This window comes from Piliocolobus tephrosceles, chromosome 8 (genome assembly GCF_002776525.5).
Source record: "Piliocolobus tephrosceles isolate RC106 chromosome 8, ASM277652v3, whole genome shotgun sequence".
NCBI lineage: Eukaryota > Metazoa > Chordata > Mammalia > Primates > Cercopithecidae > Piliocolobus > Piliocolobus tephrosceles.
Window position 1 is genome coordinate 26,596,986 of NC_045441.1, and position 62,898 is coordinate 26,659,883.

Genomic DNA, 62,898 nt, shown 5'->3' on the forward strand with positions numbered 1-62,898 from the left:
TTTAGAGGAAAGTCCAGATTTCTTCACAGGGCATAATTATTGATAATCTTTCTTCTACTTACTTGGCCAACTTCATCTCCAGTATATTTTCACCCAGTCACTTCTTCCTACCCTCTGCACTTGGCATACATTACTCACTCTGCCTGCAATGTACTTTCCCTACTTGTCCACTTGGTGATCACACGTTATTTTTTCCATGCTTAACACAAAGGTCAGTGTCTCTGTGAAGTCATCACTGACCTCTCCAGAGAAAGTTAAATGTTTTCTCACCTGTGGTTCTGGGGACCTTATATATTACTCTACAATAGTGATCACTTTCTCATGATATCTTTATAGGCCTTGCTCTCTGTTGAGACAATTAGTCTCTGAGGAAAGGTTTATGTTTTCTTCCCTTTCATTTCTGCAGTGCCTGTCTTAGGGCAGATCCTGGCCACCTCCCTTCCAGCAGGAGAAGTCCAGCCTTCTCCAGGCTGTCTGTTGGTTATAATCGTATTGCCTTTAGCTCCCAGACCACTCTTTGTGTTTTTGATCCAGAGCAAAGAAGAGGCCATTTTACCAGAAAGCTCCCAGTTTCTCAGTTGGTTCACCTGTGTCTCTAGAATGTAGCCCTCAAAACTTACGCTGCTGGTGAGATTTTGACATTTGCTTTGTTTAATTCCCTTAAGGTACTCTGATTCTTCAGGCAGAAGAGTTCAGATTGGCTTTATCCTTCAATCCATATCTAGCAAGAAATTCCTTGGCATTTGTAGCATGAAGGTGAAAATACATTTTTATTCTTAGCATGAGAGCAGGTCCCTTCCCCTTCTACTCTTGTGGTCTACTAGGTGTTTCAGATGGTTTCTGGAAAGGTGAACCTCAGAGACTAGAAAATCTACGTTAACATACTAAAGTTCTGAATGTTAATTTGGTGCTTTGGAATTTTAATTTAGTTTCGCAGAGTTTTGCCATGTTAAACCACAATATGCAAGTTAAACTATCGTTTTCCTTAGTTATTTCAGTCTACTTGAATATGGAGGAAAAGTGAAGCAATCTGCAATATTATCAAATGTCTGTTTTTCCTAGAGAAGATCCTAAATACGATTAAGGAGGCTGGATTTGATCTGACACAGGTGAAGAAAATGTTCCTAACTCCTGAGCAAATAGAGAACATTTATCCAAAAATAACAGGAAAAGACTTTTATAAAGATTTATTGGAAATGTTATCTGAGTGAGTTTCTGATACGCAATTATTTGCATTATAGAAGTGGTAAATGTTCATTATAGAACCTTTGAAAAATGCAAAAATTAATTGAAACATTTCATCTAATCTCATTCATGAGAAGACATTCTGCTAACATTCACAGTTCATCTTTTTTTCTATTTCCTTATCTCTCTCCCTATCTTCCTTTCTCTCCCTCCTTTCATCTCTCCTTGCCCCCTTCCTTCCTTCTAGTTTCTCTAGGTCTTCGCATTAGATATATAGAGGCTGGATCAGTTCAAACCCCTGCTTTGCCAACATGCTTAATTGTTGCCTGAATTTCCTTATCTGGGGATAATAATAGTATGTATCTAACAGGCTTGTTGGGAGGGCTACATAACTGATGTGTTGAAAGTACCTAGAACAGTGCATGACAGATGTTCAACACTCGATAAATGCTAGCTATGAGTATTCACATCTTTTTTTTACATGTGTTGATACCTTTTCAAACTATGTGTACATAATAACATAAATATTACGATAAGAAATACAATCCTTTAAAACTTCTTTCTACATGATACATCTGTTCCTGACAACACATACTTTTATAACCACTGCATAGAAATTAAAGGCTAACGTTTATTGTTTCCTTAATTCCAGGCCTTGTGATGAGCTGTACACACTTTATTTCATTTGACTCTTATAATAACAACTCTATGAAGTAGTTTTACTAGAATTTCCACTTTGATTTTGAGAGAGCAGAGGCCCCAGGCTAGAAGTTGTCCACAGTCACAAAACTCATGTTTCGCTGGGTCCTGAACCCAAGGAGTCTCTGCTTTTAACTGCTGCTTTCCAAAACTATCATTTACACAGAGTTCATAATTATGTGAACATCATTATTGATTTATTATGAGTTAAATGTCTTTTCTATTTTATATATATTAAACATCAAAAATTTTCTATACAGTCATGCTTTGCAGTTCAGTATTTCAGTCAATAATGAATTACATGTACAGCAGTGGTCCCATAAGATTATAATAGAGCTGAAAAATTCCTGTTGCCTTAGTGACATCATGATCATTGTAATGCAATACATTACCATGTCTGTTCATATATGTTTAGATACACAAGTAACACTGTGTTACAGTTGCCTACAGTATTCAGTATAGTAACATGCTATACGGGTTTATAGCCCAGGAGCCATAGGCTAAACAAGATAGCCTAGGTGTGTAAGAGGCGATTCTATCTAGGTTTCTGTAAGTATATTCTATGATGTTTGCACTACAATGAAATAACCTAATGTCACATTTCTCAGAATGTATCTCCATTATTAAGAGGTACATGACTGTACATATACACACACATGCACACACACATGTGTACAAAATATGTATAAGAAATCTCTTTAATTGCACATTTTCCCTTTTTTTCATTCTTGACCATTTGTCAATGAGTTTAGGAAGACAGAATTTATAAAGTTAACAAAACTTAATGGAATATATGTGCTATTTAGATATAAATAGTAAGCAGAAGCCTAGGACTGCACCATGAAAGCTTAGAAAACTAACTTTCGTACTTGTTGCAGGTTGCATTTTCTGGGAAACTGGAAGAGTTTCTTATTCAGGCTATTGAATAAGGATGCGACGAAGAAGAGAGGGCAAAGAAGCAGGATGGGGATGAGGGCAAGTCAAGATGTAGTGCAGGCCAGACAACAGCCTCTGCTAACCATAGCTAGATTGGTCTATCAGAGTTGTCCAGTATTGGCTGAGATGACCAGGCTGTTGTACGGTCATATCACTCAGTTACTTGAAGGTAGGCGATCCTGGCATTGAGGGTGGCCTGAGCAAGGTGGCTGTCTGAACTGGAGGCAATCCCTGAAGGAGTCAGAGGCTGCAGGACAACAATAAAGCTACAAGTCCTGAATCCATGACAATGTCTCTATTTACAGACCTCATAGTAGCAAAATAATAAGACTTCGTTAACAAATATTCTCTAGAATGAAATTACAGCACTCACCTAGCATATAAACCTATTAGAAGAGGGAGAAATGAAAAAAAGGAAGTATATGATTGCACTGATAAGGACAAGGAATAAAGAGGAGCTCCCTGGCCCAGGGTGCAGTGTTCTGTCTTTAGCCTTGTTTGCAATGTCAACAGTTTTCAGTAGGCTGGGTCTTCTGAAAGCACCGTTCTTTGCAGAGGTCCATCTACGGTCATGATTCTGACCAAGTGGAATGCCGTTGCAGAATGGAGACGATTGATGGGTCCAACAGACCCAGAAGAAGCAAAGGTACTTTCCCCTGACTCCATCCGAGCCCGGTTTGGAATAAGTAAGTTGAAAAACGTTGTCCATGGAGCATCTGATGCCTATGAAGCAAAAGAAGTTGCTAATAGACTCTTTGAGAATCCTGAGGAAAACTAAAGTATATACTGTGAAGTACGTACCTGTTTAATTATTATTTTATTTTATTTGCTTGTTGCAGTGACTGAGGCTGGGACAAACCTGTCCTAAAAAGAGAAGAACTTTTCCCAAATTCCTGAATCAAACTTTATTTCCTGTGAGACACACTGTTCTATTGCATAGTAGCTGCACAGCCCCAAACCTGAGCCTTGCAGATGCTGATGACCTTGGGGATTCTGGTTGCTTGTAACCAGGCGGAGGATGCAGCATCCAGGCTGCAGGGATGGAGATAACAGGGCAAGCAACGCACCCATTGGTTCGCACACCTTGGTCTTGAGCTGTGGTGTCATCTACCATGACATAAAAAGCCTCATGCAGTCCCTCTACTCAACTCCTTTCCACTTCTCCGCTTTGAATGGCCAAAATTTCTTTCTTTTTATGTTGATTTGTTCTAAAAAAAAAAAAATTGCAGGTTTGTTACATAGGTATATGTGTGCCACAGTGGTTTCCTGCACCTATTGACCCATCCTCTAAGATCCTTCCCCTCGCTCCCCATGCCCCAACAAGTCCTGCTATATGTTGTTCCCCTCTCTGTGTCCATGTGTTCTCAATGTTCAACTCCCACTTATGAGTGAGAACATGTAGTGTTTGGTTTTCTGTTCTGGTGTTAGTTTGCTGAGGATGGTGACTTCCAGTTTCATCCATGTCCCTGAAAAAGACATGATCCTTTTGATGGCTGCATAGTATTTCATGTACCAAATTTTCTTTATCCAGTCTATCGCTGATGGGTATTTGGGTTGGTTCCATGTCTTTGCTAGTGTAAATATTGCTGCAATAAACATACGTGTGCATGTGTCTTTATAGTAGAATGATTTATATTCCTTTGGGTATATACCCAGTAATGAAATTGCTGGGTCAAATGGTGTCTCTGGTTCTAGATCCTTGAGGAATCACCATACTGTCTTCCACAATGATTGAATTAATTTACATTCCCACCAACAGTGTAAAAGTGTTACTATTTCTCCACAGCCTCACCAGCATCTATTATTCCTGACTTTTTAGTAATTGCCTGAATGGCCAAAGTTTCAGTGTACAGTGTACAATGATTGTACAGTGTACAGTGATTGAAAAACCCACAGTCACCTTGGGTTGGTAGGAATATAAAATGGTGCATCTTCTGGATAATTGTTTGGCAGTTTCTTAAAACGTTAAACATAGAATCATTATTTAACCTATCAATTATATTCTTAGGTGTATTCCCAAGAGAACTGAAAACAGGGACTCAAACATATACTTGTACAGTAATGTTTATAGAAAAATGATTCACAATAGACAAAAGGAAGAAATCAACCAAGTGTCCATTAACAGAACAATGAACAAAGTGTGGTATAAAGATACAATGGAATATTATTTAGCTATTAAAAGGAATAAAGTATTGATGCATACTGCAACATAGATGAATCTCAAAAAAATTTTGCTAAATGAAATGTTAGACACAGAAGAACACATATTGTATGTTACCACTTATATGAGGTACCTAGAATAAGCAATTATAGAGAGAAAAAGTAAATTATAGCTTGAGGCTGAAGGAAGGGTGAAATTGTAAGTTATTGCTTAATGGGTCTTTTTTAGGTTGACAAAATATTTTGGAAATTGTCTGTGGTGATGTTTGCAAACCATGTAAATGTCATTAATACCATTGATTTGTACACTTAAATGGTTGCAATGGCAAATTTGATACACACACCCCCGACATATTGCCACGATAAAAAAATAGTAACAAAAATAGTGAAGTAAGGAAGAATTATTTCAGATAAGCACAAAAAGCTCTTGCAAGAGAACTCTTCAACCCCTGCCCCAAAAATGATACAAAATTAAGTTAGTGTTACATTTTTAAAAGAAAATGCATGTAATCCTAACATCAAAACCTTTAATTTAAAGTAAGCCTTTATGGTGGGAGTGTACATTAGTTTAACCATTGTGGAAGACAGTGTCCTGATTTCTTGAAGACCTGGAACCAGAAATACCATTTGACCCAGCAATCCCATTACTGGATGTATACCCAAAGGAATATAAATCCTTCTATTATAAAGATACATGCACACGTATATTCATGGCAGAACTATTTACAATAAAAAATATATGAAATCAGTCTAAATGCCCATCAATGATAGACTGGATAAAGAAAATGTAGTACATACATGGCATGGAATACTATGCAGCCGTAAAAGGGAATGAGATCATGTCCTTTGCAGAAACATGGTTGGAGTTGGAAGCCATTATCCTCAGCAAACTCATGCAGGAACAGAAAACCAAACACCGCATGTTCTCACTTATAAGCGGGAGCTGAATGATGAGAACACATGGACACGTAGGGGGAACAACACACACTAGAGCCTGCCAGTGAGGGCTGGAGGGAGAGCGTCAGGAGGAATAGCTAATGGATGCTGGGCTTAACACCTAGGTGATGGGATGATCTGTGCAGCAAACTACCATGGTACACACTTACCTATGTAACAAACCTACACACCCTGGAGACGTACCCCTGAACTTAAAGTTGAAGAAAAAAAAGTAAGCCTTTAATAAAGTTCTTAAACAGATAGTAAATAAAGGAAATTTTGTTTCAAACAAAGTATAACAATAACAAAACTCCCTAAACTCTTTCTTGGGCATCTCTGACCTGAGAGTCCTGCTGAACCCCCAGCTGCTCCCCCAGGCTAGCCCACAACCCCTGCCTTTACACTCCAGCCTGTTCATCATGTTCAGAAGAAGCTGCACAATCAGTCCTGATATTTTTCTCAGCCCCTTCCTATTCTCTTCCTAACCTTTGGTTTAACCAGCAATTCTTAATCCTTGAATGGGCTGGGTAGAAAGCGTACTCACAAGTTAATATTTTTAACCCTGTCACAAATGTTTGTTCATTAACTCACCGCTCTGTAAATGTTTGATGACTGCTTACTTGCTCAGTCAGAGTGTCTATAGGTAAAAGTTAAGGCCCATCTTCCAGTTCTGTGATTTGTGTGCAACACTTCAATATGGAAACTGATAACTGCTGAAAGATTAGCGTATAGCACTGTCATTTATTTTATTAAGTGCATTCTTTCTTTTCGCAGAACTTTGAGAAGATAATACATAAGTTCACATCAAGATGTAACCATTTGGCACAGCTTCCTGGGAGGAATAATAAGAAAAACATGCTTTGGAGGAAAACTCATCTCAAGATACAAAAATGAATGGCTATGCATAATAACAATAAAAATGTATTCCCCAAACAAATCTTAATGTTTGTTTTTATCCGATCTTCCAGAAAAGATTTAAGGTATATAAATGCACACAATATACAACAAGATAATTGAGGGAGGAACATGGAATGTGGGGAAGAAGAGAGTAGGAGAGATCAAATAAAGCCAGCAGTGGAGTTAAATACAAATGCACACTACCTAATATATATTTAAAATTGGTCAACGTTTTGACTCTAAATTTTCTTGCAGAAAATGAGGAAAGGATGACATGTAGATTTATATCGTTTGCAAACTGTAGTACAATCCAACAGTCCAGGCAGTGTACCTAACTCCCTGAGGGTAAGAAAATGCAAGAAGGTAATAAGCCAGTTTTGTTTTTCTTTTTGTTTCTTTTCCTGTCTCACGATGTACTCTGAATGATGTTTTCTGCAGTGGCATGCTCTTAAGCCCATAGCCAGAGTAATATGTGGTTCCCAGCATGTTAGCCGTGACACCCTCCTTTTCATTCCACTCAGGGGAAATATTAGATTGGAAATGAGTGAGAATAATGTTGCTGAATGATTAAGTTTTCAATCTAATTTCTTAACTCTAATATTAATAAAAATAAGATGCTCACAAGCTTTGATCCCTCTACATTGGTAACAGATTACTCACTGCAATACTTTGATATTCCAACATAATATTTGAGAAGCATGCCTGTGAACTGTGTTAAATTATACAAAATCTAATTACGTACATGGGAGTTATCAGTAAGGATATTTCTCAATCTTTCTCAGAATGCATTAAAAAATAAGGCAAATCAATTATTGGCTTCCTGTAGATTGTGCAGAGAAATAAGTATAGTCAGTATCTTCACTTTCCTCACTTCCTTTACCTTCCCTGCTCCCGCAGGTTGAGTGTTATTATCTGATGCTTTCCATGGCCTAATGGTATTTGGATATTCATAATATGATTGTGCTGAGTGGCACACTGCTGTTACCTCAAGAATGATCCAGACCTTCGAATGCATTGGGAAAAAAACGAAACAAGACAAAACTCTCTTAAAAGTGATATCGTATTTCACCAGCAGATGGCAAGCTACACTCATTTGTGTGTATATGTGACTAAAGCTGTACAAAGATTTCATACACAAGATATAGAGAAAGGCCATTTATTTCTAACTGAAGTAGCCAGAAATCTAATAATCAATGTCTAAAGAGATCTATCCAACTAAGCTTTAAGTTGAGTTCATCTTGGTCTAGAGGGGATTGTATTTAGTAGGTGGATCACAATAGCAAGAGGTAGGCGTGTAAGGACTGGGGTTAGCAGTACTTGCAAATATCTTCTTACCCCAGGGGAGAAAGATTTTAAAAGGCTAGAAAGTCACCAGGGCTTCTGCCAAATGGGCTGGTCTTGAATTTTGGCTGGACTTTAGGTGGTAAAAGCATGACCTGGACCACTGTGGCTAAGGTAAGTATGACCTGAAAATCAGTGGGAAAAGTTGGAGCTTGGGGCTGCGAACTGTCAGCTGCTGAGATACCCAGGAGTGTGGGGATGTGGGTCCGAATTCAGGGATGGGCTTAGTAAGCAGGCAATGGGACATCTGTGCTGAAAGCACCTCTATCCTATCAACCAAATACATGAGGATGACTTCGCTGGCATGAGGTCAGTGTCTACATGACTTCCCCCAGACAGAACAGTCCCCATTCTCTAGTACTGGCTCAGTTATGCACCTTAACCCTAAAGCCAGAGTCTCTCTGATGTCTACACCCAGTCCATCCAGCCCAGTTCCATGACAGGACACCCAAAGCATTCTTGATTTGAGCCTAATGCTCTCCAGTACCTTCCTTGGATGCCCTGTGGAAGATGGACAGATTTTGTAAAATATGTTGTCCTCTATTTGCGGCCCTCTAGCTGGACTGTCTTGGTGCCCTTTCTGGACACTGAAAGGGATTCCTGACACTGACGCCTATCTGAACTGTGTCTGAACCTGCTCAACCATTGGAAGCTACTTTGGATGACCTCCAAAGCCAGACATTTTATGCTTTTCAAAAAAGGAGAAAGATGACTCAGCAATTGTCTGCCTAATTTTTCAGCTGCTGAAATATTTCAATGACATAATAAATATTTTAAATGGTTAGAATTATTATTAAAATGTTAATGAATTTTAAAAGTCCATCAGTTTGAATCAGCAACATTATTTTAGATTTATTTTGGAACCATGGTGACATTTTACTCATAATACTATTTTTTTGCTTAACTTCAGTTCTTTGCACCTGGTTATATTATTCAAGTTCTTATAATTTTATGAGATTTAGGAATAGTCCTCTGATTATAAGCCTGCTCTGTTAGCTGAATTTAATTGTTAATAAACAATTTAACTGTTTTCCCTTTTCAGAATATGTCATTAAAGTGAGCCATAGTAGCCATTATAAATTGTTCTCACTGAGATACTGCAGTTGCATGTTTTAGTTGTAAAATTGTTCTCATACAAATATCACAACTAAATATATTAAACTTATGCTGTAAAGGCAAAATTACACACCATGGCTTTGTTCTTGCCATTAATTACCTCTTTAAAAATATTTTCTTGCATCCCAGTAGATAGAAATTTCTCTCAGGTAGCAAAGCAAATAAATACTGTAAGATCTGTAGTGGTGATCAACATATTGTTTTTTCAATAAATTTGAAAAGAAAAAGACATGAAAAAGCACGAAGACAAAAGCCCAAGGCTTAGGGATTGAATAGTGTATGGCTGCTGGTTACAGAAATTGACAGAGACATTCTGTTGCTTGACGCCAGTTTATAGATTTTGCTGGAAAAGTGTAGTGATCAAATGTTAATATTTTTATGATTGTCATAGTGTGCTGAGCATGAGAATGTGAATCACAACCTCCAATTGCAGAGGTCATAATGATAAGGGTTCTAGCTCTGCACCCGGAAATTCACTGTCACCTTTGCAACAAGACCACACTACCGATGGGTTGCTTCCAGTCGGTGACTGAGCACAACAGGGTACTTAGAGCTATCTCTGGGAGAAGGGGGACTCCTTTGACAGATGACTGACTCCAGACCTCCAGATAACCTTGCCAAACCTTCTTTAGACTTTGCAGCAGTCTGGAATGCTTCTACCCAACCTTCTCTTTTCCCTCTCTCCTTCACTCAGGGTGGACATCTATTGTGTTCTGACAACTCTTCCAGCCCTACTCAGATCCCTCCTCATTCTCTCTCACAGGCATTTTGCACATTTAATTCTGTTTTGGCATTTGCTTCTCTGAGAACCCAGACAAAAACATGTATGATCAAGGGAATAGTTCTCAAACTAGCATGTCTAAATGTCTTTAAACCAAACTACATTCTATACATCCCTCTGTGATAATATTTTTGTAGTATCTGATAATTATAAAAGTAACACATGCTCATTAAAGTACAGAAAACATTAACGCCTTGCACTCTTTTTTTTTTTTTTTTTTTTGAGACGGAGTCTCGCTCTGTTACCCAGGCTGGAGTACAATGGCGTGATCTTGGCTCACTGCAACCTCTGCCTCCCTGGTTCAAGAGATTCTCTTGCCTCAACCTCAGGAGTAGCTGGGACTACAGGCGCCCGCCACCACACCTAAGTTTTTGTATTTTTGATAGAGATAGGGTTTTACCATGTTAGCCAGGATAGTCTCTATCTCCTGACCTTGTAATCTGCCTGCCTCAGTCTCCCAAAGTGCTGGGATTACAGGTGTGAGCCACTGCGCCCAGCCTATGCCTTGCACTCTCTTCTGGCAACATTTTTTATGGTCTTTAGTATTCAATAATGCTGGAAAGTTATTTGTGTCACAAACACCTATCTTACCCTGGTGTGACTTGAGAACCACATTTAAAAGTCCATTTTCACAAATTATTGGTAAAAATAGACTCTGATACATCCAAGCTATGCAACCTTCCAATATAAACCTACTGTTGCATTCTTTACGTGGAGCAATTTTCATGCTGCCTTATTAAGTTCATATAGCAAAACAGAAAGAAAGACGCAGAGGATTGACACCAAAATGCTAATTTTGACATTTTGAGTAGCTACTTTGACATTTTGGGTCTTTTTGTTTTATTTCTTTTCTTTCTTTCTTTCTTTTTTGCTTATCTCTGTTGTTTGAATAATAAGGGGGGATATTCCATTGCTATCCTAGGGTTCAGAATCTTCTTTGGGGTGCTTTAAATTAAAGTAGTTACTCTATCTTGGGTACTTCATTCATCTGGAGAACATGGCATGCTTCCTTATCAGTTAAATCACACAGTTGACAATTAACTGATATTATGGCTAATAATATCAGTTAATTACTGATATATTGTTGGTTGGCATGCCTCTCCCTATGACGTAATACATATTTCAGTGTAAACTGCTTTTCAAAAGTATTTTCCATTAGGAAATATGGTCAGTATTAGCATAAAATAGACTATAACAAGAAGCAGAAATTTGTTATCCTGTTGCTTTCTATCGTGATAAATAAGTAGTCCCTCTAGCAGCCCAGATTTATGTTACCAGAAAATCAGTGGACTTTGGACTGGTAAATCAAAATTCAGGAAATTTGAAGGCCCGAATTGGTCTCTAGCTGTGTGCAAGAAGTCAGAAAAACTTACACAACCTTTCTCCAACAAGCGAGGTTATGACTTCTGAGGTCTTATTCAACCTTTTCATTCCATGATTCCAAATAACTATTTTTGCTTTTTGAATTGGTAATAACAACAGGTACATCCTTGCGGTAAAAACGTGCTCTTCTTTTTTACTCAGGGACTGGTAACCCCAACCAGAAACACCCTCAAGTTAGTAAGGGGTTTGTTGTAAGAATGCGATAGACAATCTTATAGGTATCCAAGGTTTTGTTGTAAGAATGCAATAAACAATCATATCGGTATCCAAGGAGAGAAACCAAAAGTGTGATCAGACTGCATTGGTTTAGAGCTGAAAAGTAAGAACTAAGGCTATTTATGTAAGTTCTCATGTATCTTAAAAGGAGGCTAGACAGAGAGCATCTATTAGCAGCTCTGCTATACTATAATTCTTCAGTTCCTATAGTTAACCAGTTACATTAGTAAGTTTAATTGTTAAAAAGTAGAGGAGGTTGCATAGGCTTTTCCAGCAGTTAAGAAATCTATCTATCTATCTATCTATCTATCTATCTATCCATCCATCCATCCATCTATCTTTCTATCCATCTATCAATCATCTATCCATCCATTCATTTATTTATATACTTTGAGGGGCTCAAATCACTATTTCCCAGTGGCCAGGAGTATAGGAAGTGCTGAGAATGTTGTCAGCTGATGGTTCACAGATGAAGGGAGGAGTTTTGTCCAAGGTGGCCACCAGTTACAACTTTAAATTTATGATAAATATGGAGAAGGAGAAACAATCTCAGGGAGGGTTTCCATACACCATACACTTAATGAGCATTTCCATCCACTGATGTTCCAAGCATTCTGGGGCATAATTGACAAGATCAAGAACTTTCCTTGCTGAGCATACTCCTAGGCCCGAAAATGCTATGTAAACAAACATATCCCAAGGTACTAATGAAGGATACACACAGACATTTGACTATTGAGATGTTTATTCAGTGTGGTTAGTGAAGAAACCACCTAAGTATCCAATAGCACAACAGTTTGTTGAGTAATGCATACTATGGAATATAACACAGCTGTTAGAAATGAGGTGGTATCTGCTTTCTTGACATGAAAACGTATCTCAATAAAGGGCCAAGCAAAGGAGGCAGGTTATGAAACACATGTATAGCAGGCTCCTAGTTTTATTTATTCAAATCGTTTTATAAGTGCATAAGAAACACCTGGAGAATAATATGCCAAAATGCTAATAGTGATTACCTCTGTGTAGTGGAGAGTAGGATTAGATAGGGTTTTATTTCCTTTAGGCGTTGTGCATTTATTGAATGCCTTATAGAGGATATATGCTTACTGTGTTAGCAAAAGGCCAATAAAATTGTTTTTTTAAATAAATGCCTCCAACTGTCCACAGTTATGAAATTTGTTGATAAAATACTGCAAGATAAGTTCTTCTTTTCTGATTAAAGTATCCCAGTGGTCAAGTAATTCTCATTTCAGAGATGGAACCTCAACTTTCCTCTCTGTATATTTATATTTAACTCCTCTCACATGTATTTAGGCAAAGAAAATATTTAAGTGAAGAAAACAAATTTTTGGCACTCACATGAAAGCCATTTTTATGTCAAATTATTCTCAGGGTGGATGTCCTGGGAAGTGAGATGAGTGACGTCTCTCTCTTGTTGTGGGTATAAAATACTTGAGCATTAGCCAACTAATTAGTACCTAACTCCTAATGGTACAAACTCACTGCTTCTGGTGCTGCTTAAGAGGGTGTTGACAAGAAGCATCATGATCATGAAATCAGGTAACCAAAAAACAGGAATCCAGACATTGTCTGCCTCTCCTTTTTATTTATTTTTCTTTATTATTATTTTTGTTTTTAGAGTTTCTAGCTAAAAACAGAGCTGAAAAGTCATTGTAAAAAAGACACATTATAATTTTACATATGCTACTTCTCTAGATTTTTCAAAAAATCCCCTTTCATCACAAAAATCCTTCTGCAGACAATAAACACATAAAGATCTTTTAGACATTCATTCCACTACCATTCCTTCTTAGAAGCATTAGATTTTCGATCTCATTTTAAAACATCACTAACATTGTAACAACAGATATCAAACGGTAATAAAACATACTGTAAAAACTTACATGTTTTGTTTGAAATATGGCATTTATTTTACAATGCACATATTAGGTCAAATTGTAACAAGCATTATTTTCCCTACTGTCCTAGAGTATGCACACAGGTTACTCTGAATGCAATGCAATAAGCCTTTTCCACCAACTTTAACTCACCTTCTGTACCAAAGGGCAAACCTACCACTATGGCTTGTGATGGCTTACAAAGAAAAACTGAAGCATAGCATTAAGAAAAATGCTGCAAGATGTGTCTATGAAGAGCACTGCAGTGAGTTGTTAGGGCAAGGGGCACATGGCCTTGCATAGGCTGTCCCAGGCAATGCCCAGCCTCATCCTGTAATGAAGTCGGAAGTCTCCATTTTGGAAACTAGTTAGCTCACACTTTTTTCGGGTTTGTTTTCTTCTGGGCACTCCTAGTTTTAATGTTCTTCTTGGCGCTGGCTGGTTTGGGAGCAGGAGGCTTTCCCTTTGGTTTGGGGGGATTACTACGACTGGTGCGCCCAGCTGTTTTCTTCTTATCCTGAATTGTTCTCCGCTGTTCCCGCAGCCTCTCTTCCCACTGCTGAAAGGCAATTTGTAAACATGACTATTAAATTATCTCACCCCTTTATGGTGCTCAGCTAATATGAAAATTAAGGCAAGTTTTTCACTGTAATATACTAATGACGGTAACAATTGTAATAGCTACCCTATGTCAAGCCCTTATCAGGTACCAGGTGACTCGGAAAGTGCTCAGTGTGTGATCAAGTTTTCACATGCATTCATTTCATTGAAACAACAGTCCTTCCAAATAAGCACCATTGACAGGGGCAGGAAACAAGCACAAAGAGGTTATTTGCAGGCCACAGAGCTAGTAAATGTCAGAGTCAGGATTCAAATTCACCCACTCTGACTCCAGAGCCAGAGGCCCTCACCCATGCACTTTTGACCACTAGTCCGATAATGCAACATTCCTACAGTGCAAAGTCTTCTAAAAAGGCTCTTATTTCATGGCTACTAGCATTAGTTTACCCCATGTCACTAGGAAGTCAGAGGTTTGTTCACTTCATTCTCCCACATCCAAAGGAAGAAAGAGGCCCCTTCTACACCTAGTCATCCGCTAATGTACTAGCTATCCAGAACCACTGGGAAATGAGTCATTCTGAAAAATCAAGTCTCTCTGATAGCAAAAAAATTTATTCTTTAAATAGCTCAAGTAAGGAACAACAAAAAAGTGAGTCCAGTTGAATTGTCATTGCTTTATATTAACACACATGTCCCTGCTTGCTTAGAGTCTATTTCATTCAGCCAAAAGTTTGACCACAGTCATCAGCTGGGTATTATTCTAGGCAGTAGGAATGCAATGAAAAGAAAAACATTGTCCCCACTGTGCTACGACACAATTCTAGTCTATTCTAAACTAATAAACTCATTATGGTATGTTGCTATCATGTGGTGATATTTTCAAATTCCTACTGAAGCTTATTGGAAAATACGCTGCAAAAGTGAATGGTCCCACAGCTCTGATTATTGAAAGCTCTCCTCTCAGCAAGCTCAGGTTCTCACGGTCTGCTTGCCTTCTGTATTGATGCTTCTAATCTACTGTAGTCCTGGAAACCAGATAACCAATCCTGCTAGAATTTCCTGTCTAATAGAACTAATCATGCTTCTGAAGCTCATGAGTTTTAGCTCTGACTTAACACAATAGTGTTTGGTTCTCTTATTCAGAAGTACACTGACTAGGGGAGGCTGTGTTCTAACTACATTCTCCATAAGTCATTGTTAATATATACTTTCCTCTTAGTTTGGTGCAAACTAAGAGAGTACAGGCAGTAGCAATATGTTTTGTGAACCTGTAAACACAAATTCTTCTTAATGAATATGGACATATTTTGCAGAGAAGGGAAGCTTTAAAAATTTCAAACCAATTACCCGATGTCTTTAGATTGGGTTGTAATTTCACATTTCTGGGCAAAAAATTATTTAACTCCTCTAACTGAATTACCAATATTTCTATGATGTTACCACAAAAATCCTAGATTTGACTGCAAAACAGTTACTTTTTGTGTATGATTTTTGACAAAAGTCTTAAGTTATTATAAATATAGGAAAACATTCTGCTATGTATAGTGATAGGGTAAGTTTTATTATCAGATATTTCCACCCTTCCAAATATATGTCAGATTTAGTCTCAATGGATATTAAGTCTGCTCAAGGATCTCATGGTTCACTAAAACAATTACATGTAATAAAGAAACAAAAGGCTCATTTAACTTGGAAATAACCAGTACATTAGTATTGAACACAACTTCACAACCTTTGAAGTTGAATGACAGATTCCTGGTAAAAATTCTGAGTGAGAATAGCTACACTCTTAACGGCCTATTCAAAAGACAAATACTGTTGCTATTGCTGGTTCTTATGAGAGCTTGGAGATGAGACAATGGGAAGAATTCCCCAATTCTAAAGAAATCTTTTATGTGCACTTACATCCATCTTCACAGTGTCGTTCATGATACTTACTATGGATCTTTTACTAAGCTGATCTCTCCATTTTTCAACTAAGCAATTTTCAAGAAGCATCATCCTGAAAACAAATTATCTTAGTAAGCAGATTTTTATTACAAAAGTAAAAAGCTAAAATTACAGAAATTGTAAAAAAATTATTCAATAACCCTTTACCCCATAATCCACATATCCACCATTTAATTTTATTGGTGTTTCCTTTCATTTCTCCTTGTAACAATATTTATTACATTTATTAGACCACATTGTGTATTTAGATGATCTGTAAATTTCCTTTTGTCATTTTATGATCTAAATTTTCTGATGTAATTAGAATAATTAAAAAATATAATGTTAATAATGTAATATTATGAATATGGATATCCATAATATATCCAGCCATTTTTTTATTGCTGAATTCCCTTTTGCTTAGCTATGATTACCAGTGTTGCATTGGATAACCCTGTATACAGTAGTGTGCACTGGCTTATTTTCTTAGGACAAATTTTTAAAATAGAATAACTGAGTCAAAGGATATGTATTTTTTAAAAAGATTTTCAATGCATAGTGCCAAGCTGTTTTCAAAATGGTTGCACTTTCGTCCAATTCATTAACATTAAGCATTAGGTGAAAATGGAATATTGTTTTTATTTGGATTTAGAATCAAGGAGATAATTTTTTAAATGTTTACTTACTATTTGTATTATATTTGTATTACTATTTGAACTTCTCTATATAAATTTATGTACATATATTTCTATATCGTGGTCTCGATGTTTAAATATTAATTTTATGAACTCTTTAGTAAGATTACTATTTTTTCATATCTTTTGCAAGTATTTCTATCAATTTTTATTTGCTTTTCTATCATTATTTGTGATTTTTATGTGTATAATATTATGCAGTCAAATATGTATATTGATATTTTTCCTTGTAATTTCTTACATTACTTTTATGTTTACAAGTTACTTTGCTTTTCAGATATATTTAGTCACCTAATTTTATCCTGATTTTTTTAAGTTCTTACAATATTTATCTATTTAATCCATTTGAAAGTTATTGTATAGTACAATATAAAGTGCATTAAAACCTGTTTCAAGAGTTTTTCCTCCGTTTTATTTATCTTTACATCCACTATTGCATCGCATGATTTTAACAAGTGTAACTTTACACCAGTTTTGCAGGTCTCATAAAGCAGATTTCCTCTCTTATTTTCACAATCATCTTTACATACCCTTACCAATTTATTAGAATCATTTGTGAGGACATAAATCCCAATTATCCAAAAATATTTTTACTGGAATGGATTATAATCCATTCACCTCTCCAGATAGAATGAAATGACTAGCAACCTGGTATCCCCAACCGCATCTCTAGCACTGCAGCAGATGCAAACACCTTGGTAGAGATGAGTCCAGAATCACTGATTGCTTCTTTAGGGAGACAAGATACAAGCAGAGTCTGGCTTTAAAACCAAGAATACACGGTGATATCCATGTTGCAAGGAGGGCACCCAAGTACTGATAGAATACAGAAAAGTGAAGTTAGTTCTCAAAGTTGTTTTTGGTTTCTTTTCGGAAGAATAGTTTTAGTTTATATCTAGAAGAAACAGATGAGCATTAACAGCAGAGAATGGGAGGGATGACTTGTTATGTAAAACTGAGTGATTTTGCTGGAGAAGTATACTGCAATCAACTTACAGGGCCCAACATGGAGGCTGGGCTCAAGAGTTTGACTTTATATTATAAGTATTGTACCAATATCCAAAAATATAAATAAATAGATAAATAAATAAGAAGGAAAGAGAGGCCAGGAAGACAAATACACCCAGCTAGAATTTGTGTGTATGAGTGTGTGTGAAGCATATACATATTTGTTTATACTTTGCCTTGTGATGTTTGAATTGAGAATCACATATTCGATTCAGAAATCACCTTAAATTGTGCGTGTGTGTGTGTGCAATACTCTATCGAATATTGTAAAGTGTTTATATGGAAACATGCAGAACTATAGTCTCAGATGCCTGCTTACTTGATCTGTAAACTATTAAAGTGGCCTAAAGAATTTAGTATTTGTGACTCTAAAATTGTTTGAATGATTTGAAAAGAATTCTTTTTCCTTAAAATAATTGACTTGCCTATAAATTTTGAAATCACTTAATGAATTTTGAAATGGATTTTTAAAGACTCTATTCAAATACTCATATTTTGATTTTTCCTTCATCCTGTGAAGAATTGACAGTTAGAATATATGCTATTCAAACAGAGGTATCTGTTAAACTAATTTTTTAAAAAGCCATTGGCATATTTTTGTTATATTTTTAAACCATGACTGCTAACTGAGATTGAGGTTTTTCTAACAGTGTGCAGACAATTCCTTCTGCCTCTTTGTGCCTACCTTGAGCGCCACTCGTAACACATGATGAGAACATCTTGATGGGGCAGGATGTGTGGACACTGGCAAGAAGAATTCGTAATGAGCGGGACTTGAGTTCGAGGGATGGGTGATGAGGACTTGAAGATCTCTTTTACATCCACCACCGTTGTGACCTCATTGCAGCCACTCCTCTGCACAGCTTTTATTTTGGCATGAATAACTGCAATTTAAAAATAGATAAAAGTGTTGTTGAAGGTTTTGGGGAAAAACTAGGGATGGTGTATTCATGCCAACTTCTGAGCCTCTCTTAAAGAATCACTCCTGTAATTATGGTTATGTCCAAGCGGCCTGAGTGCAGGCAAAAAGCCCACACAGTCATATGCTAAATGGATGGTGTCCTATATTGTCAACATTGTCTTAAATGTTCTGGGGCATACTGCAAGATGGGAAAGCAAACGGAAAAGCAGGTTTTAGTCTTTCTCTGCCTTTAGGTCAGCAAAAAGTCACAGTATTTGTATTCTCCCCTGTGGTGATTCGAAGTGAGGATCATATATTTTCAGATCAGAAGTCATCTTAAGGTTTGCATTTCTTACATCACTCATCTGATGCTTCAGCTTCTTCTGTTTTACAGAGATAGTTATTAGTCATAACATTTTTGAAGTGGAGGGAGTCTCTGAGGACTACTTTTAATTTCACAGACTGACAAAGTAGACCCATGGTGAGCAGAGATAGAACTGTTATTTCAGATGGCTGTTAATGTCACTGTCTCTGACCAAGTTTTAAATGCTGGTTTCTGTGGTCTCTTGTTATTACTGCCTCCCATAGAGTTGTAATCAGCCTAATATGGCTCTCTCTGTCTTGGATTCCATTTCAGGCAGCCAGTTTATGAATACACCAAAGGACTTAAATACAAAATGGTTTCTTCATCAAGGTCGTTCCAAGGCCATAACACCCAAGAGAACAACACGACAGTGAAACTCAGATTAGTATCTCAGGCCGGATCTTGGCAGAGGAGGGACTAAGTAAATCAGATTAGGATGGTATCTACATACAGCAGGCTTTAAGAAAAAAAGCTACAGGAAAAGATAAACTACTTTTTGTTGTTGCTGAATTACCCATATTGGCTAAATATGATCCTTAAATCTGATAGCTTTGTAAGAGCTTACTTTTTTCAGATTTTTATGTTTCTGTGATCCTCCTACTTTCACATCTGATATATATCCTAAAGTTTCTTACTGATATAAAATTTCAATTTGCAAGATGAAAACTAAGTCAGCAAACAAAATAAGCATTTTCCCTAAAACCACTTTAGGTTATTTCAGCAGAAATAATTTAAGACATGCAATGAAATATAAAGTAGCCAGCCCAAACGGACATTTTTAAAATGTGTGCCTTTTACATTTCTTTTTGAACTGAAAAAGAACATATGTTAATTAAAATTACTTTCAGATGACAATAGTGAAATTACTTAAAACATTTCAAATTTCATGATTGACTTATTCTTGGAAGAAAATGCTGAGTGGTTCTTTCAAGTAAGAGAGAGGAGGGCATTTAAACTATTTCAATAGTGTAACCACAGGATTTTGTGATTAACATTTTTTTTCACAATTTCTTTAAGATGTTAAATATTTGTAGCTATTCACCAGTAAAAGGATATGCAGGCAGATCTTAATTCTCTGGGCCTATGGGCCTTGATTCTCTGACTCTCAGATAATCAGATCCACTTTCCCATTCTTTCTGCAGCAGTAAGGAAGAGAACAGGTGGGATGTGCCATCCGGGCTGATCAGCACTTCTTACCAAGACAAGGAGGATCAAGATGTCAAACTTTTAAGCTGATGCATGTAATTGTTATCACCTGGATCATTTCCTTTGTTTGCACTTGATTTATCCAGAAAAGCAAGACATTTTGCAGTTGTTATTGTGCCATATATTAATAGAATTCACATAACCGACTAGAAAAATAGTCAACCTTTTGTTTTCTTTACTTTGTGACTAGCTTTAATGAGAGCAACCGTATTGAGATTCCAGCTTTGTAATGAACCAAGTCTCAAAAGTCAATGGCTTTAACAGATGACTTACCATAGCTGTAGTTTTTGCTGAGATATGTTGCCAAAGTTGGCTTCACCTTTTTACACTTGCACCGATCTAAAAAAGGCAAAAGAGGCGGAAAGTTGGAAGGAGTACAGAAATCACTCTGGAGAGGAGAAGTAGAGGGAACATCCAAGAAGAAAGAACTCACCAGGGCTTAGGCGTTTACAGTCAACATCAAGAGGCCTTTCCTGTACCATCATGTCTGCTGTGATGTCTATCCACTTAACATCTGAAACACAAACAGGGCCACAAGGGCGTGGTTGGTGATTTGGTCTATTCACCCAGCTGGTATAAGGAGCCCTCTGAAGATATAAACTAACACAGTATCACAAAAGAATAGTACTTAATAGTAAAAATGGGCCAGGTGAGGTGGCTCACGCCTGTAATCCCAGCACTTTGGGAGGCTGAGATGGGTGGGTCACCTGAGGTCAGGAGTTTGAGATCAGTCTGGCCAATATAGTAAAACCCTGTCTCTACTAAAAATACAAACATTTGCCATGCAAGGTGGTGGACACCTGTAATCCCGGCTACTTGGGAGGCTGAGGTAGGAGAATCACTTGAACCCGGGAGGCAAAGGTTGCAGTGAGCTGAGATTGTGCCATTGCACTCCAGCCTGGGTAACACAGCGAGGATCCATCTAAAAAAATATGTATTTATATAGCAAAAGCGGCATGTGACTGTTGACTTCTCCTTTCATAATGATATCCAGAGCTTAGGAAAGAGATCCTCTGGGGGAATATTTGCCTATCCAAGCACAAATTGATGTGAATGTATATCCATTTAACCTCACTGGTATATACAACCCAACTGGATAAATCACATCACTCTCTCCCAAAGTCATATTGAAATGTCGATTTTCCAAGTTAACAGTTTATATTAATCAAAGTAACCAAAATATTTCCAAATCCCCACCTCATATCTTGCAGTGCAGAAACAGTTCAGAGGTATATAACCAAAACCAAGCGTAACCCTCTATTATTTATATAATTTAAACAATAAATATGTGTTTTTTTCCCCTAAAACTCTAAACTAGAGAGGAGTTTCCATTTACCCCATTCACTTGACCACTCCTCCTTCATGTTTATGGCAATGTTCTGGGAATAAGTTCAGAGATTCCAGCACAGCAATATCATAGTCTCTTTAAATGTGGGCTAACCTGGGTCAAAGAAAGCCTGGATAAAATAATGCAAAAATATTCCTAGGTTTCATTTCAAGAAGTGAATTTAAACTTTTCCTTCTTCCTAGAAAAACAATCAAATGACCAAAGAAAAAAGAAGGAAGTGGAAGTAGAGATGGGGTTAACTAAAATGCCACAGTAGTTGGCTTGGGGTCAACGACCATGAAACAGACCTCACAATTTTCCAGGGAAACTGCAATTACAAATCTCACTCCTGGTGGGAAGCAATGACCATTACTGCTTTTCAGAAGAAAACTTTTTAAGAAGTAGCACTAAATGGAGCGAGTACTGGCACCTGCCTAGTGAGATTATTTTGGGCATTAAATGAGTGAATAACGTGTAATGTGTTTAACACTTGCTCAGACACCTAGCAACACTTGTTTGCTGCTATTATCATTTCTGTTACTACTGTAAATGCAAACATCGTGGAAGGCTCCCTTTGTAAGCAAAATCTTTTTTTTTTTTTTTTTTCCCTTAAGGGGTCCAGCGCCCTTCGCTAGCTTCTAAAATTCCTACGGGGGAAACCAGACTTTTTCTGAAGAAAATGTTTCCTCCATTTCTTCCCACCTCCTACAAGCCTCAGAAGCCCCCAGCAGCCTTAGGTGTGGCCGCCTAGTTCTCAAATGGCAGCCACAGCCCCGGGCGCCTCCTCGCCTCCCTCCATCCTTCCTCCGGCCTCACCCTCCGGGAGGTCCGTGACGATGGCTTCAGGCGAGATGCACACACCACGGTCATAGACGGGCAGCTCGTCGCAGGCCAGGCTTTCGGGCCAGCTGTGGTTGTACATCTTCATGAGGGGCTCGCAGTCGTCGCGCGCGCGTTGGCACACCGACTTGCATGGCTTGATGGGGTCGTGCAGGAACTCCAGGGTGCAGATGGGCGCGTACATCGCACACAGGAAGAAGCGCAGCACGGCGCTGCAGTTCACGTCCACCAGCTCCTCGTACTGCTCGATGGCCAGGATGGCGTTCTCCTGTGTGCTGTGGTGCAGGTGGTTGGGCATCCGCGTGATGTTCCAGGGCATGTGCCGGCACATAGGGATGCGCACCGCCTCGCAGGGCGCGCCGCGCACGCCCAGCGCCAGGTGCAGCCACAGGCACAGCGCCACCAGGATGGAGAGGAACATGGCACTGCCCTCCCGCGCTGCGATCCTGGTAGACAGAAAGCGCCCTTCTCTTCCTGCCACCTTCGTCTTTAGCGGTCCCTTCGCTGAGGAGGAAATCCTCTGGGGCGCAGGAGAGTTTCTTCCCCCAAACTCCAGTCGGTAGCAAAGCGGGATCTCGGCCGGGTCCGGCCGCGGATCTCGGCCGTCTGGCACACAGGGCACGAACAGCGCCAGTTCTCAGCCTTCGGGGCGCGAACCCGCCCGGGCAGCTCCAGTCCCGGACTCCGCAGCTCGGAGCGCAGCCAGCCACGGCCATTGCGGGACCCTATTTATCCGGACACCTCCCCTGACGTGGGCTCGGAATGCTCCCTTGGCAGCTGCAGTCGCGGCGCGGGCTCCCCCTTGGCCGCCCCACCCCCAGGCCCCTCGGTGCTGAAGCGGTGACATCATCCCCTCTGGGCTGCAGCCCAGGGCTGGAAGCCTACTTTCCCCCTGAAGTCCCTCCTTTTTAGTCTGGCCAGTCTTTTTTCTTCGGACCAAGAAAAAGAACCTCTGGCAGTTGTTTTCGACACAGGATACAAAAGGGTGCGGGAGAGAATTTCAAGAGAGAGAAAGACACTCTTTGGCGTGAAAACTGAACTTTGCTCCCTCTGCCTTAGAGTTTTTCCAAGTATAGATTTGGGGGGAAATAGAAGCTTCTGCTGCCCTCTAATTCTGAAATATATTTGCTTTCTCCGGCAGGCGGCATGAGGAGCGCTAAGGACAGTTGGGGCACTGTCCTGCGAGGCAGGGGAGAGTGCAGTGGATGTCGGAATAGGAGGGACACGTTGTATAAATTACCCCACTCCGCCCTTAGTTGTGTGGAGTGTGGTTTGTTGTTGTTGTTGCTGTTGTTGCTAGTAGACAGTTTGGGCCGAAATTTTTCCAGTGTTACACTTGGTTTGTTTCTGCTCCAGGAACTTAACAGAACTGCGGGAAGGTGTGCTAGCATCTTCCAGCTTGGGAAATGTCTTCCAACATTCCCTCTTCCTTCTAACTCCCTGTTCCCCTCTCCAGCATTAGTGGAACCCAGGAGAAAACATCAGACACCACAATCTGAAAGGTCTCCCCTGCTCTGATCCTTCATGCCAAAGGATTTCCACCTCAGCAGCCTAAAATCTTGATTTTTGATGTGCTCAGAGACTGTTGCTTGAGTTGAGTAGAAGCTAAGAAGCTGTGTACTATGGGATGCAAATATGTATGCTTTGCTTTCTCTTTTATCTTATTTGCATTAGGAAGAGGTAGTAAGTTCAATTGCTGGCTCAGCTATCCACATAAAAGGGAGGCTTTATTTATATAAATTGATGTATATCATTCTTCAGGTGGTAAGACTTCTAGTATATGCTATTTTTTAGGGCATCAGCAATATGGAAACATGTTCTCTGAATGTTAATCTTTAAAAACATAGTTAAACTTAAATTTAAGGCACACAATTTTTCTCTCCAAAGCTCAAACCTACACAATTAGTTTAGTTTTGACTGAGGATTAAAACTGAAGACTAAGGATTAAAACAGCTGAGGAAACAACAAGCGCAAGTGACGTCTACTGGGAATTTACAGTGGTCAAGGCATGGAGCTTTAAATGCATTTATCTTGTTTATTAGGGAACATGAATTAAACATAGTAAGTGAAAAGGATAAATGAGACAAATACATTTCAGGATTCATCCAAAGAGTGGTTCTAACTTAGGGGAAGTCCACGGTGTTCTTACACTTACAAGCCCCTCTAGAAAGGTAATCCAGTTCCTATGGAACAGGTCTCAACCTCCAAAGATGCCAAGCCAGGCTAGTAAAATATCACACGAGGAGGAAAGTCCAGATAACATCTCAAGCCATTTCTAGCAGTAAACTCCAATGAGCCTAAACCCTTCACTGAGCGAAAAAGATTTTCAGCTGTAGTTCCTACCAGGGGAGCAAGAGAAAGAGCTGAACTACCCTACACTTTTCCTATGAGTCTGAGCAGGGCAAACTTGGAGAGGGCTCAAATTTCTGCAGCAAGTTTGAACCTGCTGCATCTGTTTAACTATGTAAGTACCAAGTCACAAAGTCTCGTGGGCTTCCCTGATGTTCTCTGAGGCATGCCCTTTAAGAAAAGGTAAGACGAAATGAAGACCCCTTCTTTCTAAAGCTCTATGCCTGCCCCATTCGGCCCATTGGTAGTGTCTCTAGTGGTTCGACAGAGAGGGGGCAGCAGGGAAGGATGCATCAGGAGAACCTGTCAACTGTCCCTCTTTTTCATGACCTCCAGGGAGGCTGTGATTCTAGAACACCCTACTTCAGCATTCAGTCCATTCTTTCCATGCCTTACATTTATTTAACAAGGCTCAGGAGGTTGCCTTATTCAGCGGCTTCTCTCTGGTGATTCCTTTTGGTCTTCTCAAGTGCCTGTTCTCTGCCCATCCTTTAAATGTCTGGAGCTCTCTGGGGCTCCATCCTAATCCTTATTCTCACACTCAACGCTCCCCTGAACTCCAGGTTTTCTCACCCCCAACACTTTCGACATTTGGGGCCAGATAATTTTCCCTTCATTTGAGTCAGGGGGAGGTGACTGTACTGTGCATTGTAGGAAGTTTAGTAGCATCCTTGGTCTCTACCCACAAAATGGCAGCGGTAACCTCCTCCCCATCTACATTGTGACCATCAAAAATGTCTCCAGATATTGCCAAATGTTTCTTTGCTGGGAAAGGGGATGTGGAATTGCCCCAGAAACCACTGTTCTACTCTTCGGCTTCAGTTACCACTTATGTACCTATGGCTTCCTAATCCAAAAGCTCTGCTGGTTTCCAGAAGGATTTATCAAGCTGTCCCTTGGATATTTCCACTTGAATATTCCACAGTCAGTTCAAAATCAACCAATCCTGAAATGAACTGATCATCTCTCCTCACTCAGGACTGGACTCCCAGTGGCCCAAACCAGAAACCTCTCTCTCTGAGTTGAAATGCTTCTCTACAGCTCCCAACTGTCTTCCACCCTCTCCATGACCACTCCTGCCGCCTTAGCTGAATCAGGATCATCTCTTTCCAGGATGTTAACAGTAGCTTCATTGTCTCCCTGCCTTCCCTCTGGCCCTACCCCTTCTGTTGCCTAAGTGGGCTTTCCAAAGCATATGCCTGATGATGCTTCTCCCTAGCTTTACATTGATTGATAGTTCCCACAATTCTCAATATGAATGACAAAATCCTTAAAATGAGTGCTATGGCTTCAGAGTACTCCTCTAACTTGTCCTTGAACCACAGCATTATTCTTTTCTTGTCCTTGTGTCCTTCATTCAGAAATGTTATTTCCCACTTTCACCTGGCTCAATCTTAATCATCCCTGAAATGCAGTTCAAATGGAAAGAAGCTATACATTTTTTAAGTTCCTTTCTTTTTTCTTGATTTCATATTTTATCACTATATTTTTAGAGACAGGGTCTCGCCATGTCACCCAGGCTGGGTGGAGTGTAGTGGCTTGATCATAGCTCACTGAAACCTCTAACTCCTGGATTCAAGCGATCCTCCCACTTTAGCCTCCAGAGTAGCTGGGATTACAGGTGTGTGAGCCCCGCTCATTCCGTGTTATAGATCCTAACATTACATAAATATAAACCCATTAACCTTGTTCTTGAAGAAGCGAAACCCCCCAGACACCCAAACCACTCGGCTGGCGATATTGCCAGGCGATGGGAGGAGCAGTCTCACTGCAATGTGACCTTGAGGCAATGTCCATGAGTCCTAGGCCCAATGCAAGGGGCTGTCTACTTCACTAGGAATGGGGGCCGAGAAGCGGCCGTGATGAATAGCTAGTATCATTTCTTCAGGAAAAAACTCGTCTTTCTACTTTTAATTTGGAGGAAGAAGTTTGCAATTTTGTCGAGGGGCAATGTACGCCGGGCAAACGTTTGCACAGCAAACGCAGCAGCTCTGCTTTTCCTATCTTGATCTTGAACTTGCCCCTCCGTGTGTGATTGATTACCTGTTGAACACTGAAGTTAGTAGAGAAACACACTTCTTGGCACAGTCTCCCCGCAACCCCCCTCTTAAAACGCCATACCTCCCAGGATGCTAGTGGCACCACTGCCACTGCATTTCCTGTTGGCAGCAGTGAGCAGTGAAAACCGAAGCGGCAGCAGGCAGTGACCCAGGCAGAAATAGCTCCCGCGCGATTCACTGGAGCCTTCCCAGGGCCCTGGTCCTGGCTACCGGGACTCGTGCGTCCGGATCTCAAAAGCGGCAGAGGCCACCGAAGGGACAGGAAGTACTTTGGTCCAGACCACACTCCCGGTACAGTGCGGAGAGAGCCGGCGGGAGACACTCTGATCCCGGACGCCTCAGCCCCTGCTCGGGCTCTAGCTTGCCCTCGGGCGGGGGAAGGATGACCGCGCTGCCAGGACGCGCTCCTCTCCACACGGTCCCGGGCGTTCTGGGCCCCTGGCTGCTGGGCTGCCTCTGGGCCTGGACCCTGTGCGGCCTGTGCAGCCTGGGGACGGTGGGAGCCCCGCGCCCGTGCCAGGCGCCGCAGCAGTGGGAGGGGCGCCAGGTTATGTACCTGCAAAGTAGCGGGCGCAACAGCCGCGCCCTGCTTTCCTACGACGGGCTCAACCAGCGCGTGCGGGTGCTGGACGAGAGGAAGGCGCTGATCCCCTGCAAGAGGTACAGGTCATCGGCCCGCGGGGCGGGAGTGGGGAGCCGCGCGGGCCCCGGGAGGGCGAGGTCGCAAGGGCCTGCGCCCTGTAACTCTTTCCGGCCCCTTGCAGCTCCTCCCTTCTCCCAGAGAGTTCTTTCGCAAGGAGGGTCGCTTGGGGATAGCATGGTAGGGGGCTGGGAGGGGCGCTGCGCCCACCGAGGGCGTCCTGCTGGCGGGGGACTCAGTAACACCTAGCGAGGCGGTGGCAGGTAAAGAAGGGACCCATCCAGGGCGGGATCGAGCTGCAGGGCCCCCCTGTGCCTCGGTTCGCCCCTGTTCTCACGCTGCTGAGTCAGGCTCTGGGCTCATGGAGCCCCCTGCAGTTTAGGGCGTGTCTTCTGCACTATCTCATTTCTTTCTGGAGCCATCTGCGAGAGAGGCACGCAGAATATGTATTTTCTAAGAAATACTTTTTGTATTTTAAAAGACTGTCGCAAGACTACAAACGGTGTGGGAAAGTGATAAAAAGAAAATTTCACCCACAAACTTATCAAATTGTTACAGCTATTAAAATTTTGGTCTACTCCCTTTAGGTTTTTTGTTTATTTTAAAGCAAATTTTACATACTATGATCAAAAGACATATGTTATCCTAATCTTTTTTAACTTAACATTGTCTCTTATAGGTTCTTATTTGCCATGTTATTAGCTGGCCTCCTATTTTTAATGACGGCACAGTACTCCTTACAGGGGCAAAGCTGTAAGTTTCTTTTAAGAACTGGTCTGACCATTCACCTTTGCACATCTGTTGTGACAAAGGGCACCCTCTTTTTGAGACGTCATCTTGCTTGTGGCCCTTTTAAGACCTGATTTCTAATTTGGGATCACCACCTGTCTCCTTTCCAGAGCCCTGCCATTCCCCCTAAGTGTGTTCCTCTCACTGCATCTCTTTATGGCATTTGCATTATGGTTTGAAACCTCAGTGGACTGTAAGATCTATAGCAAAAGGGCACCATTCGTTTATAGAACAAAATCAAACTTGATAATATTATTTATTCTAAAAGCATTTGTACAAGTATTAGGTGACTTGAAGAAGGTGTGGAAAGGGCAGACCCTTTCAAGCAATATCAAGGGTGCAAAATAATGCATTATGAAATGCAGCACAGAGCAGCACAGTCATCATGGTGAACTGAGAATTGATTCCAAGTCTTTCAAGAACATGAATGTTTTCAGTAGGGTCTTGAAGGGCACAGCAATAATAATAACAACCAACAGTTGAATACTTCCTATATATGAGGCATGACATTGAGGATTTTACATGTATTATATAATTTAGTTTAAATCTCACAATGACTTGACAGTATACATTTTATGATCTCCGTTTTACAGACAATAACTCTGAGGTTGAGGGAGATTAAGCAACTTTCTTAAGATCACACAGCTAATACTTGAGGAAGCTGGGTGGATTCTGACGCCTATGGTATACCAGGTTCACATTCATTCATTTATTTAGCAAGCATTTGTTCGTGTTAAGCACTGTGTATAAACAGAGTGATTTCTGGCTTTTGGGGAGGTCAGAGTCTGGAGGTGAAGTCACATAAATAAAAAAAAATTCCCATACAGTGGTATGAGGGGTGAGAACTGGGGTATGATGAGAAGAACTCAGCTGGGCACCTAACCCAGCCTTCCTGGAGGAGCTGAAATGAGAGTGAGCTCCAAAACACCTGTAGAGGTTTCCCAGGGAGATGTGGAGAGACTGCTGGTCGAGGGGGATGCAGGTGTATCCATGCCTGGTATGTGTGTGCCATCCTGGAGTGTATAGATCTGAGTAAATTCCAAAAACTGCAGACCACTCATTATTAGGGCTGAAGCACAGGATATGGCGAAGGGTCATACTGAAGGAGTTTTAAACCGTGGAATTTGTGATTAGATTAAATAAAGATCCCTGGATGTGTCCTTAAGGATGCATTCCCAAGATATGGACACAAAACGGAGCAATGTGGATCAAGAGTAGAAGTGAGAACACAACCTTGGAGATTTTCATAGTGGTCCAGGTGAGAGATGGGTAGTAGCAATGGGAATGGTGAGCAGCGGGTAAGTGAATGCATCAGTGAAGTATTGAAGAGGTTCAACTGAGGAACATGTAAATGATTGGATGGGTTGTGGCAGGCGTGGTGAGGGAGAGGAAAAACTTAAACAGGCCCCCATTTTTGGCTTGTAAGCTAATGGTACTGATGGCATAGGGTAGATGGTGATGCTGTTCCTTGCAACAGGGCTTGACTTTGTGCACTTCTAATTAAGGGTGAATTGGTATCCTATGTAATTTTATGTGAAGACTTGTACAGTAGTGGCGCATTGATGAATAGTCATATTGAAGATGGACTGGGATGGCCCAGAGCACACTGCTGAAGCAGAGGAGTGTGCCAAAGAGAAGGATAAGGGTTAATCTCCCCAAAGGTAGTACTTTTTTTTTTTTTTTTTTTTTTACAATTAAAAAAATTAGGCTTTAGAGTCAGATAAATCTGGATCTGAGTCCAGACCCTGAATATGGGTCTTTGGGTAAGTTACTAAAGTTTTCTGAGTCTCAGTATCCTCATTTACAAAATGGGAATACTTATAATGCCTAATTTATTGGAGTATTGTGAGAATTAAATGAGTTCAAGTATATAAAACATATAGTACAATGTCTGATAGTACACACAAGATGCTCTGTTCATGACCAGGGTTGGGCCCATCACTACCACTATCATCATCATCCTGGTAAAGTTACCAGAGCCCAGAGACTTGCTACCAGCCCTTTGGGCTCAGAAACTCGATCCAGCAGCGCACGCAGACCCTTCCTTTGGGAGCAACCTGCGAGTAAGGAAACTCAAATGCTAAACTGTCTATTTCAATGAGTTTTATCGCTGGCATGCGGACCAGGATTCTCAAATCCACAAGACTAGGTCATTCTCTCCCTGTAGTCAGAACTATGTGGGGAGCCAAATTATCATCAGGCAATTGTGAGCAAAGAGTTGGAGCAAATTCACTGAACAAACATCTAATAATTGCCTGTCCTAGGTTAGGCTATATGCGCAATGTGGAGTTTTCCATCATGAATAAGACAGGCCAGCCCGGGATAAGGTTTGATGGTAATCAGGCAAAGGCAAAGTGATGCATTCATTTTCACAATAGAGATGAGTTGGTGGTTCTGTGCTACCCCAATTGTGCTGCTCCTGACCCCTTCCACTCGGAATGGACCCTTGGTGAGTACTGCTCAAGTCTGTCTGAGCAACCCTTCTTCCATGACTCCATGACTGATTAATATAACCTTTAGATGTGTGTTTTATACCTTTAGTGGAGTCACAGCCAACTCTTGCTGGCCTAGAAGCATTTTTGTCCCTTTGTGGTGATTTCTCATTCCTCTGCCCTAATCCAATAGGTGCTGGTTTCACAGTTAAACTTCTAAAAGACATTTTTTTCCCTTTCTTTCTAAGTTCTTGGCAAGGTTCTTTCTCACAGTCACATCGCTGGCCCTAAGTCAGATGTAGAAAAGAATGTTTAATGCATAAACACATTTTTAAGCTCTTTAAGTGTAGATTTGTTGGAACAAACTCAGAAATTTTTTCAGGTATTAACAGTCTGGCCAAGCAACCAGATGTTATTTGAAGAAAATATGGATGAGTTGTCTCTTCATATTTATGAGTAAGTTGAGAAGTAAGTTTTAGAATTGGATCTACTTCTTAAGGTTTTCGTTTTTTATCCAGATAGTTATGGAAAATCCCATTGATAGTTACTGTGGAATGACTAGGATTTTCCAGGCTCTCTTTTCCCTGAGATGATGGAAAAGATTAAACAACTTTACAAGCCTCAGATAAGACAAGCCTGAGCAGCAAATGGGAAATTTTAGTAATTGATACCATTTTTATTTTCTAATTCCAACTGTCTTTTCCGACTCCTTGACTAAATTCACAAGTATTTATTTGAAAGGCTGAAGGAAAATCAAGAAGATTATTTTCATATTTCAGCCAACGTGTTGAACTTTATGGGGGAAGCAACGTTGATACACAATGAACTCTCTCAGGCCACCAGTAACTTAAGGCTCCCTCTTACAAAATGGTGGCTTGGGTGTTGGAATCAATGAAGCTCTTAACGCAGAGTGAGCAGAGAGGCAGTAAAACAATATGCACGGTCTGGTATCTTGGAATATTATTTCATCACCAATCCTACATGTTCTATTAAGGATTTGTATTTGTAAAACATGAAAATTATGTCACAAATGGAGCAGCAGGTGGATTCTTATTCAAATTCTGATTAATTCATGTCTGCTTCTCTTGATTCTCCCGGAGCATATTATTTCTTGGAGAAGAGAATAACATTAACCTTCTCTTTTTTTAAACAGAGAATCAGCCTCCTGTAGTGGAGAGAGCAGGGGCATTCATGTTAGACCATGATGGAGTGACAACCATGGCCTCTAATCCTGCCTTCACCCCAATAAGGTCCTCAACATTTCAGAACCTCTGTGTTTTTCATCTTTTAATTTAATTTGAATAATGCCTACAATGTTGATACTACATCACTTTTAGGCTTTCATTTGTTAAATGCTAGGTACAGATAGGATTAAACGATATACTGAAGGTAACAATTGTACTTTTATTATATCAGGCTGATTCACTGTTTCTAATGCAATGAACTTGACACAGATTTTAAATTTTTTCTCAATCTATCCCATTATGTAGACAAATTAATTCAAAGTTCTTTTTCTTCCTTCTCTTTTTCACCTAAGTCTGTGCTTATGAATAGAGAAAGAGAAGAGGCTACCTTGAAATACCTCGGGCCCAAACTCAGAAGGCTCTGTACTCACCTGAGCCTCCCTTCCTACTAAGAATGGAATAATGTTTTTATAGGAGTGTTGGTCCAAGTGTCAGCTGTGGATGATGAATTTCCAGGGTAACTTCAATAATCTTATGTGTGTGGAAAAGAGGATGAGGATTATTTTTCAAATCCATAGTTTTGTTTTATTTTGAAACAATCTCACACCTACAGAAAAGTTGCGATTATAATACAAAGAACTTTCCCCCGCCCCCGAACTGTTTGATAGTAAGTTGCCAAACTGATATATCTATGACACCCAAATGCTTCAGTGTATTTCCTCCCAGCAAGGACTTTCTCCTACATAACCACAATACAACCATAAAAGTCAGGAGATTAACACCAGTTCATTTTGACCATCTGAAGTTCAGGTGTCATTTATGTTTTGCAAGTTGTTCTTTGTATGTTCTTCATAGCAAAACAAAAAAAAAAAAAAAAAAAAAAAAAGAAAGAAAGAAAGAAAGAAAGAAAAGAAAATATTTAAGTGCAAGCATTACATTTAAGTGTGGTGTCTCTGTGGTCTTTTTCTTTCTGGAACAGTTCCTAGGTATTCCTTGCACTTTAGAACTTTTAAAGATTGCAGGCCAGTTATTTTGTAGAATGTTGCTTGATTTGGGTTTGTCTGATGTTTCCTCATAATTAGATTCAAGTTACTTACCTTTGGCAGTAATATCAGGGATAATACTCTCTTCTAACTGTATCCTGATGTTCACTTTGATCACCTGATTGACTGTTGTCTGCCAGGCTTCTTCACTGTGAAATGATACATTTTTTTTTAATTAATAAGATTTGGTAGGGAAATATTTTAAAACCATGTACATATCCCATTCTTCATTAATCTTCCAAATTATACTTTATTTGTATCAGTGTGGACTCAAGCCTTCTCATGTTGTTCTATTTGCTCTCATTGTTTCCTTTGCTGTTCATAATGTCCTAGATTTGGCCAGTGGAAGCCTCTTTAAATTGGTTTCTATGTTCTTTTGATGTGTTTGAGCACTTCCTTGCTTTCTGGCACAGCAAGATATTCCAAGATCATCTTTATTTTTCCTGCCCTAGTCCTAGGATAAACCATTTTTCAAGAAGCCCTGGTTACTTTTCTTGGAGAATAATATGTGGAAGTCAGGACCTGTGCTGTAGTCATGCTCAGTGCTATCAGGTGGCACTGCTACTAGGTCCTCTCAAGGGACAAAGCACGGGATGTTAAGTTTGAATACACACACCCCTCCCCCCACACACTCATACGTATATACACATTTACATCTATATTTATTTCTGAACCTCCAGTTCTAATCCATAGAGGTGTTTAAACTGATGCCTTCTTTCTAATCCAACACTACATGGTCCATTCTAGTTTTTTTCCCCCTTTTATTTTTGCTACTCCCTTCTCAGAGAGTGAGAAAACTGGCTCGTATTATTCAATTGCAGCAAGTAACCCGTCATGTATGGTTATGCTGTCTCCTTCACCCATGGGCTCTGCACTCCAGGCCAGCCCATGTAGAAGCATATCTTCCTTGGTCCTACCTAATGGCTTTAGTCTAAATTGTTCAAGAGAAAGGAGAAGGTCAAATTATGTTCTTAACATATGTTTATATTCCTTTGGGCTTCTCAATATGTCATCATTACAGATCCTCAGAGGGTGTCTCTGTGTGGCTGGGGGAGGCAGACTAATATAAAGTGCTCAATAAATCTATTTGATCATGAATCTTATTTTGCGTAGATTGGATTTTCATTTTAAGAAATCATGACTTTGTGAATATTAGGAGAACGACTTCTCCTTTGACCTTTACTCCATCATTTTGGTCTCAGATGGCTGGAGCTAGCATATTCTTTTATGAGCTCAGGAAGTCTTGGCTGCTTGTGGCCTCCTGATCCTCAAAGAATAAACCATGCTGATTTGCAGTACTTGAGTTTTGCAGTATTTGAGTTTTTCTTCAAGAAACAGATTTTCTTGGAAGCACAGAAAGTTTGATTTAAGGGACTTAATTCAGTGGGTCTATAGACCCTGGATTTCAGAGAACCAATGCTGATATGGGCAGGGAGAAGCAGGCACTAGGGAAAAAAGATCCAAAGAAGATAAGCCCAGGAGAGTAAGGAGGCTGATGGAATGTAAGACTAATTTACAAATGGAAGCCAGAGGTGGTCACTATACTGCTTTGAAAACATCTTTACTTTCTCCAATAACCTTGAGCTGTTTCTTCCTGATTCTGACCTTGAGGATGGTGGTCAGGGGCAAAGTGCCCAAAGATCTGAAAATATTCCACCAATTAGTGGTTTGTTTTTCCTGGAATAAATATATTAGTCTTAGATTTCACCAATTCCAGTAAAAAGTTTCTATTTTCCCCCTTAACATTTTCTTTTATTTTACCCATCTTTAAATAAATAAAAAAAATCTTCTCTTGATCTTACCAGCTGCAATCTCATTCTCCTCTTCTATTTAAAGCAAATCTCATGCTAACTACAATTTTTGTACTCCCATGCTCTCTTGAAAACCCTCCAATCACTTTTTTCACCATTCTATTGAAAATACTCTGGTCAAAAGCAAGAAGCTGTACATTACTAATCAACTAATCTTTGATCAGTCCTCATCTTATTGTAGATTAATTCCCCAATCTCGATGCACTTTCTTCACTTGGTTTTCAACATGCTGGTTTTCTGGTTTTCCTCCTCCCACTTTATTTCCTCTCCTCAAGCCTTGTTGCTCTCTCTGCTCTTCTCTGGACTGCTGATAGTGGACTCTCCTAGGGCTCAGGTTCTCATCTCTTTACGTTCCTACCTATACCCTAATTTTGATATATACTGAATCTGACCACACCTCCATGGTTATTCTGGTCCAAACCTTTATTATGTCTTGGCTGAATGTTTATGGTAGCCTCCTAACAGGTCTTCCCGCTTCTGACCTTGCCCCCTTTAGTCTCTTCTCCACATAGAAACCCCAGGGTTCTCTTGAAAATATGTCATGCCACTCCTTGGCTCAGGATCTGCTCCCCAGCCTCTTCCCTACCTTATCTCTGTCACCAGCTCACTCGTTGTGAACCTGACTTCAGCACACTGACCCCATTGGCCCTTGAATCTGTCATTGCCTCTGCCTAGGAAGACTTTTTCCTAAGAAGTTGCATGACCTAGTCCCAAATTAAACTGTTTCGCTGCTCAACATTCTCAGTGCCCCCTCACTGCTTTACATTAATATATCTAAAGCACTTACAACTATCTGGCAGAGAGTTTAATATTAAAGTTTGTTCCTTCATCTCCCCTACCTTCCCTCACGCACAGTAAGGCTCCATAAGGCCAGGGATTTTGTATGGTTGTTGCTGTATCTCTAACTCCTCAGAACACTTTACATTCTTTTCAACATACTATGTGGGACCTAAATGAATGCTTGTCCCGTACAAAAGGAACTGTGTTCTGATGTCGGAGAAGGTGATTCCCAAGCTCTGTTTTCTAACTGCTAAGAGCAGGACCTGTCTAATTTTTTTTTTTGAATCAGTGAATGAGGGAAATGAATAACTGATAATATACATTCATTGTGGAAGGATATCTAAATAATAGATATGTATTTTCTTTCCTGTCTTCCTTATAATTAAATTTCTTAGACAATAAAATGATAGATTTATGTAATGGTTTCATGGTTTCTCATTTATATGTTATGTTATACCTCTTCTATGTTAAGAATGATTTTTGACATCGAATTACACTGCAGTGTTTTGCAAAATTTTCCAGTAGGGTTGAAGTAGAGCTTCCCTAGGAGGGTACACCACCACCTCCAGAGAGTGGATGCCCCAAACTCCTTTCGCCCATGAGCCACTCCCCAACTGCCCTCTCATCAAACACTGTCTTGTGCCTCAATTTCAATTTTGGGGAATTTCACCCAATGTGGGCATTTGAGATTTATTTCCAAAGCACCCACAGTTTCTCAGAAGCAGTGCCTCTTTGAGTTGGGAGGCCATCTGAAGAGGAATCAGATCCTTAGCAGGGTGCCTAAGTTACCCTCAGGTCCCCCAAAGAAAGAAGAAATTCTTGGGATGATGGCTTCCCTAAAGAAGGCAACTTCTCCTGGAGGAAAAGGATATGATACTTTGGATGACTCCTGCCTGCTCACAGAAGGCTGCTTTTATTGTGGCTTAAAGTTAGATCTTCTGGTAGAGTTCTAGAACATGAGCCCTGCCAATGAATGACAGCCAAAAGCTCACCTCAGAAGAGGCACCAGAGTCACAGCCCCAGCTCTCCCAGGGAAGACACTGCTCCAGAGCATCTCAGAAGCCACCAGGGATGACACTGGCAGATGGGAAGCTGGTGGTGCAGGGCCAAGGGCACAGCTCTGCCTGACGCAGCACTGTCAGCAATAGGTAACGTATGACTTATGAAAAGTATCTGTGGCACCATGAATCCCCAGGCTCATTGCCATGGCATCTGGGAGCAGACACAGTGGGTGCAAGGCCTTTCCAGGTTGCTTAAAAATACTTGCAAGGGAGACTGGTGAGCCGGACCATCCACATCCACCCCGAGTCTTCTAAAATATTTTCCTCAGGGCCCTTACTGAGATATCCCTCAGATCTTCTAGAATGTAAGGCTGCTTCCCAGAGTGTCTCACCAAGATGCCAATGGGCCAGGACATCCAGGCTGAGAAAGGCAGAAGAGGCCCATGAGACCCCAGAGTCTCTGAGCTGGCTGAAGTCAAGGGCAGCAGCACTTGGGCAACTCTAGGGCAACTCTTGGCAGAGGGACCCTGCTTGAAGTTGGAGGCAGAGGCAGCGAATGTAGAGAAAGCATGAGAGGATGGAAGCTCCCGTTTCAGAAGAAACAGGGCTGTGGAGCAGTGAAAGATTCTACCAGTCGGCACTCTTGGGAGTGAAGGATGGGGGAAGAGAATCTGCCCCAGACTTCATATCCATTGGAAATGTCGCATCAGGTGCTGTGTCTGTGGATTGGATTGGCATGGATTGTGTTTCCTGTAGGTGTGGATTGTGTTTCCTGTAGGTGTGGATTGGATTGGCATGGATTGTGTTTCCTGTAGGTGTGGGAGTTCTTCTTCTCACAGTCAAGCCCTCCACCTGTCCCTTGTCGCACACCTTGTCCTTTGGAATAGAGGTTCTCATCCTAGCCCAGCTTAAGGCATGACCTGGCTTACCATTGGACCCCAGAGATCTCACCATTCTGAGGTTTCAACTCTCCTTAAGGAGTTAGGAAATGAAGGGTGGGAATCCACTTCTCGGACATCAGAACACAGTTCGTTTTGCACAGGACTAGTATTTATTTAGGTTCCACTTAGTATATTGAAATGAATTAGAAGTGTTTTGGTGGTTTGTAGTCCTCTTTCATCATGCTGAATCAAGCCTCACTCAAAAAAGTCAATTTCTGCAGTTGCTAAAACACAGAGGAAATTTTATAGCGTGTGTGTTTGCATAAGTTTATAAGGAGCTTTGTCACCAGGTCTTCTATTTTAGAAAAACAAACCATTTTACTCCTTTTATAGTTCACTGCAATGTATTTTATACTAATTTTCTTATTTACTTTTATTGCAATTCACGTTTTAGTCAGTTAGAGAAACTATTCAATTTTTTTTTCAAAGAAGACACTAAGGTTGCATACTTTCAGAGATTTTCAATGTCTGATCACGTCTACTTATTGCCATTTAAATAATGATTTTTTTGGTGTATACAGTTTGGGTAAAAATAGTCTTTTTGCTTTATATATGTTTATAGCATTTACAGCTCTCAAAGAGAAGTCTGAGGCCGGGTGTGATGGCTCACGCCTATAATCCCAGCACTTTGGGAGACCGAGGCGGGCGGATCACCTGAGGTCAGGAGTTTGAGACCAGCCTGGCCAACATGGTGAAACCCTGTCTCTGCTAAAAACACAAAACTTAACTGGGTGTGGTGGCATGTGCCTGTAATCCCAGCTACCCAGGAGGCTGAGGCAGGCGAATCACTGGAACCTGGGAGGCAGAGGCTGCAGTGAGCTGAGATTGCACCACTGTGCTTCAGCCAGGGCGGCAGAGCAAGACTCCGTCTCAAAAAAAAAAAAAAAAAAAAAAAAGAAGTTAAATACCAAATTAAACTTGGTTTCGTTTCAGTGATCTTTTTTTCTGCCTATGTTTTTGTAGGTTGTTTCTGTTATCCTTGAATTTTATTAACATCTCCAGGCAAGGTGTAGTTTTAGGGGAACTTTTTTTTTTTTTTTTTTGACAGCGTCTCACACCATCACCCAGGCTGGATTGCAGTGGCGCAATCTTGGCTCACTGCAACCTCCACCTCCTGGGTTCAAGTGATTCTCCTGCCTTAGCCTCCTGAGTAGCTGGGACTACAGGCGCACACCACTGCACCTGCCTTATTTATTTATTTGTTTGTTTGTTTGTTGTAGTAGAGAAGGGGTTTCACTGTGTTAGCCAGGATGGTCTCGATCTCCTGACCTCGTGATCTGCCCAACTTGGCCTCTGAAAGTGCTGGGATTACAGGCATGAGTCACAGCACCCAGTCGGGAACTTTCATCTAGTATTTCTGGAGGTTTGATACTCTGCTTTCTTTTGGTTCCTTATAGAATCTCTTTCTGATTATCTGTTCTGGTTCTCTTACATTACATCTGTCTTCCAAATGTCTTCTTTGCTTTAGCCTTTTCATCACTTCATATGTTTTTTTTCCCTCTGAATTCTACAATAATACCCTCTAAGTCACTGCCTGTGAGGTGTTTTGTTGTTGTTGTTTGTTTTTGCCGCAGTCTGCTTTACACTGCCATGACTGCATTTTTAATTTCTAAAATTTTTTTTTTATTTATTTACTTATTTATTTAGAGATGACATCTCACTATGTTGCCCAAGCTGGCCTCAGACTCCTGGGCTCAAGTTGTCTGCTCACCTTGGCCTCCCAAGTATCTGGGACTACAGGCCCTTGCCACTGCACCCCGCTTGTATTTTTTATTTTGATAATGATGTTTTTCATCAGAAAGCTATCCTTGTGGTCACACATTATTCCTTTTCAATTGTAAACACAGTCTATCCCAAATCCCAGTGAAAATAAAAAATAAGATTTATATTTCAGAGTTTCATTAAATGTTAGCTGAAAGAGTTTGCATGAGTTTATATTTCAACGTGGTGGGAATTGATCTATTTCTGCTAAATGGCATCATGCTGACTCTGCACTGTCCTTCCCATCCTTCTTAGAGTACCCCCTGCTATGTTGTTCTAGAAGCCACAGAGCACCATGGCAACCTGGATATCTCAGTACTAATGATGCTGTTTCTTTTCGTGGTGGTAAAACAAAAGTCAGCCTGCACTACTGTCTCATGAGAAATTTTTTATTATCTTTCATCAGATGAAAGAGTATTCGCCTACACATTGCCAATATTCATCCAGATATATTTTGGGGAAAAAAAGCTCTTCAATTTCTCAAGCACTTTTTTCATCTTTTGAACTAGAATCCAAGTCATGGAGGCCCATCACCTTACAGCTTCTTAAATGGCAAACATAATTATTCTTTGATTTTGTTTTTCCTCAGGCTGCATTCTTAAGTAATTTAATTTTCCTTTTGTTATATGTGATTGGCAACAATATGCACAATGAGTTTGTATCTAACACAATTTTGAAATAGCGTTTTTTCTTTTTTATGTCTGATAATCATTGTAGGGTGTAACTCAAATTTAGTATACGCCAGCATGGCAAGTGGCCGCAGCTCAATTCTTCCTCCTGAGAGTCAGATGGCCGGTATGCATTACTAATCTATTATAGTGCGTATTAAACAAATCCAAAGTTTGTTCATTTTTTTCCATAAAAACCAAAGTCCTTTTGTAATCACAATATAATATTTGTCTACTCCCTTTTCTGTAATTTAATATATTTTGGATGGCCAAGCAGTTCTACATGGATGGGAAGAATCACTCCTTCCCCCCGTTGAGAGCAAGAAGGCACATAGTGTTTAAGAGTTAGAATGAGTCTGGTTGACCCCATACTTAACTACAAAGTTATGCTCTGAGCCTCATATTTTCTCATCTGTTAAAAAAAAAAAAAAATGCCAGTAACATGTTCAACCAGTTGAATTTGCCAGTCTGTAACCTCTGCTTTGGATGTGTTCTTTTTTTCCTAACTACTCCAAATTATGACAGTAAATCACTTGTCTCTTGACTGTAAAGGCAGCAGCTGCTCAAGTTCACCTACACCCATGCCAGGCTCTGGTATTTTGATTTCTAGGATTAGTCAAATCTTTGGGCCCTGCTCATTCTGAGAGGGAAGGCTCTCATAGAGTTTTTGTAATGAATTGAGTAGATGTTATCCATAAAGGAGTGGTTTTTATTCATTTCATTAAGGATATTTACAGCTGTAAGTGTCAGAAAATCTGACTAGCAAATGCTAAAATATAAGAAAGTTTGTTGTTTACTCCAGAATTCTTGGGATACATATTCCTAGGTCTGATTCAACAGTTTCATCAAGACCCCAGGCTTATCTGCATCCTCTTACTCTACCATTCTTAGCATGATGGCTCATACTTGCAAGATTGCATGTTGACTTGTTGCCTCATGGTTTCAAGATGGCTGCCTCTGCTCCAAGCATTATGTCCTTTCCCAACTACATTCAAAGACAGAAAGTGAAGGGAGTAGCTTCCCTAGAACTAGGACTCTCCTTTTTTTTCTTTTTCCTTTGAAAGAGAGGAGGAATCTACAGAGGATTCTCTCTCATTACAGACTTTCCTTTAGATCTTCAAAGCCAGAACCAGATACCTTTAGCTCTAAGGAAGACTAAGAAAACGAGTACAGTCAGCCCTCTGCATCCATGGATTCCATATCCATGGATTCCACCAACTACAGATGGAAAATATTCTTTTAAAAAATTAAAAATGGCCAGGTATGGTGGTTCATGCCTGTAATACCAGCACTTTGGGGGGCTGATGTGAGAGGATCTGTTGAGGCCAGGAGTTTGAGGCCAGCCTGGGCAATATGGCAAAACCCCATCTCTACAAAAACTATGTAAAAGGCCCAGGTGTGGTGGCATGTGCCTGTGGTCCCAGCTACTTTGGAGGCTGGGGCAGGAAGATTGTTTGAGCCTGAGAGGCAAAGGTTGCAGTGAGCGAAAATCATGCCATTGCACTCCAGCCTGGGTGACAGAGTGAAACTCTGTCTTAAAAAAAAAAAGTTAACTATGACAATAAAAATAATACAAACAAAAATATAGAGTATAATCACTATTTATATAGCATTTACATTGTATAAAGATTATAAATAATCTAGAAATAATTTATAGTATACAGGAGAATATGCATAGGTTATACTAAACCATACATATTATCTAAATACTAAACCATTTTACCTAAGGGACTTGAGCATCTGTGGATTTTGATAATTGCAGGGCTCCAATCTTCCATGGAGTCGAGGGTCTACTCAGTATGATTGTCTCAACCTCCATATTGAGAGACAGACAAGGGAGAAGGGGTATAAATGCCTGCTGGGTCTTTTAGGAAGGGGCCCACCATAGTACTCAGAATGTTCTTTCCTTCATCTCTCTATCCCACCTGGATGAATTAGCCCTTCTTTGTTATGTAGTAGAGCAATTCATATGTGTACATGTTAAATGATTTGTTTCCCTGTTAAACGTTAACTGATGATGATAAACACAAATATGAGATTTTCCTGTCATAGTTATGATGCCTTACATTTATATAACAATTTTGTATCTATTATCTCAAATTCTGTTCATAAGAATGTCATAAGTTTCAGATTTTTGGTCTCTCTTTCCATATGAGAAGTAGAGAGATGACATTTATGATCATACAGCTCATCAGTAGTAAACTGGGAAGCTTGATTCTTTGACCTAAGTTTTTTAACCTTTTACATTGTCTGTAAACCTAATGCTAAATTAAGAAAACTAGAAAGTTTTTTCCCTGCTTCTAGTAGGGTAAACTTTTAGTATTCTTTCTAATGCAGAGAAATTAATGAAGCTCTACATCCAGTTAAAAATTCCAGTGTTTTTGTTGGGTAGGGGTGGGGAGGTGGGACAGTTAGTAGCATCTCATAAAATATGATATGGGAATTTCCTTTGATCCAGTGATCCCATTCTATAAATTTTTCGCTGGGATATAAACACAGAAAGGTAAAAGGTTTTATCTCCAATTCATATTCAGCATCATTAATATTAACAAAACTGTAGAAATAATCTAAATGGACATGAGTTGGAAACTAGAAAATCATGGCATATATATATATATACACAAGGGAAATGTGAATCTGTTAAAATTATTATAAGGCAATCTCACTTGTGAATATTGATATAATAAGTGATTAAAAATTCCTTAACAGCAGACTAAGTCCAGCAGCACATTAAAAAAAATACATTGTAATCAAGTGAAGTTTCCAGGAATGCAAAGATGGTTCAATTTTAGAAAATCCATAAACATCTATAAAATAATCATGTGATTATAGCCTTAGTCTGGCAGAAAGGCAGTTGATAAAATTCAACAAACATTCCTAATACAATGGATTCAGTAGGAACTGATGGATGCTCCTTTAACATAGTACAACCTGTGTAGTTCTTAATTTACTTGAAACCATAGCCCTTTCTCTGCTAAACTCAGGAAGAAGGCAAGGATGCCCATTGCTTCCATTCTATTTAATATTGCGCTGGATTTACTGACCAGTATAGACAGAGAAGACAAAGTAATTAGTAGTAAGGGATTAGAAAAGAAGAAATTGAAAACCATCTCTATCAATGATATGGATATAGTATACCTGGAAGACACAAAAGACCTGGACATAAAACTAATTCAGACAATAAGAGTAAGGTGGCCATATGTAAAATTAACATGAAAAATCAATAGTCTTCATATACACAAACAATAACCTTGCTAGAATGATAGTGTAAGAGAAAATGTCATTTAAAACAGCAACAGTGACAACAAAAGATCAACTACTTAGAAACAAATTTAAAGGAAATGTGCAAAACTTGTGTAAGAAAAAATTTAAACACTCCTTTTTTGGAATGATAGGATGATTCAACATCATAAAGATACCAATTCCCCTAGATTTCACTCAATTCCAATAAATGCAAAATAGCAGGATTTTTTTTTCAGCTAAGTTGATTCTAAATTTCGTGTGGAAAAATTAAAAAGCCCAAACATAGGAAAACCTTGGAAAAGAAGGATGTAAGAGGAGGATCAGTAAATTTGACCAAATGTTGAAACACACCAGTAAGTCTCTGTAATTAAAAAGTGTGACATTGGTGTGTAAATAGTCTATTCAGTGGAATAAAATAGAGTCTTGAAATAGATCCACATACATCTGGAAATTAGGTGTGTGATAAGGGTGGCATCTCGAATCACTGGGGAAAAGATGAACTTATTAATCAATGGTGTTGGAACAACTGAGAAAAGATAAAACTGAATGCACATCTCACACCATACTTAAAAATAAACTGCAAACCTGATTAAAGATCTAACAAACAAAATAAAACCACACAGTTATGATAGAAAACATGATGCATTCCTTTATAATCTGAGAGTAGGAAACTTTTTAAAAATATGACAAAACCCAGAAACAATAAAAGGAATTTGCCTTTTAAAAATGAAAAATCCTTTGCATTGTAGAAAAAAATTAAATAAAACCAACAAATGGGAGGGGAAAATAGGGGCAATTTATATCAAGTACAAAAAGCTAATTAATTAATGATCTATAGAAAATAGAGAAGATAAAAAATCCTGATGTGCAGAGAAATGAACAGTCAGTTCATGGAAAAATAAAATCAGATGATGCTTAACATATGAACACTCCACCAATTGTAATGAAAGGAGGTGAATTAAAATTACACTGTTCTTTGAAAAGTTAGTGACTGAGAGGGCACAATGGAGGCTTCTGAGGTGCCTTATCTTTGATCTGGGCTGGAGATACTCAGATTGTTCACATAAAAATTTCTCAAGCTCCACACCTTAAATCTATGCAATCTATTGTACAAGGGGACTTTTACAAGTTCATAGGAAAATAGAATTAAAAGATACAAATAAAAAAATAAACTTATTTCTTGACACAAGCCCCATCAACTTCAATACATCTTTGTAAGTGATAATACCAGCCATTTAGTCCATCCTTAACAAAGTGAGGTCCTGGGAATTTAACCATGTCAATGCAGTCTTTTTTACATATTAACTGAAGAAAAATTATATATATATATATAATTTTTTTTTTTTTTTTTTTTTGAGACAGAGTCTTGCTCTGTCACCCAGCCTGGAATGCAGTGGCACAATCCCAGCTCACTGTAAGCTCTGCCTCCCAGGTTCATGCCATTCTCTTGCCTCAGCCTCCCAAGTAGCTGAGACTACAGGTGCCTGCCACCATGCCTGGCTAATTCTTGTATTTTTAGTGGAGAAGGGGTTTCACCATGTTAGCCAGGATGGTCTCGATCTCCTGACGTTGTGATCTGTCCACCTCAGCCTCCCAAAGTGCTGGGATTACAGGCGTGAGCCACTGCACCCGGCCCCTTTAAATATTTTTAAAGATTAGGAAACAAAAAGAAGTCAGAAGGAGCCAAATCAGGACTGCCAAGTGGATGATTAATGATTTCCCATCAAAAATCTCATGGAATTGTCCTTGTTTGATGAGAGGAATGAGCAGAAACATTGATATGGTGGAGAAGCTCTAGTGAAGCTTCCCTGGGCATTTTTCTGCCAAAGCTTTGGCTAATTTTCTCAAAACACTCTCATAATAAGAAGATGTTATCATTCTTTAGCTTTTCAGAAGGTGAACATGCAAAATGCCTTCAGCATCCGGAGAAACTTACCATGAGTTTTGCTCTTGTCCAGCTTACTTTTGCTTTGACTGGACCACTTCTACCACTTGATAGCCATTGCTTCGATTGTGCTTTGTCTTCGGGATTGTACTGGTAAAGCCACATTTCAGCTCATGTTACAATTCGTAGAAGAAATGCTTCAGGACCTTGACCACTTGTATAAAATTTCCACTGAAGGGTCTGCATCTGATTGGGCCACAATTGTTTTAGCACCCTTGGGAGTGAAAAGTTTGCTCAACTCAAATTTTTCATTCAGAATTGTATAAGCTGAAGTAATTGAAGTGTCTGTGGTGCTGGCTATTGTTTCTCCTGTTAATTTCCTGTACAATTGTCCTGTATAATTGTCTCCTGTACAATTAGGGCATGATCAACATTTTTTTTTTTTTTTTTGAGATGGAGTCTTGCTCTGTTGCCCAGGCTGGAGTGCAGTGGTGGGATCTTGGCTCACTGCAAGCTCTGCCTCCTGGGTTCACGCCATTCTCCTGCTTCAGCCTCCTGAGTGGCTGGGACTACAGGCGCCCACCACCACGCCTGGCTAATTTTTTTTGTATTTTTAGTAGACAGGGGGTTTCACCATGTTACCCAAGATGGTCTCAATCTCCTGACCTTGTGATCTGTCCACCTCGGCCTCCCAAAGTGCTGGGATTACAGGTGTGAGCCACCACACCTGGCCTAAGATTTTTTTTTCTCACAAATTGATGTGGATGAATTGCCACTATGGGCTTAAATCTTAAATCTTAATCTTAATACTGAGTCCTACCTTTTTAAAGTGAGTTATTTATTTGTAACTGCTTCTTTGGAGAAATGTCACATAAACTTTTTGTAAAACATCAGTGAGTTCACTGTTCTGCCACTTGAGCCTCATAATAACCTTAATATTTGTTCTTGCTTCATTTTAGCAGAATGCATGTTGCTCTGACAGGAGCTCTATCCAGACTGATGTCTTATTCTTCTTAGTGCCTCAAACTAGATCCTGTTTAGGCATGTTATAACAAGTGTTGTGAGTTTATTTTGGTCAAAAAAGTTGGAATCCGTACATAGTTTTTTCATATACACTTTTTCCGTGAACTTTTTACAGATCCCTCTTATGGATGTTATACTTACTAAAAATGTTCTTAATAAAAACCTAGTAGTCAGATACCATTTCTTACTCCTCCTCAGATTAGCACAAATTTAAGTTTGATGACATGCTCTGTTGGCAGGACTATAAAGAAAAAAGGCACTATAATATAATGCTGATAGGAATGCAAAATAGTACAATCCTGTGGAGAGAAATCTGGTAATATTTAACAAAACCACAAATACTTTTACCTTTTGACCTGGTAATTCCACATCTAATAATTTACCCTAAACATACAACTGGAAAACAGCATAACACAAGGTCATTATTTTTGTTAATATCAAAGGAATAGAAACAACTCAATGTTTATTGGTAGAAGACTGGCTAAATAAATAATGATATTAGCTCACAGTAAATTTATATGGCCATAAAAAAATGCGGATAGTCTCTAGGCATTAGTAGGGAATGGAGAAAGCAAGATGCAAAAAGGTCTATATAGCATGCTACTCTTTCTGTAAAGAAGAGGAGAAAATAATAATTCACATATGTATTTGCTTATTTTTTGACAGACATGCAGGAAAAACAAAATAGAAGCAGTTGAAAAGTGTTATCTGTAAGGAGCATGAGGAGTGGGGAAGAAGAGATAGGGATGGAAGAGGAACTTGCCTCAATGTACCATTTTCTGTCATTTTGAGTTTTGAAAAATGAAAATTTTTACATATTTAAATAATAAAGTCAGAGAGGAAACGTGTGAAGTCCCTGAATTGGGAACAAACTAAAACAAAGGAACCTAATGATCTATCAATCTGGAAATATAACCACACAGAGAATAGTCTTATTCTAAGTAAATTTTTGACTCAATACTGACTCTCGATACTAGGGAATTATATTCTAAGGAAAAGAAGAACTACAATGAAATCTTAAACTTCACTTGGCAATTTTATTATTTATAATAGTTTTGAAGTTATTATTATTTCAAAATTATAGAATAAAGCAAATAAATGTTTTTGTTAATGTTTTTAGGAAGCATGATTTTGATTTTAAGAGAAAAGATATATAAATACAAAAAATAGGGGGAAAAACCTGTAATGTTAATTTAAATGGAAAATATCTATATGAATTCATGAGTTTGTTTTTTTTTTAATTGGAAACTCTGACCACTGAAAAGCATTCAAAGCAATGACATCTCAATGGCAATGAGCATATCTAGTGCCCTGATGTCAGTTTCTAAGTTGTTTCCCCACTAAAGGTAATTAGAGTTTTTTGGAGAAATGCCTGATTTCAGATCTGGGGCAGGGAAAGTTCAAGGTTAGTCTGTGCCACCTTGTGTCATAGAATATCAGGAAGCACTCAGAGACCAATAGGATTATGTCAGAAGATATATACACCAACTTGAAGGAGCTCCCTCTGACCAAACTTGGGCAAATTTTAGCATCAAAAGGAATAATGACTTTAATTATTTGTCCTACATTGAATAAATAACAAATCCACGAGTCCAGTGTGGTACTCAGTAGATTAAGATAGATGGATGTCATTTACTATACAATTGGTACTATGATCCCAACTCCCAGTGAAATACTTGATTCGGGAAATGGTTTTACCTAAAACCATTAGGTGATAATTATTGGGTAATACAATATTTCCAACATCACAAAGTGTCACTCATCAATTACTTGCCAATTACAAAAGGAAACACTTTTATAACAGATATCTGGAGTTACCATATAACTTGGTGATCAAAGTTAGCAGCATTAATAGTGGGAAGGTACATCACCTGTCTTCAGATATGATAAAGTCCGAAGTGTACAACCTCACCAATGACATGTTGTTTACAAATATCTTGGAACTCAAATAAAAAAGAGCCTTTAGACTTCATATCCATTTCATAAGAATGGCAAAAGCTCAAAGAGCAATTTAAATGACACCATGAGGAAATTGCCAAAAAACCCCACAATGTGGAATATCTGCAAACCTACTCTTCAAAGAGTCAATGTCATGTTGGAAAGTAAAAAGGTAGGAGTACTGCTCCAGATTTTTGATAGAGACATAACCAAATATAATGCTTGAACTTTAATTGGACTCTGATTTGAAAAACCAACTTTAAGATGTATTTGGGGCACCACTTGAATATGGAGCAGATATCAGGGAATGAATTTTTATTTCTAAGATACAATCCTATTGGGACCTTGTGGCAGAAGCTCTTGTTTTAAGGAAATACTTAGAAAAATAGAAAAAATACAGTAAAATGTAGAGAATTGTTGAGCCTAGGAGGCAGATATAAAAGTGGTCATTATACTAGTTCTTCAACTGTTCTGCATATTTAAAATATTTTATGATAAAAATTAGAAAAATTAGATTTATCTTTTCACTTAAAAGATTAACAAGGGCAAATTGTTGAATTTAAAATGCATGGTTAGAAAACAAATAAATAAATAGGTACTCATTTGCATAAAATGAGTAGAATACATATTGAAAAATCAATGCAATGTTTGTACACCTATGTTTATAACAGCATTTTTCACAGTAGCCCAAATTAGGAAACACCTAGGAATCCATCAGTGGATGAATAGATAAATAAAATATGGTGTATACATACAGTGGGATGTTATTCAGCCTTAAAAAGGAAGGAAATGCCAACACATGCTCCAGCGCAGATAAACTTTGAAGATATTATATTAACTGAAAAGAACAAATACTGTGTGATTCCACTTACATGAGCTATGTAGAGTGGCCAAACTCATAGAATGGTGGTTGCCAGGAGTTGGGGAGAGGGAGGAATGGGTTATTATTGTTTAATGGATATGGAGTTTCAATTTTGCAAGAATTCTGGAGACTGATGTACCACAATGTGAATATATTTAACATTACTGAATTGTACACTTAAAAATGGCTAAGATGGTACATTTTTGTCATGTGCATCTTGCCATAATTAAAACATTAAAAATTAGATATAAAAATTAATATGTACATAAAAATATATTTAGAAGAATGTATGTCCAGACACATGTACAGAGTTGTTATTTCTGTAAATTAGAGTTTCTGGGCAATTTTTGCTTCCCTTTCCATTCCTATATTGTTTTCATTTTTTAATGTTGATCATGAATCCATTTTACTAAAAAAAAACTATTTTTAAAGCAAGAAAACTTCCCCAGATTTTGAGTGTTTCAGAAAACATGGTAATTCAAGAGCCTACTTTTAGGGAAATGGATTTGCAGGAAACAATGGAAATTGTCAATGTAACCTAAGAATTTTATTAAAAGCAGCAAAAATCCTTTGTCCCATATGGTGAGAAGCAAAACAGGCTGCTGTCCTGTCCTGTGTGTTGCGGTTGCTGTGGAGAGCTTGGCCTTCTGACCCTTTGGCAGGGCCTAGCCAACCTGACCTTGCTCACAGCTGAGGCTCAGCAGCAGCAGGGCCTTTGTGGGAACTCGCCTGCCCCTCCCAGTGAACTGTGCTTTGCTTGGTGCCTCGCCAGGAAGGAGGCGAAGTTTGCCTGCTGTTGTTGACCTGGGCTGGTCGGCCTCCCTGTCCTGAACATCAGTTCCAGCATCTCACCTTGCTTGACTGTGCCCCAGCGGGGGCGTTGGTGCCTCTCATCTCACAATTGCCTCTGTGACAGAGCCAGGCTTTGATCTCTCCTCCATGAATCCAGTTCCTCTCAAAGTCTGTTAATCCCTTGGGTCCACGGGTTATTCCCGTACAGCATCCCCACTCTGATTACTCATCTCAACTGTGGCTGATGCAGAGGCATTTTGACCTTTGGTCCCTGTCAGGCCACAGGCCCTGTATTCTATTTGTGATGGAGAGACTTATGTCCTAACTGTTAATATGTTCACATAAACATACATGCCATTACAGTATCATTAAATGTTTTCTAAAATTTATCATAAAGCAGTACTAGCATTTATATCCACATGGGATTTTGAAAACAAATGAATTATATAGTTCTGTTTTGTTTTCCATTAATTTATTATTTTCAGTTTAATTTAAGGTACAGTCAACATAACCTCAATATCAGATGATGTCTACTTTTTAAAAAAGTAAATATTTTGAAAACATAGAAAAGTACAGAGAATACCAAAACGAACACTTGTGTTCAGACCACCCAGATTTAACAAACGTTAACATTTTGTAGTGATTGTTCCGGGTCTAGAATTTTCATTTTAAAAATAAATTTTACTTCTGTATGTGGGCAAAGCTGGCCTCAGGGAAAGAGTGAAGCTGTGATATTCCCTCCCTGCTGTCCCCTGCCCTTCTGTTGCAGGTGACTGACCAGGCATCTGTGGCCCTAGGTGGCACACAGGGCCATGCTGGGCCTTTCCCAGCACAGCTGTGCTGGCAGCTGCTCCCTGGGGTTCTCCATGGAGTGCTGGAGTCCTCGATTCTATCAGAAATGATAGAACTGAGTAGCATAAAAAACTGCAAGCCAAAAAAAGAAGGAAAGTTTATTAGAACAAAGGAAGCTTATTGTAACTCTGTAAGTGGGGCTGCTCCAAGCATCTCAGGAAAAAAGGGCATCCAGGAAATGAACAACTGTTGGAATCCCAGTTTGCTAGTGCTTCTCTCTGCTTCATTCTTTAATCCTATTCCATTTGCATTTTGGAAAATAGCCTCCCTCAGCTTCTAAGTTTACATGTGATATGTCCAGTCACACAAGAGGCTGACTATTAGACCTCGGTCGCAATGACACAGGTCAAGAGGAAAGAATCTCATTGTCTCATTTCTGTCTAGTAAACTCTGGTGAGGGAGGCAAATATGAGGCTAGAATGACATGTATGACAAATATGAGGCCAGGATGACTGTATTAGTCTGTTTTCCTGCTGCTAATAAAGACATACCTGAGACTGGGTAATTTATAAAGGAAAGAGGTTTAATGGATTCACAGTGGCAGAAGATGAAGGAAGAGCAAAGGGACTTCTTACATGGTGGCAGGCAAGAGAGAGCTTATGCAGGGGAATTCCCATTTATAAAACCATCAGACCTCGTGAGACTTATTCACTACCAGGAGAAAAGCATGGGTAAGACCCGCCCCCATGATTCAATTACTTCCCCCCAGGTCCCGCCCATGACACATGAGAATTATTGGAGCTACAATTCGAGATGAGATTTAGGTGGGGACACAGTCAAACTATATTAATGACACTTCTGTGATCCTGTGGATTTGGAGAGTGATGGCGATGATCTCAAGAAGGAAACCCCCTCTCCTGCACATGGCTGCATACTCTCCAGGGAACAATCATTGCAATCTGAGAAGCACACAACAGGGATATCAACAAAAGCTAGGAATGCCTTTCTAGCCCAGATGCCTAGCACTGGGGAAAGCACAAGATATTGCTGGTGGTGAGGAGAACAATGAAGACAATTTTGGGTGGCCCACTTGTCATTAAAAGTATCACAGAACAGGATTTGTGTATGTACAACAATTCCCATATTTATTTACAAATGAACAATGCTCTAAGAGTTGGGTTAATGTTGCTGTGTTTCTTCAGCCAGTGCTTAGGCTCTGCTGTGCCAGCGATTTAGCTGGTTAGGAGAAGACAGTGACAATACAACTCCAAACTTTTTCAAAGGGCTAACAGTGTTATGTTGACCCTGCCTGCATATTATAAAAAATTAGCTCCATTTTTGAGCAATATCTCATAAAATGCACACTTATATTTCTTTCTATATTCATTCTCACTTCTAAAGGTATGTATCTGGGTTATTTTTACCCTCATAAGCCATTTCAAATATTTTCTGAAATAAACAAGATAGATATAAATGTGTAAAATGATGTCATGTTTATATTTCCATACTATCTCATAGAAATCTGAAGCATACGGCTACTAATAATACATTGATGTGCTTCATAATGATGTGTCAGTCAATGGAGGATCACATATACAATGGTGGTCCCTTGAGATTACAATGGAGCTGAAAACTTCTATTGCCTAGGGACCTCATAGCCATAGTATGTGGTAGCGCAATGCATTACTCACATGTCTGGGGTTATAGTGGTGTAAACAAACCTACTGTGCTGCCAGTTGTATACAATTCTAGCATATAAGTAATTACTATATTATGCTTTTTTTCTTCAACTTTTACTCTAAGTCAGGGGTACATGTGCAGGATGTGCAGATTTGTTACACAAGTGAACGTGTGCCATGGTGTTTTGCTGCACAGATCATCCCATCACCTAGGTACTGAACCCAGCATCCATTAGCTATTCTTCTTGATGCTCTCGCTTCCCCAGGCTCTACCAACAAGCCCCAGTGTGTGTTGCTCCCCTCATGTGTCCATTTGTTCTCATCATTCAGCTCCCACTTATAAGTGAGAACATGCGGTATTTGCTTTTCTGTTTCTGCATTAATTTGCTGAGGATAATGGCTTCCAACTCCACCTGTGTCCCTGCAAAGGACATGATCTTGTTCCTTTTTATAGCTGCATAGTATTCCATGGTGTATATGTACCACATTTTCTTTATCCACATTTTCAGTCTATCATTGATGGCATTTAGGTTGATTCCATGTCTTTTGCTATTATGAATAGTGCTGCAGTGAACATAGGCATGCATGTGTCTTTAGAATAGAATGATATATATTCCTTGGGGTATATACACAGTAATGGGATTGCTGGGTTGATGGTATTTCTGGTTCTAGGTCTTTGAGGAATTGCCACACTGTCTTCCACAATGGTTGAATTAATTTATACTCCCATCAATAGTGTAAAAGTGTTCCTTTTTCTCCACAACCTCACCAGCATCTGTTGTTTTTTGATTTTTTAGTAATAGTCATTTTGACTGGCATGAGATGGTATCTTTTTGTGGTTTTGATGTGTATTTCTCTAATGATCAGTGATTTTGAGCTTTTTTTCATATGTTTTTTGGCCACATGTATGTAATTACTATATTATACTTTTATCACTATTTTAGAATGTGCTCTCACTTACATAAAAGATAACTGTGAAACTGCCTCAGGCAGGTCCTTCAGGAGTATCCAGAAGAAAACATTGTTATCATAGGAGGTGACAGCTCCATGCATGTTACTGGCCCTGAAGGCCTTCCAGGGGACAAGGTGTGGAAGTGAAAGAGGGTGATACTGATGATCCTGACCTTGTGTAGGCCTGGCTAATATCTGTGTTTGTGTCTTAATTTTTAACACAAAAGTTTTTTTAAAAATACAGTAAATTTTAAAATAGAAAGAAGCATATTGAATAAGGACGTAAAGAAAGAAAATATTTTGGCCGGGCGCGGTGGCTCAAGCCTGTAATCCCAGCACTTTGGGAGGCCGAGATGGGCGGATCACAAGGTCAGGAGATCGAGACCATCCTGGCTAACACGGTGAAACCCCGTCTCTACCAAAAAATACAAAAATATCTAGCCGGGCGAGGTGGCGGGCGCCTGTAGTCCCAGCTACTCCGGAGGCTGAGGCAGGAGAATGGCGGGAACCCAGGAGGCGGAGCTTGCAGTGAACTGAGATCCGGCCACTGCACTCCAGCCCTGGCGACAGAGCGAGACTCCGTCTCAAAAAAAAAGAAAGAAAATATTTTTATATAGCTGTGCAATGTGTGTTTTAAGCTGTCTTACTACAAAAGAGTCAGAGAGTTAAAAAATCAAAACCTATATGAAGTTAAAAAGTTACAGGAAGCTAAAATTAATGTATTATTGAAGAAACGAAAATATTTTTTATAAATTTAGTGTAACCTAAGTATACAATGTTTATAAAACATACAGTAGTGTATAGTAATGTCCTAGGCCTTCACATTCTTTCACTACTCACTCACTCACTCACCTACCCAGAGCAACTTCGAGTCCTGTAAGCTCCATTCATGCCAAGTACCCTATACATGCGTACCATTTTTTATCTTTTATCCCATAATTTTGTTGCACCTTTTCTATGTTTAGATACACAAATCCTTACCATTGTGTTACAGTTGCCTCCAGTATTTAGTGCAGTCGCATGCAGTACAGGTTTGGACCGTGGGAGCAGTAGGCCATATCGCGTAGCCCTGGTGTGTAGTAGGCTGTACCATCCAGGTTTGTGTAACCTCACTCTGTGATGTTGTGCAATGATGAAATGACCTAATGATACATTTCTCAGAACATAAGCTTATCATGAAGTGATGCATGACTGTGTTTTGACTATAAAGACAGTAACCCTTTCTAACATTTTTTTCTGAAGAAAACAATTTTTAAGCTGAGGTTTGGGATAGAGAGCACACGTCCTCCCTGAAGGCTCCTCTAGTGCATTGGGTCTCATAAACCACAGATAATTTGTAGACTATTTTTATTTGCTGACGAAAAGTCACCTCTCTAGGCTCTTCAGCCCTCAAGTGTTGCAGATTTCACTTTCTGAGGTCACGGCCGCAGGACACACTTTGCTTGACCAGCAGCTGTGGCCTGAGTTTTGGATTGACAGTGAAATGCATAGAAACATAGCAGGCTTCCCCCAACACCAAGATGGCTCAACTTTAAGAAAGATACAGGACTGATGCCGATACGGCATGGCTGGTGACTGCTGGGCTCAGCCTCTGAATATCTCCCTGTCACTCCCCAGGAAGGTTGAGCAGGTAGTCATGGGAGGAGGCCGAGAGCGTGGAGAGAAATTCAGCTGAGGGAGTCATTTGCTCTGGGGTTGCCTCGGCTTTTGTCCTTGCTCATCTCAGCCCCTGCAGGGTATGTGGGCTGTGCCTGTGCTGGATCAGCTATGTGCATCCAAGCCCCTTACTCATGACTGCTCGGCAGTGGAGGCAGTGAGGCACAGGCACGCGGTCCATCCAGTCCTCAGTGTGTTCTTTTCCTACATTCAGTATAACCCCCATAATTCCTTGATTGAGTGCTGCAAGAGAAACTGCACCAAACAAGAGTCAAGTCCTTCTGTGTCCCTGTAGGTAAACAAAAATTCACAAACCAGCTGTTCAGCCAGGGCCACATCTTCCCCATGTTTGTAATGCTAAGTACAAGGTGTGGCATACACTAGGTCCTTGGTCAAAATTTGTCCAGTGAATATACGCTTTTGACCTCTATTTTTTTTTTTTTTTTTTTTTTTTTGATGGTGGACAGGATCTCACCCAGGACGTATGTAGTGCTGTGGCATGATCATGGCTCGCTGCAGCTTTGACCTCCCAGGTGCAAGTGATCCTCTTACCTCAACCTCCCAAGTGGCTTGGACTACAGCTGTGCACTGCCATGTCTGGCTAATTTTTAAAATTTTTTTCTAGAGACAGGGGTCTCACTGTGTTGCCCAGGCTGGTCTCAAACTCCTGGGCTCAAATCATACTCCCTCCTCGGCCTCCCAAAGTGCTGGGATTACAGGGATTAGCCATGATGTTCAGCCTGACCTCTGAATTCTAATTATTTCATATGCAGGTTGTTTCATGCGTCTAGTGTTTATAAATGTTAAGTGATTGCCAAGCAAGTAATTTCTTTCTATTTTAAAAGTAATATCTATCAAAGGTGTTGTGCTGTTAAAACACACGATGATTGTAACATGAAGTCCCAAACTATTTCTTTCCATCTGTGTTTCAGATTATTTGAATATATTTTGCTGTATAAGGATGGAGTGATGTTTCAGATTGAGCAAGCCACCAAGCAGTGCTCGAAGATGACCCTGACAGAGCCCTGGGACCCTCTTGACATTCCTCAGAACTCCACCTTTGAAGACCAGTACTCCATCGGGGGGCCCCAGGAGCAGATCATGGTCCAGGAGTGGTCGGACAGAAAGTCAGCTAGATCCTGTAAGCGTTCAAAGGATCTAAGCATTGTATTCAGGATGCATGATGGGGAAGAAGGTTTAAGTTCTCTAAGGAAGGTAGTTTTTAGGGAAACATCCGCTTAATCAAAATTTTTTTAAAGCCTCCACTTAGGTCTGCACGTTACTTTGCTCACTACGTGGCAATAGGATCTAAGCTTCATATTTGAAACACCTCAGCCTTCTAGTGCCACCTGCACCTCTCTGCCACTTTGACTCTTGTGAACTTAGCCTTGATTTTGACATTTTATGGTCACCTGGAGGTCTGTGACATGGAAGGCATCTGCCTAAGGCACACATTTGAATCAGGTGCCTCCTTTTCTTTCTCCCACTTCCTACAGTTGCAGGGTTCAGATCTACTCCCACCATGCTGAGTGTGCAAACCAGCCTGCTTTTATGTGAAGCCATTCTCTGCCCTTCTGCTGATATATGCCTATCCCAAGACAGCTTTAACCACACAGGCATTCATGCTGTGGGACACGGTATGGTGATTTCTCAAAAATTTAAGGATAAAACTGCCATATGACCCAGCAACTCCATATATATATATTTGTACACCCATGTTCACAGCAGCATTATTCACAATTGCCAAAAGGTGGAAACCCAAATGTTCATCAACAGATAAATGGATAAACAAAATGTGGTATATTCATACAACAGAATATTATTCAGCCTTAAAAAGAAAGGAAACAACAGCACATGCTACAACCTGAGTAAACCTTGAGGATATAATGTTAAGAGAAACAATGCAGGCAGAAAATGATAAATACAGAACAATCCCACTTACACGAGGTATGTAGAATCGTCAAATTCATAGAGACAGAAAATTGAGTGGTGAGTTTCAAGAGCTGGGAGAAGAGGAATGGAAATTTAGTGTTTAACAGAGACAGAGTTTCAGTTTGGGAAGATGAAAAAAAGTTCTGTAGATGGATGGTGCTGATGGTTGTTCAACAAATGTGAATGTACTCAAGGTCACCAAATACTTAAAAATGGTCAAACGGTAAATTTTATCTTATGTACATTTTGCCATCACAAGAAAAAATATGAACTTCTTGCCTGTCTTCTTTATTCAAAAGTCAACTTTTTTCCTCTTATAGATGAAACCTGGATTGGCATCTATACAGTCAAAGATTGCTATCCTGTCCAGGAAACCTTTACCAAAAACTACAGTGTGATATTGTCCACGCGGTTTTTTGACATCCAGCTGGGTATTAAAGACCCCTCGGTGTTTATCCCTCCAAGCACGTGCCAGATAGCCCAACCGGAGAAGATGAGCGAAGACTGCTCCTGGTGAACCTGCGCATAGGGAAGTGGCAGCATCAGATGTCAGCCCCCTGTGGTCCCAGCTGGAGATAGATATGAGACTAGTCAAGATGAGAGTGCTAATTGGAGAGAAATATAATTTCAGGAAGATGCACATTGATGTGGGGTTTTGATATGTCTGATTTTGACTACTCAAGCTATGTTAACAGAAGAAAATTGAAAGGCGAGGGTGTGGCCATATGAGCTAACTGTGGCTAATATGGACACTTTGGGTATTTCTAATGCCTGTTCAGGGCTGATTTTGTACATGCACAGGTATATACACAATGCAGTGCCATGCAAATAGGGAGGGGTCAGTAAGAGAAGTTTGTCTTGGCAGCAAGTATTTATTGTTGACATTATTCAGAATTGGTGGTGATAATAAAAGGCAGAGTGATTTTGGTCAATTTTATGATTAATTCTTAAGTTCCCTGCAGAGAATGCCCCCTGTATTGCTGCACCAGGGTGGGCATTGCTCCCACTGAGCCCTACTCCACCCTGCCCCTGCACTCCCTTGGTTGCCAAAAAAATGATACCTTAAATCCCCTCCAGACTGAAGAATTGTATGGCATGACCCAATTGATATAAACATTTGGAAGGAAATGAAAAGCTAAAATAGGAAGTAATTATTCCTCTAAGGAAACATCTTAAGCAAGACAGTTTAGAGAATCCTAATATCTACACTGGTAAAGTGCAAGCCATGTAAGCTTCTTTTTTTTTTTCTATGCAAGAGTATTGATGTATGTGCTGAATCTTCACAGACTTGTCAATACACAGGCACTATTCTAAAATAGCACTGAACTGGGGATCAGGAAACTATTGTCTCCTAAACCCGGGACTAGAGTTCCCTTGTACTTTCACTCCTTTGGTCATTAAATGCACTGGGCTTGCCCTCACTTTGGCCTTCCTAGAACGCTGCTTCATAACCTCTCTGTCTGACTTCTGCATCTCCTTCCGTGTCAGCTCATTCACAAGAGCTGCTCCCAAGCCTGGATGAGTTGCACCTTGCATCCTGAGCATGCATTTCTCACAATAATTATTAAGCTGTGTGATAATTTCTGCTTTCAGGACATTGTCATCCATTATCTTGGCTGTGAGCTCCTTGGGTACGGGTACCTTGTATGTTTACTTTTATATCCCTAGCACCAAGCAAGTGCCTGGCACATGGTCAGTGCCCTAAGTATTTGTAGAGTGAAGAATGCCAGCCTCTCTTGTCCCTGGTTTCCTTATGTGTTAAATGTGGTTGAGTTTGTCCATCGCTAGGAGAGACTTCCAGTAATAAAATTTACTATTCTAGGTTATTCTACTGTTGTGTTTTATCTGCCCTTTTATCTTTTGTAGTTACCAGGAGAAATGTGTGACACCTATATTATGATGAAAACAATCTTATTACTCACAGTTTATCTATATTAAACAAATTTAATTGCATTTTGAAGTATTCTTTGATATTGTTGCTTTTGTAATAAATATGGATAATCTTGGTTATAAGGGAGTTAAAACAATGCTCTAATAAATAAAGTGCTTCATGTGATCAAAATCAAATTTGTTATCCTCTCTCAAAAGCCTGCTCTCCTTTTACCTTCCCTAAACTCCAGTGTCCAGTTGCCAAGGCCAGAAGCTTCAAGTCATTTTTGACCTATTTGTCTCCCTCAGTCCTCACTGGCAGTCAATATTCCTGAGTCCCATCAAAATAGCTCTTAAAACTCCTGCCTCTTCTCCACTCCCTCAGCCACCACCCAGCTCTGGGCTCTAAACATCATTGGCCTTTGCAGGATCTTCACACCCTCTGTCCTCGCCCTGGTCTTTTTTTTTTTCTGGAAGCCATCCTGTGTTCATTCATTCATTCACTTCATCAGTCAATCACAAGCCAGTACTAAGCACGTGCTCCCTCCAGTGTCCATGCAGGTTCCTGGGGTCCCAGAGGATTGTGAAGTTTGGACATGCAGGCCTCTGAACCGCACAGACAGGGAAGAGTTTCGCAGCTGCATTCCAGCTGACCCAGCCTGCTAACGCCTTTGTGACCATGTTTGCCCCACTTCCTGTCTCCCCAACCACAGAATGATCCTCTCCTCTCCTCTCCAAGCTGCACATCTCCCCTTAGCCCTAGGACTTTGTCTTTGCCCATTGCAGGCCACAACATTACTCAGAGAGAGAAGGAAGCTCCTTTTATTTTATGGAGGCCCATGCATAGTGGGTACCCTTTTGTTTTACAGTTGGCCTGTTTTAGTTATTAAGCCACTTCACAGAAAGGAGTAAAAAGTTCAGAAGGATTTGACATCTGGTCAAATCTGATCTGATGGCGCCCTGCCTCTGTGGTTCTTCACTGCTTACAAGTAAAGTGGAGACCCCATAGCATGGTGAACACACCCTTTTTCATCAGGCCTCTGATTCTTTCCAGCCTCACTCCTTGGGACAATTTCTTCTTTACCTAAATGCCTGAAGGGCTTGAGAAGTAATGGCTGGGTCACCTCCTGGTGGCAGGAGGGTTTCCTTACTCTGCAATCTTATGTAAAAACTTTCTAGTGGCCACCAGAGTCACAACGAAGAGGGCTATTAAACAGGGTATGGACTTGTACCTATTAATGAAGTGCAGTATCCCAGTGCCTCACTCATCTGCAGAGGTGGTATCACTGATAGTGGTCTGAGCCAGGGCTGGGTACCACTTTGTGGATACCCCACCTCATGTGTCTCTGAGCCTTTATGCTGCATTGGAACAATTTACTTTCACCTCTCCCAAGGAAGCCATGCCACTTCCAAATTGCCAGGTCCAGGCAAGCCCTAGGGTATGCTCAACATACACCTGCTTTCAACTCTGCCACCCTGAAGGCCCAGCTGTACGATAGAGCCATCACTCCCTCTCTCTCAGGGACCATGTGGAGTCAAGGAGGCCCGACCTTTCTGTCCCCAGTTTTTCTGTCATCAGGATGAGTTTCTTACCATAAGCTTTGCTAATCGAGAGTCCTAAAATCAGGACACATTTTAAAATTCTTTGAATATTTAATGAAGGCCAATAATTTTACGTCTTTGGGAAATTTTTCAATTAACTACTTATGATTTCCCACCAAGTTAAATCTGACATCATTTGAAAACAAAACACTCACCTCTTGCTGGGTTTCCTTTACCAAATACACTTTCTCTGTAGTCCCAGCTACTCAGGAGGCTGAGCTGGGAGAATCGCTTGACCCCAGGAGGTGGATATTGCAGTGAGCCAAGATTGCACCACTGCACTCCAGCCTGGGCAACAGAGTGAGACCCTTAAACAAACAAACAAACAAACAAACATCTTCATTTTCTCAATGTTCCCTGTGTTATTTCAAATCACTTTGCATATATATCCACTTGCAGCACATAGGGTGTTTTCACATTTTTCCACTGATGTGGGTCTTGTCTTTCTCCATCCACAGAAAGCACCTCAAATGCAGAAATGTCATCCTTTTCATTCCTGTTGAGTCAAAATAATTCCTACTGAATGACAGAATGAACCTCATCAGCCAAAGACTTGTGAATAATTGGTGATATTTAAAGGCTTTGTAGGTGAACACCTCTTAAAGAGACAAATTTAACTTTATTTATGGATATTCTGATATCAACAATCATCTCTTTTAGGAATTATGCTAGGATAATAAAGGGTTAGAACATATTTTTATTTGTTTTAAAACAGAATTATTAGCTCAACTACATGTGTAGAAAAAATACTGGGCCTATAATTTGTTGTATGGTTTATTCAGGGATAGTGGTGCTTACCTTTATGGTATCCTAATTTTAAAATTTATATTGTCTTCATTAGAGCAAAAATGAACACATATTTTCAATATTTATTTCATAATTAAAGTTGGAAAATGTAATGTAGTACCAGCATTCAAGGAGTGGGCTAATTTTTAACTATCCTATAATTTAGAAATAACATCAAAGACTTGGAACCAACCCAAATGCCCATCAATGTTAGATTAGATAAAGAAAATGTGGTACATATACACCATGGAATACTATGCAGCCATAAAAAGAATGAGTTCATGTCCTTTGTGGGGACATGGATGAAGCTGGAAACCATCATTCTCAGCAAACTAACACAAGAACAGAAAACTAAACATTGCACGTCCTCACTCATAAAGTGGGAGTTGAACAATGAGAACACATGGACACAGGGAGGGGGACATCACACACCAGGGCCTGTCAGGGGGTGGGGGGCTGGGGGAGGGATAGCATTAGGAGAAATACCTAAAGTAGATGACAGGTTGATGGGTGCAGCAAACCACCATGGCACGTGTATATCTATGTAACAAACCTGCACGTTCTGTTCTGCACATGTACCCCATAACTTAAAGTATAATAATAATAATAATAATAATTTTTTAATAAAGAAATAATGTGCAGTGAATATAACACACTCAGGATTTAAGTAATCTGAGTATATGTGTGTGTTGTGCTGTGGTTGCAGTTATATCATTCCCAATGGCATATTGTGTATTCATTTTAACATACAACTGTACATAGCTAAGTGTTCTTTTCCTCCACCAAGATAACTGATGGCAAAATAGGTACTCTTGTTACTTAAACATGATTAGTATTATTGCCATTTTTACTTGACCTCTATGGTTTTAATAAAGAAAATTATGTAAAAATAAAAAGAAGTCAAGGCATTATTGGTTATTGTGAGAAATGGGTTTTCAAGCCTAGAATATGTTACTTAACCTCTCAGCCTTAGTTGATTCGTTTTTCAGTCAGCCTGGGAGAATAGCTGTTGGGAAATCACTGGTCTTAATTTCCCAACCAGGAGGCACCAACTTAACTATCGAAAAGCCCCCAGTTATCCAAATACACAAACCTGTTTAATTAAAAGTGTGGTTTTGGGATAGGCATGTGGGTATTGGTATACCTATTAGAGAAATTTAGGGTCTGTTGGTTTTGTTTCACTCCTGATCCCAGAAATGATACCTTTCTTGTGGGATAGTGGTATATCTGTCCTATCTTCTTATATAAGTACATCTTAGCAAAGCTTAGTTTTCTATTAAATTCAATTATAAAATAGGGGATTCTTTTTTAAGAAAAATTAAAATGTGTAAAAACTAAATTGAAAATCTTTGATGAGGAAAAAACTGAGATAAAAGTTGTTCCTAAAACAGTTCCGTGATCACATTAGTTGATGGGCTCATACAGGAAGCAGTTGCAATTTAGTCTCTTTTTAGAAGAGTGCTTTGCTTTTAAAGAACTTTCTGATTCTAAAGTGTTAGGTGACCATGTCTCAGTAGCTGTGGCATCTCTGAGGGCTTGGGGATAATAAAGTGAAGATGTAGACTGTCCTGTCTTGAATGATCTTAGGACATTTTAATAACCTTAAAGTGGGCATTAAAATAATGGGAGTAGGCAAAACAACATCTCAAGCCCAGCCAAAGTGTATGCTTTTATGATGTTTCTTATAACTTAAACCTCCCTGTACTTAACACCTTTCATAATTTCCTCCAGGTAAACATATGTTCCTATCACCATAACTCTTATCACATAAAAGATAACTAATAGCACTGCAAGGATGTTTAGATGGATTTTAAAACTTTGAATATCTTGGGACTGAAGACATTACTTAGATCCATATATGTCCTATCCTTAATACAACAAATACCACGATGATGGCAATCCTATAATCCCATTTAGCTCAAACTAACTATATCCCAAGCAGCAAAAAGAGGTGAAAAAGAAGCAGAAGGAAGGGAAGGAGGAGGACACAAAGAAGAAGAAGGAGAAGAAGAAGAAGAAGAAGAAGAAGAAGAAGAAGAAGAAGAAGAAG

General features: G+C 39.7%; 3 protein-coding genes across 3 annotated transcripts in view; 2 read left to right on the forward strand and 1 right to left on the reverse strand.

Annotated features, from left to right (window-relative positions):
- Positions 1-6,847, forward strand: part of NME8 (NME/NM23 family member 8) — a 52,370-nt gene extending 45,523 nt beyond the window's left edge. The window contains exons 15-17 of the mRNA XM_023192767.1: positions 1,063-1,207; positions 3,376-3,613; positions 6,691-6,847. Of these exons, the coding sequence (XP_023048535.1) occupies positions 1,063-1,207; positions 3,376-3,598 (368 nt within the window). The 3' untranslated portion in view covers positions 3,599-3,613; positions 6,691-6,847. The remainder of the gene's footprint in view (positions 1-1,062; positions 1,208-3,375; positions 3,614-6,690) is intronic.
- Positions 6,848-12,377: 5,530 nt separating this feature from the next.
- On the reverse strand, positions 12,378-23,110 carry SFRP4 (secreted frizzled related protein 4). The gene is made up of 6 exons (XM_023192780.2): positions 22,356-23,110; positions 20,646-20,726; positions 20,486-20,551; positions 18,427-18,625; positions 16,048-16,111; positions 12,378-14,107 (listed from the first exon to the last, which is right to left on the reverse strand). Exons 1-6 carry the CDS (start codon positions 22,798-22,800, stop codon positions 13,922-13,924), a joined length of 1,041 nt encoding a protein of 346 aa, XP_023048548.1. The 5' UTR covers positions 22,801-23,110; the 3' UTR covers positions 12,378-13,921.
- A 3,733-nt stretch (positions 23,111-26,843) lies between these two features.
- On the forward strand, positions 26,844-58,658 carry EPDR1 (ependymin related 1). Its single transcript, XM_023192781.1, has 3 exons — positions 26,844-27,448; positions 55,592-55,800; positions 56,912-58,658. Exons 1-3 carry the CDS (start codon positions 27,171-27,173, stop codon positions 57,106-57,108), a joined length of 684 nt encoding a protein of 227 aa, XP_023048549.1. The 5' UTR covers positions 26,844-27,170; the 3' UTR covers positions 57,109-58,658.
- The last annotated feature ends 4,240 nt before the right edge of the window (positions 58,659-62,898 follow it).

Bases quoted from the DNA above. Each gene is read 5' to 3' on its own strand.
- SFRP4 (XM_023192780.2), bottom strand. From the start codon at position 22,800: ATGTTCCTCTCCATCCTGGTGGCGCTGTGCCTGTGGCTGCACCTGGCG. The intron at 18,626-20,485 runs GTAAGTCATCTG...TTTAAATTGCAG, and splicing joins CAGCAAAAACTACAGCTATG to TTATTCATGCCAAAATAAAA. The intron at 14,108-16,047 runs GTAAGTATCATG...ATTGCCTTTCAG, and splicing joins AGCTTAGTAAAAGATCCATA to CAGTGGGAAGAGAGGCTGCG.
- EPDR1 (XM_023192781.1), top strand. From the start codon at position 27,171: ATGACCGCGCTGCCAGGACGCGCTCCTCTCCACACGGTCCCGGGCGTT. The intron at 27,449-55,591 runs GTACAGGTCATC...TCTGTGTTTCAG, and splicing joins GCGCTGATCCCCTGCAAGAG to ATTATTTGAATATATTTTGC. The intron at 55,801-56,911 runs GTAAGCGTTCAA...TTCCTCTTATAG, and splicing joins CAGAAAGTCAGCTAGATCCT to ATGAAACCTGGATTGGCATC.